Below are 72089 nucleotides of genomic sequence, written 5' to 3' on the forward strand. Positions count from 1 at the left end.
CACCAGATTTATTCATCTGTTCCCTCAGCATTCTGCCATCTTGGTTGCTTCTCTCCTCCACATGGCCTTTCTCTGCTCTCCTCTCTGCTCTCTGCCCTCCTCCTAGAAGGCAATCACTCTTCTCCCAGAACAATGTGATCTCTCTTCCTTTTAAAACTTTTTGGCGCGAAAGCCCTCCCCCAACACACATTAATACAATCATGACAGGCTTCCACGTGGGCAGCGCCATCTTTAACAAAGTGAGCATAATATATTTTATCTGCCCAACAATGAAGAACAGAGACTAAAAAGAATGAAAAAAATATGAACAGAGCCTTAGAGAGTTGGGGACACTATTAGGCACAGCAACATATGTGTAATGGAAGTAACAAGGAGAGGAAAGAGAAAGGAGCAGAAAAATATGGACTATGTACTGGATGAAAACTTCTGAAATATGATGAAACCATTACATATCCTAGAAGTTTAACAAAGTAGGATAAATGAAAGGAGGTCTACACCCAGACACATCATAGTCAAGTATTAAAAGCTGAAGGTATATATCAAAAGGAATTAAAAGCAGGGACTCAATAGTTGTATGCTAATATTCATTGCCACATAATTCACAAAAACCAAAAGGTTGAAACAACCCAAGTGTCCAAAAAACAGATAAATGGATAAGCAAAATGTAGCATATAATTCAAAGATATACTTTCAATCATAAAAGGGAATGACAGTCTGGTACATACTACAACATGGGTGGATCTTGAAAACATGCTAAATAGAATAAGTCAGATACAAAATGACAATGTATGAATCCACTTATATGAAGTATCTAGAATAAGCAAGTACATACAGACAGAAAGTAGATTAGACATTAGCAGAGGTTAGGGAGAGGGCAGAATAAATAATGACCGATGTCCTTATACGAAAATAAAATTTGAAGAAAAACCTTCTTGAAGGAAGAAATTGTGAAAACACAGGAAGAAGATGGTAATCTACAAGCAAGATGAGAGGCCTCAGAAGAAACCAACTCTGCCTACTCTGTTCTCAGACTTCTCACCGTCAGAATTGTGAAAATATTAATTTCTGTTGTTTAAGCCACCCAGTCTATGGTAGTTCATTATGATACCTAGAAAACTAATATAGATTTTGGTACCAGGAAGTAGGATGCTGCTGTAACAAATTCCTAAAGGTGCCGAAGTGACAATTTTGTTATTGCTTACTAGTTATAGAGTTTCTGTTTGAGGTGATGAAAAAGATTTAGAAATAGATGGCGGTAAAGGTTGCACACCCTTTTAAATGCAGGTAATGCTATGGGATTGCACACTTAAAAATAGTTCAAATGGCAAATTTTATGTTAAATACATTTTACCACAATTTTTAAAAAATCAATAATGTAATATACCATTCAATTGCACACTTTTAATGAGTGAATTGTATGATATGTAAGTTAAATCTCAATAAAGCTATTGAAAGAAAACGATAGATGCAAAGTGAATGGATGGAAAAAAAGATTCACAAACAGCAGCAATAAGAAAGCTGAGGTAGCTATGCTAATATCAGACAAAATAGATTTTAAGAGAAAAATTGTTACTAACGATAGACATTTTTATCATGAAAAAGGGGTCAATTCATCAGGAAAACAGAACAATTATCAACATATATGTACCTTACAACAAAGTACCAAAGTACATGAAGCAAAATGACAGCACTGAAAGAACAAATAGACAATTCAATATTAGTTGGAGACTTCAATTTCCCACATTCAAGAATTGCTAGAATAAACAGGCAGAAAGTTGACAATGCTTTAGAAGATTTGCAACGCTAGAAAATGTTTTGATAAACTAGCTGGACCTTAGAGACATCTATCAAACACTATAGTCAACAACAGCAAAATGCATATTCTTCTTAAGTATACATAGAGCATTCTCCAAAATAAATCATGCTAGTACATAAAACAAGGTTTAATAGATTTAAATTATTAAAATTATTCAAAGTACGTTTACAGGCCACAATGAAATTTGTGAGGAAAAAAAACTTGGGAAATTCACAAACCATGGAAATGAAATAATACAATTCTTTAAAAAAACATTGTATCAAAGAAAAAATTACAAAGAAATTTAGAAAATACTTTGAGATGAATGAAAATGAAAAGAATATACTAAATCTTTATCAGTAGGGCAAATTGGCCTGAAGCATTGCAGATAAAGCAATGATAAGAGGGAAGTTCATAGCTGTAATTGCCTACATTATTTATAGATATAACAGCCCGTGTTAAAAAGAAAAATGGTCTCAAATCATTAAAATTAATTTCTAACTTGGGAAACTAAAAAAGAGCAAATTAAAAGAGAGAAGAAAAGATAAAATACCATTGTGAAAAATAAAATAAAATAGAGACTAGAAAAAACAAGAGAAAATAAAAGAATCCAAAAGTTACTATTTGAAAAGATAAAAATATTGACAATTTTTTTTGCTACAATGATCAAGAAAAAATGCAGAAACAATTCAAATATTTATCAGTTCATGAATTGATAAACAAAAGGCTATGTCCATGAAGTGGAAAATTATTTGACAATAAGAAGTGAAGTATTGCTATATGCTACTATGTGAATGAACCTTGAGAACAATGTGCTAAATGAAAGAAGATATTGTATGATTCCATTTATAATAAATATATAGTTCAGACAAATCTATAGACAGAAAATAGTAGATTAATTCTTTCCTAGGGTTAGAGTTGGGGAAAATGGGAAGTGACTGCTAATGGATACAAGTGTTTATGGGGGAGAAAAGGAGGAATATTATAAGATTAGTTAGTGGTGCATAACCTTTCAATTCACACTCTAAATGGATAAAATATATAGCATATGAATTATATCTCAATAAAGCTTTTTTAAAAATTCTTTTAAAAAGAAGATATAAATAATGTAACTAGCTTTGTGCCTATTTAAAAAATTGTTTCTGCCTGACCTGTGGTGGTACAGTGGATAGAGCACCAAACTGAAATGCTCAGACCACTGGTTTGAAGCCTCGGGGTTTGCCCAGTCAAGGCACATTCAAGAAGCGACCAATGTACAGCTAGAGTGAAGCAACTACTTCTTGTTCCCTGCTCCCTCCCCTCTGTAAAAACAAGAAATAAAATCTTTTAAAAAATTGATTTCCACATCAGGACTGGGTGGCTACACTGGTGAATTTTACTCAACATTTTTCCTCCAACTTTATGGAGGTATATTTGTCAAAAATGCTTAAGGTGTACAACATGATGATTTGATATATGTATACATTGTGAAATAATTACCACAATTAAGTTAATTAATACATCCATCACTTCACATAGTACCATGTGTGTGCTGAGAACACTTAAAATCTACTCTCTTAGCAAATGTCAGGTATACAGTACAATATTAGGATAGCCACCATGCTATATACATCAGACCCCCAGAGCTTATTCATCTTAAAACTGAGTTTGTACCCTTTGATCAACATCACCCCATTTTCCCTACCCTTTCCAAATATCTAAGGAGAAAATAGTTCGTTATATAAAAACTTTTTTACACATTTGAACAAGATGAAACACTTTCCAACTCATTCTATGAAACCAGCATTATCCTGATATCAAAACCAGATAAAGATACTACAAGGAAAATTAAAAAAAACAACAACAAAAAAACTATAAGCCAATATCCCCCATGAAAATAGATGAAAAATATTACTAACTTAAAAAAAACTGAATCCAACTAAATTATATAAAGGATAACACATCATGATTCAATGGGGTTTATTTCAGAAATCCAAGTTTGACTTAATATTAAAATCAGTCAATATAACACTATATTAACAGACTACAGAAAACATTTTAATAAGTATAAAAATTTTTTTTACATAATCAAAGATTCATTCAGTTCAATTCTTAGCAATTGAAATAAAAGGGAACTGTTTCAAAAAAAAAAGGAACTGTTTCAACCTGATAAAAACTATTTACAACCCGGGTTGTCTAGCTCAGTGAATAGAGCACCCGCTTGACGTATGGGCATCAGGGTTCAGGTTCGATTCCCAGCTTCAATTTCTGGTCAGGGAACATGAGAGAAGTGACCATCTGCTTCTCTTCCCCTCCCCCCCCTTCCCTTCTTGTAGCCAGTGGCTCAGTTTGTTCAAGTGTAGGCCTCAGCCACTGAGGATAGCTCTTTTGGTCCAAGTGTGGGTCCCAGGAAGGGGTTGCCAGGTGGATTCTGGTCAGGGTACATGTGGGAGTCTATCTCTCTATCTCTGCTCCTCTCACTTAAAAAAAAAAATTATTTACAAATACCCTACAACTAACATTAAACTTCAGGACAAAATACTGAATGTTTTTACCCTAAGATCTGGAATGAAACTACAATGTTTACTTACTGTTAGGTTTAGGTTCAGGGCTCTTTAAATCCAGAGCCCCTTTAAAATTCAAATTTCCCTCATCCAATTTCTCAGCTGGGCTCAAAACAGAACATTCTCATTCCCCACTGTGAGGGGAATTTTGTAGTTATTTGCTTGCAATTCTCTCTCTCAATGGCTTCCAGGTCTTCACTTTGAAATGTAGCAAAACGTTTATCTTTGCAGAAATGACAGGGAAAGCTTACATTGGGAAGCAACCTGACAATTAGGGGAGTTTATATCACAATAGTTGTTTGTAAAAGCCTAGCCACAGGCCCAGAGATGCTGTCTTCTGATAGATCAGTCCCATCCCCAGGGCAGTGCAAACTGTGAGAGGAGGCCAGGACTGACTTGCTTGAAACCCTTGTTGAAACCTTTGAACCAGCCCAGGATTTCTTTTAGACAGTTGAGCCACAATTTGGAGGATCTGTGGTGCCACCCCAATTCACATACGTAAAAATATTACCTTGTACCTATAGAGGCAGTGACATCAGCCGCTTTTTTTTTTTTTAACAGAGAGAGGGATAGACAGGGACAGACAGGAACAGAGAGATGAGAAGCATCAATCATTAGTTTTTCGTTGCACATTGCGACACCTTAGTTTTTCATTGATTGCTTTCTCATATGTGCCTTGACCATGGGCCTTCAGCAGACCGAGTAACCCCTTGCTGGAGCCAGCGACCTTGGGTCCAAGCTGGTGAACTTTTGCTCAAAGCAGATGAGCCCGTGCTCAAGCTGGCGACCTTGGGGTCTCAAACCTGGGTTCTCAGCATCCCAGTCCTACGCTCTATCCACTGTGCCACCGCCTGGTCAGGCGACATCAGTCGCTTTTTCCAAGACACCCTGACTAACCTATATAAACCCTGCTCTGTTCCTCCCTGGGGCCGACAACGGCTTCATCTATCTTGGTTGCTTGTACCCAGCCATTTTAAAATAAATTGTCTTTTTGGAACATACCAGCCTTGCATTTTCAGTTCCACTCTCCCCAGTGCCCACCCATAGACCCAGGAAGGGATTTTTAGCCTGTCAGCTATCTTATACAGGATAAGGCAGTCCAGCTGGAGTTCTTTCCAGGTCTGATCTTGTCGGGGGTTTACACGGACCTGCCAGTTGCTAAGATAAGCTGAAAGGAGGCTTTCCTCCTTCCCCAGGGCCACCTTCCATTCGCGTACAAGGGTAAGCTTAGCCTGTCAGCTCTCCTGTATGGGATAAGGCAATCCAGCTAGAGTCCCTGCAGATCTGACCTAGTTGGGGGTTTATACTGACCTGCCAGTTGCCAAGGGAGACTGACAATAGGCTTTATCCCTCCCCAGTGGACTGGCCATCCCAGTTTCAACCTCTCACAACTTCTGCTAAAGGTCCTAGACAGTACAATAAAGGCAAATGAAAAAATCAAGCATTCAGATGGGAAAAGAAGTGAAACTCTATTTTCAAGTATATAATTGTCTAAGAAATTTTTTTTTTTATTTTAGAGAGAGAGAGACAGAGAGAGGGACAAATAGGGACAGACAGGAAGGGAGAGAGATAAGAAACATCAATTATTCATTGCGGCACCTTAGTTCATTAATTGCTTTTTCATATGTGCCTTGCTTGACCAGGGAGCTGCAGCCAAACCAGTGAATCCTTGCTCAAAGCCAGTGACTATGGGCTCAAGCCAGTGACCATAGAGTCATATGTATGATCTCATGTTCAAGTCACCGACCCCACCCTCAAGCTGGTGAGCCTGTGCTCAAGCCAGATGAGTCTGGAGCCCTCCGGGTTTTGAACCTGGGACCTCTGCATCCGAGATCGACGCTCTATCCACTGCACCATCACCTGGTCAGGCTGTCTAGGAAAATCTTAAGAAATCTACAGAAAAAATTGCTAGGACATTGAAGTCAGTATAGCAAGATTATAGATGCCAGGTCAATATGCAAAAATTAGTTTTATGTATTTACATATCTAGCAATAATAGTCAAATTGAAATTTAATAAACCATTAACAATAGCATAAAATACAAATTTTTAAGAATAAATTTGACTGAAGATATGCAGGTCTATACACTGAAAATATTAAACAATGTTGACAGAAAGTCCAAGATTACCTGAGTAAGTGGAGAGATATATTTGGGTCACAGATCAGAAGATTCCATTGTCAGTTTTCCTCAAGTTGGTTTGTGGATTAAAGTGAATCTCAATGAAAATCCCAATAGGCTTTTTTGACAAATAGACAAGTTAATTCTAAAATGAATAGTGAAATATAAAGCATAGAATAGCCAAAACAACTTTGAAATAGAAGAGCAAGGTAGGAGGATTAACACCACTTGATTTCAAGCTTTTGTAAAGCTACAGTAACAATATTGTGTTCTTGGAATGGGCATAGATCACCAGAACATCACAGAAAATTCAGAAGTAGACTCACAAATTTATGGACAATTGATTTTTAAAATAGCAGCTTTATGAAGATATAGTTCACATACCATACAGTTAACACATTTTAAATGTAAATTAATTGTTTTGTAGTATATTCAGAGACTTGTAAAACCATCATCACTGAATTTTTTAAAATTCAGGCTACCTACAAAAACCCCCTGAATCCTCTAGTAGTCACTCCCCATTTCTCTCTAAATCCCTTGAGCCCTAGGTCCTAAGCAACTGTCAATCTACTTTTGTCTCTATGGACTTGCCTTTTCTGTACATTTCACATAAATGGTATCATGCATGGTAGAATTCAAATAATTTAACAACCGGTTCTCTGCCCTAATGACTGTTTTAAGTATAAAAACCAATATACCGAAAGGTAGTTTATTATTTCATACATTTAATACTTAAATAAGAACAATAAAAGAGATACACAAAACTGATTATGTTGTAAGAGTTTTAAAATATTAATGAAAAATATTAAGTAATATCTGACAAAAAATAATATAAGTTTTCACCCCCTGGTTGCTTGTCACTTTTCCTCTTTACGTTATGTTTGTTTACTGAAGTAACGAGTGCAAGGAATTAAAATGTAGTATTTCGCCTGACGTGGCAGTGGTGCAGTGGATAGAGCGTCAAACTGGGATGCGGAGGACCCAGGTTCGAGACCCCGAGGATGCCAGCTTGAGCACGGGCTCATCTGGTTTGAGCAAAAGCTCACCAGCTTGGACCCAAGGTTGCTGGCTCGAGCAAGGGATTACTCAGTCTGCTGAAGGCCCGTGGTCAAGGCACATATGAGAAAGCAATCAATGAACAACTAAGGTGTCACAACGAAAAACTAATGATTGATGCTTCTCATCTCTCTCTGTTCCTGTCTGTCTGTCCCTATCTATCCCTCTCTCTCTTTCTCTCTGTCACTGTAAAAAAAAAATGCAGTATTTCATCAAAGGCATAATGAGTTTTATGAAATGAAAAAATAAATATTACAAGCATAGTTCCGTCAAAATTTTTTCATCTATGGACAAAATGAACATTACTACAGGTGTTTAGATTACGCTGTTGCGCAGATGAACGTTAAAAAGGAATAAGGAACAACAACAACAAAAAAGGAATAAGGAGAGCCCTAGGCGGTTGGCTCAGCCAGCGGTAGAGCGTCGTCCTGGTGTGCGGATGTCCCGGGTTCAATTCCCAGTCAGGGCACACAGGAGAGGTGCCCACCTGCTTCTCCACCCCTCCCCCTTCTCCTCCCCCTCCCCCTCCCCCTCTCATCTCTCTCTCTCTCTCTCTCTCTCTCTCTCTCTCTCTCTCTCTCCCTCTCCTGCAGCCATGGCTCAATTGGAGGGACTTGGCCCCAGGCACTGGAAATGACTCCATGGTTTCCACCTCAGGAGCTAAAGTAGCTCAGTTGATGACCGACGCCCCAGATGGGCAGAGCATCGTCCCCTTGTCCCCTCGTGGGCTTGCCAGGTGGATCCTGGTTGGGGCACATGTGAGCATCTGTCTCTGCCTCCCCTCCTCTTACTGAATTAAAAAAATAATAATTAATTAAGAATAAGGAATGTAAATGATTTCCACATTGGGCAGCTGCTCAGTCACCCACCCTAGAGAGAGAAGCCTGATTACAGGTGCCATTTTAACAATCGGTTTGCCAAACTCAACAAAGATTAGGTATCTATTTTGCCAAACGGGTGTGAACTGGCTGAATCCCACCACTGGTCATGCAATGTGTGGTTTTTGTGACTGGCTTAAAGCATGCAACAACTAGCATGTATCGTTTCATTTCTAAGTAATAGTCCACTGTATGGATATACCCCACCTTGTTTATTCTTTCACTAGCTGCTGAACATTTGTTTCCACTTTGGGACTTTTATAAATTATTCTGTTATGAGCATTTGTGTACAAATTTTTGTGAGTACATTTGTTTTCAGTTATCTTGGGTATATAACTGGGAGTGGAATTACTGGATCAAAAGGTAACTTTATGTTTAAACTTTTGAGGAACTGAGAGACAGTTTTCCAAAGCAGCTGAACCATTTACATTCCCCCCACTAGTGTATGAGTGTCCCACTTTTTCTACGTCCTGGCTCACGTTTGTTATTTATCTTGCTTATTATAGCCATCTTCGTAAAAATGAAGTGGTATCTCATTTGGTTTTAATTTGCATTTCCCTAGTTTAATATAGTGAGAATTTTTTACATGTGTTTATTGGCCATTTGTATATATTCTTTGGAAAAATGTCTATACAAATCTAAGAAATCATTGCCTATTCCAAAGTCATAAAGATTTAAACCTGCATACTATTCTTTAAAGAGTTTATAGTTTTAGCTCTTACATTTAGGTCTTTGATCCATTTGAGTAAATTTTCTATGTGGTGTGGGAAAGCTGTCCAGCTCCATTCTTTTGTGTGTGGATATCCAATGGACAACTGATTTTTGACAAAGATGCCAAGGGAATTCAAGAGGAAATGATAATCTTTCAATAAATGGTGACAGAAAATTGAATAGCCATATGCAAAAAAAAATTGGATGTCCATCTCAATTATTATTTCATACTATATGGAAATATTAGTTCAAAATGAATCCTAAATATGAAAGCTGCCAAACTTTAAAACAAAAAGGTAAAAATGGTTTAGCTAGGAAAATCGAGTATATTTGAGTATAACAGAGGACATGCAAACTATGGCAAACCATAGGCAGGTCCAGAGAACAAAGGAAATGAAGGTGATTTTATACAAGAAGGGAGGAAGTTGAAAGGGGGAGTTTTAGAAAATAAATTATCAGAGAGCAAGAATTCAGAATTGTGGCAGCTCCTTGTTGGCTGCGTTATTTGGCAAGGAGAAAAATTGTCCTTCCATCTGCTGGGGTATGTAAAATAACTTCTTCCTGCTGGGTGTGTTAAATAAGCCGCCACAGAATGGCGTGTTCACAAAGGCCTCACTTCATGACTACCTGACTCCCATTTTGAGCCAGATTTTCCTTTGTTCATTTTTACACAGTTAAAATTATAAATCTTTTAAAAGAAAACCTAGAAGAAAACCTTAGTTATGTTGGGATAAGCAAAAATTTCTTAAATAAAGCACAAAATAGAAGATATAAACTATAAAAGAAAAACCAAAAAGTTTGACTTAATGAAAATTAAAAATTTTTGCTCTTTATAAGACACAAGATAATGAGAAGATGGGGAGAAAGTATTTTTAAAAACTTATCTGACAAAGCACTCATATCTAGAATATAAAATTTTTATAACTCAATAATAATAACCTAGTTAAAACATAAGTGATTTGATCAGATATACTAGCTTCCTCTATAGTAACTTTCTTCATAATACTCCCAAATTGGAAATAACTAAAAAGCCCATGAAAAGGTTGAACAGGTGGACATCATCGATTACCTATATAATGGAATGCTACTTAACAATAATAAATGAACAACTAATACAAAAATATGGATGGATCTCCAAACAGTGATGCTGAGTGAAAGAAGTGCTAGAAACCACAAATGAGTCTATTATGACAAAGTAATCAGAGGTTTCCTGAGGACGTGTCTCTTCCCTACAGAGGAAAGAAACAGGGATCGATGACAAAAGATCCCAAGAAAACTTTTGGTGTAATGGATATGTTCATTATTTTGATTGTGGTGATAGGTTTAGGATTATAAAAGTCATCAAATTGTACACTTTAAATCTGTGTAGTTTATTGTATGTCACAAATCTTAATAAAACTGCTGAAAGAGAAAATATTGTATTTTAATGTTTTAAAGCGTCTTGCAAAAGTGTTTTTGTAATATGTTGTTTAAAAATTCAACATTGTTTTTGAAATTTGCTCACGTTGATGTGTTTACATATCATTTATACATACTCACCTTTGTATAATATCTCATCATACGACTGTAACGCAGTGTATTTACCAGTTTTTCTGTTGATGAGTGTTTAGGTTGTGTTTCACTTTACAAAGAGTGCTGCTGTCAATCTTCTTTTATGTTTTCCTGTGCACATATATGTGAGGATTTCCAAAGTATACCCCCAGAGTAAAGTTGTTGGGTTATAGCTATGCAAATCTACAACTTTACTAGATTTTTCCCAACTTGTTCTTACAGGGTCGTTCAACTTTACATGCCTTTTGGCAGTATATGCAATTTAACCCTGTTTTGTTCTTTCCAATATCATGAATCTAAAGTAGTAAATTATTTTGAGCATTTTTATCATTAGAGCATTTTTATTTATTAGAGTAGTTTTTTTAAGTGTTAGTCATTTGAATTTCCCCTAATGAATATTACCTAAAATTTGGCAGAAGAAATAATGGATTAACTATCTGAATTTTCTCCCAAATGTAGCCAGTTATTCTGATATTAGTTGCTGAAGAATTACCATTTTTCTACTGATTTAAAATATTGTCCTTATCATGTACCTATTTGTGCCATGTTTTTTGTTTTCTTGGAGTTTTAGTTCTGTTTATAAATCTAAAGTATTCAGTCAACGGTGATCTGTTTGTCCTTTCCTACAGTGGTAATTTATTCTTTTAACTCTTGTAGTTCTAGATGATGTTGATAGGAGGGAAAAAAACCTTTTTCCTCTGTTCTCTTAGGTTCAGTTACTAGGGCCCTACAAATTAAACTGACAAAAGACAGATTAACAAGAGAAAAAAATTTATTTCATAGCATATGGGCAGACCTCTAAGAAATAAGATGAAAAACCATGAAGAGCCAGTCAGAGTTGGAGGCTTATGTACCATTTTAACAAAGGGATACACATTTGTAGAGAATGATAAAAAGAAAAGGGTTTTGAGCTTCTAATTCTCTCATGTTTATGAAGTTCAAATTATTTTACAGAATTAAAAATCTTATTAGGATATTCAAAAGTATTTTTATTAAAGTATATGTTATTGGGATTTTAATTGGGAATATATTGTATTGGTCAATTAATTCTAAGGTAATTGATAACCTTATAATATTGCATCTTTCCATCCAATTATTTGACTTTCCTGTATGTTGATAGCTTCATACTTTTCCTGATATATGTCTGGTATATTTTTAGGTTTTTAAAATTTCTATTGTAAATATTTTCTTTCTCCCATTAGATATTTTAACCAGCCATTGCTTGTAGCTAGAAAAACAATACATTTTTATATATTGATTTAGTAATTGGCTATATTTCTGAATTTTCTTGTTAGAAAATTTTTAGCTTTCTTCTATTAAATTTTTCCTTTGTATAAGCACTTGAAAATAATTTTGTATGTCTTCAATTATTATATTTATTTTATTATCTTACCTAAGGAATAGAGAAATTATAGTTGATCCTTGAATAACACAGAGGTTGGGGGCCCATCACCCTCCTGCAAGAGAAAATCCACATATAACTATTGACTCCCCCAAAACTGAACAAAAGTCCCTCCTCCCTCAGTATTTAATAAGGATTGGTTCCAGGACCCGTGTGGATAACAAATTCCTGGGATCCTCAAATTCCTTATATAAAATGGTATAGAACAATGCATAGGGTCAGCCCTCCTCATCTGTAGATTTCTGAACAACATTTTTCATCCCTGGATGGTTGAATCCTCAGATGCTAACCCTGGAAATATAGAGAGCTAATACTATATTTATTGAAAAAATAGCTGCATATCAGTGAACCCATCCAGTTCAAATCTGTTTTGTTCAATGGTCAACTGTAATACTTAGAACACTGAGGTTGCTTAGAGAATGTAGAACTTAGATGAACCTTGAAGGAACAGTAGAGTTTGAACCAGGAAAGACAAGAGGATGACTGTCCCATTGGGCTGTCCTATTCTCCACTAATGGAAGTTGATAGAACCGATTGTTGGCTCCTGATATTACATCAAAGAAAAATTCACATACTAGTGATGTGGAACATGTTATGTTTATAGTAAAAGCTAAAGATAGTATTTTCTCTGGTAACATCACAACTGTAAACTAAAGACCATCATCGCCATTTTAAAGCCAACAGAAGTCCTCAATTTTGGGTATGGTGAGGGGACAGAGACTTTATTCAGTGCAAACAGCTCAACTGTGGAACAGCACAGCTGGAGAACATTGGATATGAAACATCTTGACTGAAAGATAGCTCAATGTGTTACAGCTCAATTATCATACAACGCAGCTATTCAGGCAGCCCTGGTGTTACAGCTCCAGAATTACAGCTCTGGTATTAAAGTTCTAAGGCAGGGGTCCCCAAACTTTTTACACAGGGGGCCAGTTCACTGTCCCTCAGACCATTGGAGGGCCGGACTATAAAAAAAACTATGAACAAATCCCTATGCACACTGCACATATCTTATTTTAAAGTAAAAAACAAAACAGGAACAAATACAATATTTAAAATAAAGAACAAGTAAATTTAAATCAACAAACTGACCAGTATTTCAATGGGAACTATGGGCCTGCTTTTGGCTAATGAGATGGTCAATGTGCTCCTCTTACTGACCACCAATGAAACAGGTGCCCCTTCCAGAGTGCGTGGGGGGGGGGGGGACGATAAATGGCCTCAGGGGGCCGCAGTTTGGGGACCCCTGTTCTAATAACATGGTGCAGTCAATATGTCAGCTCCAGCTGGAGAAAAGCAATCTTTCTGAAAGTGCACTCCTTAAGACAGAGGTACAGCCAGCTTATATAAAGAAAAGTTCCTGTCCCCAATTCTGGATTGGTTACGCAAAGGAAGACTGCAAATCCTCACAGTTAGATTGGTCCAATAAGCACTGTCCTCATTGGTCACAATGGAGCCACTGATTGGTTTGTAAAGATGCAAATAAGGATATAAATGGGGAATGTCTCAGTCCTGTTGATTGCAATACATTCCAGGAACTACTATATAAGGGCTGGCTTAGGCTGCAGGAGCAATGCAGGCTCACAGTTCCCTGTAGGACAGCAGCTTAGTGCAAGAGAAGCATGACTTGGGTGAGAGAGTAATGGCTGCTCTGTTCTGTTTGTAAATTTGAGCCCAATTAGCCACTAGGATCCCTTTTCAATAGGTACATTCATTCTCTAGGTCAACACAACCAAATTCTTAAAAGTCTGACATAAATGTACACTCAGATTTGAAATGTGAATCATATCATTTTCAATAAATCAGTATCAATTCTGAGTCCACAAAATTCTCAGCATTCAAATCCAAGACAAGAATGAGAAAACACGATTGAGACCCTCCCCCCAATCCATCAGCATATGGTTATCATCTGAGTTAAAGTGGAGTGGTTTTTTTAAGTATGTCCACCAGTTTCCTTTTCTATCTTACATTGTACTCCTTAAAGATTGTACATATTAAGTTTCTCCAGGTTAGAGAATTTGGCTCTAGGTGTTTCTCAGATCCTACCTTTTTTTTTTTTATATGCATTAAGGTACTCAAGCTTAGATATCTAGTCTCACACTTAAATCAGCACTAATTCAGTATCCACCAATCATTAAGTTATGGATTCTCGTTGACAACGGAAAGTTTTACTTTCCAGCCAGAGTTTTTTAAAAGAAGAAGCCGGTCAACTCCAAAACTACACATAGGAGCAGCCCCAAATGGGAATATAGCACAAGTTCGACGAGGCTCTCCCAGTCCAGTCCTTCTTGACTTTTACATATGAGTGCACCCTGTCTGTAGGAAGCAAAAGAGGATCTGGGGCTGGGGAGGAGTGGCTTTGGGGTTCATTCTTTCACTACAGTGCCCAAGAGGAAAGAAAGCAAGGCTCCAGGGACCACGCTCGCGTCCTGGGGCTGAGTGCGTCTTCCCCGGGGTGGCCTAGGCGAGTGGCTGGAAGAAGCGCAGCGGGACCGCCCGCACGGAGCAAGTGGACGCGGGAGTGGAAAGGGGAGAAAGGGAAGGTCAGCTCCGGCTGCAGTCCGTCACAGCCAACCCGGCAGAGAAGCAGGATACTGTGACGCGCAGAGTAGGGTAAGGGCGGCGGGGGAGGGGCAAAACGACAGGTCCCCTCAGACGCGAGCGCGCCGAGCGGGCGGAGGGCGGCGCGGCGCCGCGTGTGCGCGCACGCGCCTCAGCGCGCGCCCTGTGGGGCGGGCCGGGACTCGCCGCTCTCACGCCCTTGGGCCGTGGCCGGGCGCGGGCTCTCCTTTCCGCTTCCGACGCGCGTTGTCTGTGGAGCCGGTGTATGTGCGGCAATAACATGTCTGCCCCACTTCCCGCCATTGTGCCCGCTGCCCGGAAGGCCACCGCTGCGGTGAGTGGTGGCGGCGGCCGGAGCTCGGAGGGGCCCGCTCGGCCCACCGCAGGCGACTGCTCCTCGCGCGGGGTCAACTTCGCAGGCGGTTTGGTGACGGGTGGACAGGGACGCTCCGCCCGGACGGGGTGGGGGGTGCGGGAGTCGGCACGTCCCGGGCCCCCCTGTGTGGGGAGGGCTCTGGGTTCGAGGCCTGGGCCGCAGGATCAGCCCCAGCACCCCCTCCCCAGCCCCGAGCCGAGCCCTCTGCATTGCAGAGCGACTGCGGAGACCCCCGGCTGCCCGGCCCCAGGTTGGAGTGACCGGCGTTGCTGCAGAGACGTCCTAACTCGAGTTGGGTTTACGGCATATTTCTGTTGTGTTTGTGGATGTGAGAAGTATTAAGTCCGCAAAAAAATAGGGGGGAAAAAGACTTTCTTGTCTTACCTTGCATTCACTCTTGTCCTAAAGAAGTTTGGTTAGTGTCTTATAAGGTCACAGGTGTTGTTTTTTAGGAAACTGTATTTAAGGATCTCAAACTTATTTTTATTTCCGTAAGTTTCTTTTCGTGATGGAAAAATTCTACAGTATAAATGAGACTTTTCATGGTTTGACTTGAGACTTTTTTCTTAGAATGTGATCATTTGCACTTAAGAATGTCTAAGTGGGACCTCTTTCTGTGCTACAAGGAGAGAAGTATTTTTGCCATTTAAGAGATGTCTGTAGTGGTTAATTAACTTTAGGAAGGTAGTGTTCTGTAATTCTGGCATCCACCTTAACCAAAGCTACAGTGTGTAACAGTTCCGTATGGGTTTATTTAGGCATTGCTTATTGTTTTTTCCTCTTTTCTTTTAGGTGATTTTCCTTCATGGATTGGGAGATACAGGGTAGGTACCGTTATTATAGCAACAGTAATAAAATGGGGTCATACAACTCTTCCTAAGTGATCAAAGGTTTCCTACGCTAAGATTGTGTAAAAATGATTGCTAGTAGTATTTATTATGGTCCAGTAATAAGATACAAACTTTTCATTTTTGAAAACCCCCAGAATTTCCCCCTCATCATCTTGAATATGTCAATGTTTCACCTGTGGTTGGAACATATTAAAATTGCAAACTCCTCCTTGAGTTGCTGTGGGTATTGGATAGCCAAATGGGTGGAATGTTGGAGCTTTCCAGAGGAGTAAAATTTCAGGGCAGGTTTAGAAGAACTGGTTGATTTTGATAAGAGCAGCAATAGCAATGTGCAGTATACAGCATTCTGAATGAGAGATTAGATGTTCCCTTAAAAAGAAAAAAATCAGTTGAAGGGCAGTGGTAGCAACTCAGAGATTTATTTGGAGGCTTATCAAACAATTTTTGTTGTGCTAACTTTAGATAAATGATTTATTTTTCACTTAGGCTTTTTCTATATTGTGAGGTTTTGTTTTTAATTTAAATCAATGATTATCTGTTTGAAACAGGAAAAGTTGTTACAAAATTGTAGAATTGGCAGAAAACTGAGATAGATAAATTTTAATAAAGTAGCCACAAAACTGTTAAATCTTGTTTACAGGGAGGTATTGGGTTAGAATAATATTTTTAAATTAAATTTTTTGATTAATTTTTAAAAATGATTTCTAATCTTTTATGCTTACTTAGTAGCAGTAATTTGACACATATTTATACTTTGTGTGGAGTTACAGAAAAGGTTATAGGACTGTTTTCTGACAATCAAGTGGTTCTATGACAGTAACAGGCTTATTTTATTATTTATTTATTTATTTTAAGAAACAGAGGTGTAGTGTAGTTCTATTTTATAATCAAACCCTTCTTGATGCTGAGGGCTAGGTAGGAACTTGGCACCCTGTAATTTTCCCATAAAGAGAACTTCTAGGCCTGAACAATCAGTCCAAGAGAAAAAACAAACTTCAGTGTGATAAGGTTCTCTGTGGACCCCAATTTAGCCAGATTACATAGACTGAAGTTAAGCGTGAACATGATAAACCAAATGAATAAAGTGATATTTAAAATAACCAAAAGCATCCATGACATGTTCACTAAGAATTAAATTTATATTAAAAATTAAAGGTCTTCAGTTCTGAAAGTACTTTGTGAGTTAACACTGAGCTGATTCTAGTTTGGTCCCATAAATACATGGTGAAATTCAGAATGAACCAATTTGGAGAACTAAAGGAGATATGGCAGGTTAACTTGGAGGATGTTGGGATTAAGCAATTTAGTTTTGTCCCACAGTGGGGCCGACGAAATGAGAAGGTATTTTAAGACCCACAAAGGAAGCAGGCAACTCCATAGATTATAATAGAATTTATTATAGGGTAATTTACTTACTGGAAGACTGAGCAAAAAAGATGACCCAGCAGTCTGCCCAGATTATGCTCTGCTAACAGACACCTGTTATAGTACTTCTTTTTTTTTTTTATGATTTTAATTTATGTTTACATAGATTCAAGTGTTACAGTACTTTTTAAATAGTATAACTGGAGCACTAGTGACTCACAAGATGAGAGGACAAAGTGTAGTAGTGACGGAGCCATACTTCTTACTGGTCTTGTGATATACTCTGTATATCACCAGTTTGATATTTATTTCAGTTGTTATGATGCCATTCTGGCTGTTACTACTAACAAAAATAGCTTCCAAGATAATCATGAACTAAAAAGCTTTGATATGTTTGCTAGGGACGGAAGGTGATCAAAGGTCACAGCATGAAACTTAAATCCAGGACATAGCAAAGAAGTTGGTTTTATTTATGTCTGCTTCTATACAAGTTTGTTGCTATAAAAATGGGCCACTTTTGTTCTTTGTTGTTGAAGTTCTTTTTTTGCAGAACCAGCCAAGATGTAGTCTGGAAACTCGGGTCTTGCTGTCTCTTTTAGATTACTTGTGAAAAAAGTGGTGGCCAGATAAAACTGAGAAACACTATAATTGCATATTTTCTTAATTCTTTTTTTAAAAATTTATTTAGACAGTTAAATTTAACAGAGTGACATTGGTCAACCAGAGTACATAGATTTAGAGAAAACATCTCCACATCATTTGGACAGTTGATTATGTTGTATACCCATCACTCAGAGTCAAAAGTCAAATCATCCTTAGTCACCCTATATTTTGTTTCTCTTTTATTTTCTCAATTCTAATGTGTCATTTCCCCAGCATTTTTATGTTTCTGAGATTGGTACTCATCGTACTACATGTGTGTTGATTGTGGTGGTGATTTTTTTTTCCATGAAAATCTTTTTGGTGGTACCTCTTCTAAGCTCTGAGTTCTAGGAAATATAATATGGTATACATAGTCTCCTCTTGGAGATTTACAGCTAATGTACTAGCATGTTTAAAGCTCTGAAAAGATCTTCAGTAAAGAAACACCAAGTGTTCCTATTTCATAATAGAAGTAATAAACTGTGAAACTAGTATTCAAAGAAATATGTTTTAGACCATACTATATGGCATGAGATCACAGTTTTGTTTACAAAACAAAAGTAGTGTTTGTTATGGATATGAAAATGTTACATTTGTATTGTAAAATAAAATTCAAAATTCAGATATGCTTGAGGAGAGAAGATCACTTGAAATCCTACCACGCAGAGGTACATATTTATTTTTGATAGCATTCTTAAAAAACGCTATATTTGAAATGTTTTCAAGTTTATAGAAGAGTTGCAAGAATAATACAGATTCCTCAATAACTTTTCCTAGATTCACTTCTCTACTGAGTGTTATTGTTTGCTGAACCCTTGAGAGTAAATTGCAGATACAATGATTCTGTATTTCCAAACACTTTTAGTATGTATATTCTGAGAAAAGCAGAATCTCAATATAACCATAGAAGTGATCAGATTCAAGAAATTTAGCACTTACTTAATATTTAATATTATTATCTATTTTACTATGAGTTCAAACTTTGCCAGTTGTCCCAGTAATGTCCTTTTTATAGTCCTGCACACCCCCCTCCTGCAATCCAGTTCCTAGTCACATTACATTTAGCTCTTTAATCCCTTAATCTGGAGCCATGCCTCAGCTCTTCTTTGTCTTTCATGATTCTAACATTTTTGTAGAGATCAGGCCAGTCCCTCAGTTTAGGTTTGACATTTCCTCATGATTAGCTTCAGTTTGTGTATTTTTTGGTATGCATACCAATAGATGATATGTCCTGTTAATTGCATCACATCAGGGGACAAGTGATTCTCTTTGTCCCATCATAGATAGTAACTTGGATCAGTTGACTAAAGTGGTACCTTCCAGGTTTCTGACGGCAGTTGTTTTCCCTTGGTAGGTAAAAAGCAAATTGTGGGGAGATGTATTGAGATTATGTAATTTGTACATCAGACTTTCACCTAATATTAATATTTTTATTGCATCAATTGATGATTCTTGGTTTGAATTAATTATTATGATATGATTTTCTGTCACTTTTATAAAGTTATTAGTTTGCCCCCCCCCCGTTCATTTAGTATAGACAGATTTATATAGTGGTTTATATTCCATTATTATTATGTTTTAAAATTTTTAACTTCAAACTTTACACAAAAGTTACAGAAATAGTATTTAGAGTTCCTTCTATACCCTTTACTTCGATTACCCAATTATCGAAATTTCTGAAACTGCCTCATTACTCTATACTACTACAGTATTTATCTTGTATGTACAATACAAGGACACTCCCATATAACCATGGTATCACCATCAATCAAGAAATTAACACTGATCTAATACTATGAAATTCATCAACCTCAATCACATTTCCTTGGTTTAACTCAGTAATGGGTCCAGGACCCAATCGAGGATCTTACAGCATGTCGTCATGTCTCCTTAGTCTCTTTCAATCAGGAACAGTCTTTCATGACTTTGACACTTCCAGAATACAGGCCAGTCACTTTGTAGAATGTCTGTCAGTTTGGGTTTATGTGGTATCTCCTCTGGCTTAAACCTTTTTGGCAGGAGCACCATGGAAGGTTTGCTCTACTTGTCTCAGTGTATTGTATCAGACACACACTTTTGATATTTGCTCCTTTACTGATGGTATGATGATACTGCATTTTTTCACCTAGTTAAGAGTGTGCCTGCCAGGTTTCACCACAGTAAAATTAATAAGTATATGGTACTTAAAAAATAGTTTGTAAAGTCATGGCTGAATAGCTCAGTTGATTGAAGCGTCGTCCAGAAACACAGAGGTTGCCGTTTGATCCCCATTCAGGGCACATACAGGAATGGCTCGATGCTTCTGTCTCTCTCTCCTTGCCTTATTCTAAATTTTTAAAAAAAGAAAAAAATTTGTAGGACATACTTTGATATTATGAGAATATGTGTGTCTCACCAAATTTTCACCCATGAATTTAGCATTCATGAGTCATTCTTGTCAGAATCTATTATTGTGATAGTTGCCAAATGATGATGATCTTTTAAAAATTTCTTTAGTCTAACTTTATTTGCTGGCAGTCTACTTGGGGTAGAGCCTTCTCTTTTATTTATTCTTATTTATGACTTATGCATGTATTCATATGTTTTTAGAAATTTAAAATCAGTACAGACTCTTGGATTTTTGTTTAGCCTAAAGGTTACAATCTGTAGTTAAATCTATAATTATTTTGATGCTTAAATTGTCCTATATTTGGCCAGTGAGCACCCCTTTGAGTTAGCTCTTATGTCTTTGGGACATGTCACATCTTTCTGGTACAATGGGATCATTTCCAGGATCATCATCTATTTTTTCTGCATCAGTCCTCAACTCAGCCATTTTTCAAGAGCCCTGGTTCCTTTTCGTGGAAAATATTATTTAGAAACCAAGACCTGAGTGCTAATCTATGCTTATTGCTATAGTAGTTACTTCTGGACCCTGTCAGTGGATGGAGCTAGAAATATATCTACATACATCTTTATCAGTTTAGATATTTATATATTTTAAAATTTTAGTTGGCTAGTTTGCTCAGTGGATAGAGCATCAACAGTGTGCCAACAATCCAGGTTTGGTCCCCAGTCAGGGCACATATGAAAAGCGACCATCTGCTTCTCTTCCCCTCCCTCTCCCCCTTCTCTCTCTCTTCCCATCTCACAGCCAGTGGCTCGATTGGTTTGAGCATTGGCCCTGAGTGCAGAAGATAGCTAGATTGGTCCAAGCATTGGGCTCAGGTGCTAAGGATAGCTCAGCTGATTCAGCATTAGCCCTAGACAGGGGTTGCGGTTTGATCCCGGATGGGGCACATGCACACATGTGGGAGTCTGTTCTCTATCTCTTCTGCTCTCGCTTAAAAAAAAAAGGTTTACAATGATTTCTTCAGTTCTAGCCAACACCACAGGGTTAATTCTAACCTTCTCACTTTTCATATTTGTAATTTTATGAGAAACTTAAGCTTCTATTCTGGGCAGTTCTGGCCAGTTGTGCAGCTTGGGATGTGCCCCATCCAGGTGCCCCAGCCCAGTGCCCCAGCCCACAGCTACCCTTTATGGGTGGGAACACATCCTCCCAGCCCCCTACTGCTGAGTGTGACACCTGAAAAGTCAGTTCTAACTGAGGAAGATGGGGCAGGAAAAGAGGCCCAGTGGAAGTCTTAGCCCTCTATGTGTAAATCCCTTCACTCCATTATACACAAGAAGTTATTGGTCTGTATTACTGGTCTTTGTGAGAATTTTCTAGACTGAGGAGATTGTAAAAGCTTCTGAAAAGAAAGTTTCAAAGACAGATGTATTTTAGTGAATCAGATCTTACCAAGAGGTCAGAGAGAATTGAAAATAATGAATTGGCAACACTGATATATTTCATGACCTTCCATTTGCAAGTCTTTCTATAATTAAGAACTAATAGAATTATAAAGTAGTATTTAAGGATCATTTAGTTAGAAGAAATAGAAAACCAATGAGTTTAAGCAAAATGTGGAATTTGTACAAGAATAGCGTACTAGCACACAAAGGCAAAGATTTTTTAATTTTATTGAAAATATATAGGCCCTGGCCAGTTGGCTCATTTGGTAGAGCATCAGCCAGGTGTGTGGATGTCCCAGGTTTGATTCCCAGGGCACACAGGAGAAATAACTATCTGCTTCTCCACCCCTCTCAGTCTCCCTTCTCTCTCTTATCTCTCTTTTACCCTCTCGCAGCCATGGCTCAGTTGAAGCAAGTTGACCTCAGGCACTGAGGATGGCTCCATGGCCTCTGCCTCAGGTGCTAAAATAGCTCAGTTGCTGAGAAATGGAGCAACGGCCCCAGACGGGCAGAGCATCGCCCGGTAGGGGTCTTGCCAAGTGGATCCCAGTCTGGGATCATGTGGGAGCCTGTCTCTCTGCCTCTCCACTTCTTATTTAAGAAAAATTTAAAAGAGAAAAAGAAAATATATAATTTACATATGTAAAAATCACCTGAGATCATGGGGTGTGTTTTTTTTCTGTTTAACTTTGTACTATATAGCCAAGGCTTGAACAGTACTGGATATGTATTAGCACTAAGTATTTGTTGAATGAATAAATGAGGAATCAAAGGGCAAGACATGTAGTGAGCATCAATCACCAAGCATATTTCTTAGGGCTGCTGCACACAGAACTACAAACTAGGTGGTTTAAAATAGCAGAAATTTATTCTCCAGTTTTCAAAATGTTGGAAGTCTAAAATCAAGATGTCAGAAGGGCTACAACACTTCGTCCAAGAGCTCTAGGAAAAATCCTTTGCCTCATAGTTTGTGATGGTTCCTGGCATTCCTTGGCTTGTAGCAATGTATTTCTAATTTCTGCCTCCTCTTTTTTTTTCCTTAGGTGAGAAGCAGGGAGGCAGAGAGACAGACTCCCACATGCACCCCAACCAGGATCCATTTGACAAGCCCCCGTGGGGCCATTGCTCCATTGCTCTCAATTGTCTGAGACGAGGCAATGGAGCCATCCTTAGTACACAGGGCCAACTTGCTCCAACCCACCCATGGCTGCAGGAGGGGGCAGGGAGAGAGAGCAAAAGAAAAGAAAGAGAGAGAAAGAGAAAGAGAAAGGAAGGAAGGGAGAGGAGGAGGGAAGGAGAGGGGGAGGAGTGGAGAAGCAGATCATCACTGCTCCTGTGTGCCCTGACTGAGAATCAAACCCAGGACATTCACACCTGGGTGGATGTTCTACCACTGAGCCAACCAGCCAGAGCCTCTGCCGCCTCCTTTAAATGACTTTTTTTCTGCTCTTTGTATGTGTTCTCTCTTCTTTATAGGGACACTGGTTACTAGATTTAGATTCTACCCTAAATCTCTATGATCTCATCTTAATTAAATTATGTGTGTAAAGAGCCTGTTTCTAAATATGGTCACATTCTGAGGTCCCAGGTGAAGATGAATTTTGAGGGTTATTGTTCAACCAACCTAACTAAGGTAGTCTCACCACCTTTTGTGATCTTGTGGTTTCTCACTTTGGCTTCTTTATGTATTTGCACAATTTTCTTTGCTGACACTTTTTTAAGTGTGTCTGAAGTTTTCTTTAATTGTAATATCTTTGGCTTTGGTATCAGAGTAATGCTGGCCTCATAGAGTGAGATAGAGAATGTCCCTTTCTCTCAGGTTTTATGTGTTTTTTGTTTGTTTCTTTGTTTGGAAAAGTTTCAGAAGGATTGGTAGTAGTTCTTTAGATGTTTGGTAGAATTCACCAATTGAAGCCATCAGGTCCCTTTTCTTATTGGGGAGATTTTTGATTACTGACATAACCTTCTTACTAGTTACAGGTCGTCAGGTTTTCTATTTCTTCATGAGTTAGACTCAGTAGGTTTTGCTTATACGTAGTAGTTCGTACATTTTGTCTAGGTTATCCAGTTTGTTGGTGCGCAGTTGTTTATAGTACTCTCCTATAATTTTTATTTTTATAGAACCAGTAAAAATTTGACCTTTCTCTCTCTTTTTAATCCATTTAGTTAAAAGTTTGTCAATTTGTTGATTCTTTTGAGTAACCAACCTTTCTTTTTTAGATTTTATTGATTTTTACAGAGAGAGAGGGACAGGAAGTGAGAAGTATCAACTCATAGTTGCTTCACTTTAGTTGTTTATTGACTGAGTGCTTGTTGTATGTGCCTGGCCAGGCAAGCCCAGGGCTTTGTACCAGGGATCTCAGTGTTCCAGGTCAGCACTATCTACTGTATTACCACAGGTGAGGCTGAAGAACCAACTTTTGGTTTCATTCATTTTCTCTGTTGTTTTTCTGTTCTCTATTTTGTCTGTCTCTGACCTGATCTTTAGTATTTCCTTCCTTCTGCTAGCTTTGAGTTTACTTCTTTCTTTTCTTACTATTTTATTAAGTTGTAATTTTAAGTGGTTATTTGAGATTTTTATTGATTTTAGGGAGAGAGAGAGAGACAGGAACATTCATTGATCTGTTCCTGTATGTGCCCTACTGGGGATTGAACCAGCAACCTCTGCACTTCAGGACAATGCTTAAACCAACTGAGCTATCCAGCCAGGGCAAGATCTTTCTTGTTTTTTAAACAAGCATTTATAACTATTAATTTCCCCTTAGCATCACTTTTACTGCATTATGTATGTTTTGGTTTGTTGTGTTTTCATTTTTGTTTATCTCTAAATATTTTCAGTTTATTTTGTTTGCTTGTTTTTTTACAGAGACTGAGCAAGAGCCAGAGGGAGGGACAGATAGGGACAGACAGACAGAAACGGAGAGAGATGAGAAGCATCAATCATCAGTTTTTTGTTGTAACACCTTAGTTGTTCATTGATTGCTCTCTCATATGTGCCTTGACTGTGGGGCTACAGCAGACCAAGTGACCCCTTGCTCAAGCCAGTGACCTTGGACCTAAACTGGTGAGCTTTGCTCAAACCAGTTGAGCCCGCGCTCAAGCTGGCAATCTTGGGATCTCGAACCTGGGTCCTGCACATCCCAGTCTGATGCTGTAGCCACTGCGCCATCGCCTGGTCAGGCCTCTAAATATTTTCTGGTTGTTAATTGTGGTATCTTTGCTCCATTGGTTGTTTAAAACTGTGCTGTTAAATTCATAACATTACAGGCCTATCTCAAGAAACAACAACAATCTCAAACAATCTAACTTTATACCTAAAGGAACTAGAAAAAACAAAAACAAAGCCCAAAAGGAGTAAAAGTAAGGAAATAGTAAAGATCAGAGTGGAAAAAAATGAAACAATCCAGAAAAAAACCCAAAAGATCAATGAAACCAAGAGCTGATTCTTTGAAAAGATAAACAAGATTGATAAAACTATAACCAAACTCATCAAGATAGAGAACCCAAATATAAATATAAAACAGAAATGAAAGCAAAGTAACATCTTACACCACAGAAATATGGAGGATTATAATAAAATATTACAAACAACTATATGCCAACAAATTAGACAGTCTGGTTGAAATTGGTAAATTCCTAGAAACATACAATCTTCTAAAACTGAATTAGAGAGAAACAAAATCTGCACACATTGATTAATGAAATCAAAGCAGTAATCAAAAACCTCCCAACAAATAAGTCTTGCACCGGATGGCTTCACAGGTAAATTTTACCAAACATTGAAAGATGAAGTAACACCTATTCTCAAACTAGTCCAAAAAATTCAAGAGGAGGGAAGACTTCCAAGCTCATTTTATAAGACCAGCATTATCTTAATTACAAAACGAGGTAAAAACTACAAAGAAATAATTATAGGCCAATGTTGCTGATAAACATAGATGCTAAAATCCTCAACAAGATATTAGCTATTCATCAATACATTAAAAGGTCATATACTATGATCAAGTGAGATTTATTCCTGGGATGTAAAATTGGTACTATATCTGCAAATCAATTAATGAGCTATGCCCCATAAACAAAATGAAGGATAAAAATCATATGATCATATCAGTAGATGCAGAAAAAGCATTTGACAAAGTCCAGCACCCAGTTTTTAGGATAAAAACTGTCAGCATAGTGGGAATAGAGGGAACAAACTTCAACATACTACAGGCCATATATGATCTCATAGCTAACATCATACTCAAAAGGGAAAAACAAAGTATTTCCTATAAAATTAGGAACAAGATCGGCATGTCTACTTCCACCACTTTTACAACATACTCGAAGTCCTAGTCACAACAATCAGACAAGAAGAAATAGAAGCAAATTAGAATAGAAGAAGTAAAGCCGTCATTAATTGCAGATGACATGATTCCACTAGGAAACTACTAGATTCTGCTGGAAAACTACTAGAACTGATGAATGAATGAATGAATTTTATTAAGTGAGAGGCAAGGAGGCAGAGAGAGACTTTTGCATGCAACCTGACTGGGATCCAACCAACAAGCCCCCTGCTCTGCCCATCTGGGGCCATTGCTTTGTTGCTTGACAGCTGAGGTGAGGCCATGGAGCCATCCTCAGTGTCCAGGGCCAATTTTGCTTGAACCAATTGAGCCATGGCTGTGGGAGGGAAAGAGAAAGAAAGAGAAGGATGGGGTAGGGGTAGAGAAACAGAAGGTCACTTCTACTGAGTGCCCTAACTGGGAATCAAATCCGGGACTTCCACATGATGGGTTGATGCTCTACCCCTGAGCCAACTTGCCAGGGATGGTAAGTGAATTTATTGAAGTAGCAGGACCCAAAATAAATATTCAGAAGTTAGTTGAATTTTTATACAATAGTGAACTATCAGAAAGGGAAACAAAAACAATCCCATTTACATTTGCATAAAAAAAACTAGCCTCACCAGGCAGTAGGAGCGTCAGACTGGGATGTGGAGGACCCAGTTTCAAGACCCCAAGATTGCCAGCTTGAGCGTGGGCTCAACTGGTTTGAGCAAGGCTCACCAGCTTTAGCCCAAGGTCGCTGGCTTGAGCAAGGGGTCACTCGGTCTGCTGTAGCCCCCCGGTTAAGACACATATGAAAAAGCAATCAATGAACAACTAAGGTGTTGCAATGAAGAATTGATGTTTCTTATCTTTCTCCCTTCCTGTCTGTCCCTCTCTCCGACTCTCTCTGTCTCTGCCTCACACACACAAAGAAAATCTAGGATTAAATTTGAAGAAGATATAAATGATGTGTACTCAAAACTAAGCCACTGAAGAAAGAAATTTAAGAAACAAGTGGAAGCACGCACTATGTTCATGCATAGGAAGAAATAACATCATTAAAATGTCCATACTATACAAAGCAATCTGTAGATTTAATGCAATTTTTATCAAATTAACAATGGTGTATTTCACAGAACTAGAACAAATAACCCAAAAATTTATACGGAACCACAGAAGACCTTGATAGCCACTGCAATCTTGAACAGAAACAAAGTTGGCAATATTACACTACCTGATATCAAACTATACTGCAAGGCCATAGTTTTTAAAACAGCATGGTACTGGCATAAAAACACAGGTCAATGGATCAGAATAGAGAGCCCAGAAATTTACCCGTTCCTATGTATACAATTAATACTTGACAGTGGAGTCAAGACCATACAGTGGGGTAAAGACAGTCTATCCAATAAATGATGTTGGGAAAAATTAGATAAATATCTGCAAAAAGAAAGAGCGAGAGAAAATGGGGAGAAAGGAGGGAGGGAGGAAGAAAGAAAACTAATCAGACCACCTTTTTACCATAATATACAAGAATAAACTCAAAATGGATTAAGGACTCAATACCATAAAACTAGAAGGAAACATAGGCAGTAAAATTTCAGACATTTCTCATAGCATTATTGTTTCTGATATCTCTCCTCAGGCAAGGGATACAAAAGAAAAACAAATGAGACTGCATCAAATGAAAAAGGTTTTGCGCAGCAAACCATCAATAAAACAAAAAGACAACCTACTGAAAGGAGGAAGGTATTTGTCAATGATATATCTGATAGTGCTTTAGTATCCAAAATTTATGAAGACTCATACAACTGAACACACACCCAAAATAAATCTAAATAACAATCGGACAGAGAACTCGACTAGATACTTCTCCAAAAAGAACATACATATGTATGGCCAATAGATATATGAAAAGATGGTCAATGTCACTAATCACCAGAGAAATACAAATTAAAACCATAATGAGATATCACCTCCCACCCTTCAGAATGGCTATCATCAAATTCACAAACAATTATTGGTGATGATATAGAGAAAAAAGAACACTCATGCATTGTTGGTGGGAATGCAGATTGGTGCAGCCACTGTGGAAGACAGCCTGGAGTTACCTCAAAAATTAAAACTGGAACTGCCATTTGATCCAGCAATTTCAGTTCTGGGTATATATCCAAAGAAATCCAAAACACTAATTCTAAAGAATATGAGTACCTCTCTGTTCATTGTAGCATTATTTATGATACAGAAGCAACCCAGATGCCCATCAGTAGACAAGTGGATAAAAAACAGCTTTGGTACATGTATACAATGGAATATTACTTGGCTATAAAAAGAATGAAATCTTAACATTTGCAACAGCATGGATGAACCTAGAAAGTATTATGCTAAGTGAAATAGTCAAAGAGAAATACCATATAATTTCACTTATATGTGGCATCTAGAGAACAAAATAAAGTTATCCTCATAAAGATGGTGGGTTTAATTCCCACTCAAGACACCTATAGGAACAAACCAATGTTTCTGTCTCTCTCCCTTCCTCTCTGAAAAAGTAAATTTTTAAAAAAATAAATGAACAAACAACTAAAACAGACCCATAGATACACAGAACAGACTAATAGGTGCCAGAAGTGACTGTGTGAAAAAGTTGAAGGGATTAAGAAGTACCTTGATGGTTACAGAATAGTCATGGGTTTGTAAAGTACAGCATAAGAAACATAGTCAATATTGTAATAACTGTACGGTTCCAGGTGGGTACTGGAAATATTGGGGGAGCACTTTGTGAAGTATATGATTTTCTGACCACTATGCTGTACACATGAAACTAATACAAAATATTATTGACTGTAAAGTGTAAATGAAAAATAAAAAAATTTTAAAGTATGTTGTTTAGGGGTCAATATCTAAAATGTATAAAGAATCCCAAAACTCAGTAGCAAAAAACAATTCAACAAAAATGGGCAAAGGAACTGAATAGACATTTTTCCAAAGACATAAAGTAGACAACTGGTATATGAAAATGTGCTCAATATGATTAATCATGTGGGATATGCAAATCAAAATTACCATGAAATATCACCTCACACCTGTTTGAATAGCTGTTATCAAAAAGACAAGAAATAAGTATTGATGAGGATGTGGAGAAAGGGAACCCATGCACACTGTTGCTAGGAATGTAAATTGGTAAAGCCACTGTGGTAAACAGTTCCTCAAAATATTAAAAATAGAACTATATGATCTAGCCGTTTCACTTCTGTGTATGTATCTGAAGGAAATTAAATCACTGTCACAAAGAGAAATCTGCACCCCCAGGTTCATGGCAGCATTATTTATTATTTATTTATGATTTCCAAGACATGGAAAATACCTACTTGTCCATCAATGGATGAGTGGATAAAGAAAATGTGACACACACACACCTATACATGGAATATTATTCAGCCATAAAAAAGGGACATGCTGCAATTTGGAACAACGTGGGTGGGCCTTGAGGTCATTGTGCTAAGTGAAATAAGTCAGAAAAGACAAATACTGTATGATCTCACTTATATGTGGAATCTAAGAAAAATGAAAAGAAAAAACAAAACAAATATATATGTACAGAGAACAGAATGGTAGTTGCCAGAGGAAGCTGGTGGTGGAGTGGGTGGTGAAATGGCAGATGGTAGTCAAAAGGTAGAAAGCATTCTAGTTATAAGTAACTTCTGGAGATGTAATTACTGCATGTTGACTCCAGTTAACAATATTGTATTGTATATTTGAAAGTTGTGGCCCTGGCCAGTTGGCTCAGTGGTAGAGAGTCGGCCTGGTGTGCAGAAGTTCCGGGTTCGATTCCCGGCCAGGGCACACAGGAGAAGCGCCCATCTGCTTCTCCACCCCTCCCCCTCTTCTTCCTCTCTGTCTCTCTCTTCCCCTCCCGCAGCCAAGGCTCCATTGGAGCAAAGTTGGCCCAGGTGCTGAGGATGGCTCCATGACCTCTGCCTCAGGTGCTAGAATGGCTCTGGTTGCAACAGAGCAATGCCCCAGATGGGCAGAGCATCGCCCCCTGGTGGGCATGCCGGGTGGATCCTGGTCAGGCGCACGCAGGAGTCTGTCTGACTGCCTCCCCATTTCCAACTTCAGAAAAATACAAAAAAAAAATAGCAGTGCTAATGGTTGTTAATACTGCTGTTGAGTTTACATTGTTGAAATATTATTGTGGTATATTTTATTAAATATTTTAACACACACACACACAAATAGAAAGTTGCTAAAAGAGTAAAGTGTAAACCTTATAAGGAAAATTGGTAACTTTGAGTGATAAATAATAATGAACTTCATTGAGGTAATCACTTTGCAGTATATGCATGTATCAAATAATTTATGTTGTACACCTAAGACTAACACAATGTTATATGTCAGTTATATCAATAATAAAAAAGTAAGAACCCCTCTTTGCAACTACTAGGATGTCTGTAACAAATATTGACAAGGATATGGAGAAATTGGTATCTTTATACATGGCTTACAGGAATATAAAATGCTTTAGAAAACATTCTGACAGTTTCCTAAATTGTGGAATATAAAGTTACCACACAACACAGAAATTCCACTCGTGTGTGTATGTGTGTGTGTGTGTGTACACACACACACACACCCAAGAGAATTGAAAGCATATGTCCACACAAAAATAGCATAAATATCTACCTCAGCAGTAGTCATAATAGCAAAATCATGTGAATAGCCTGACTGGTGGTGGTGCAGTGAATAAAGTGTCAGCCTGGGATACTGAGGTCCCAGGTTTAAGCCTCCAGGTTGCTAGCTTGACGCAGGCTTACCAGCTTGAGCGTGGAATCGTAGATATGATCCCATGGTCACTGGCTTGTGCCCAAAGGTTGCTGGCTTGAAGCCCAAGGTCGCTGGCTCGAGCAAGGTGTCATTGACTCAGCTTGAACCCCCAATCAAGGCATGCATGAGACACAATAAGTAAAGCAATGCAACTACAGTTTGATTTTTCTCCTCTGTCTCCCTTCCTGTCTGTCTCTCACTTTAAAAAAAAGAATTAAAAAACAAACAAACATGTAAACAATTCAAATGTCTATCAACTGATTAACTGTTAAACAGTTGTATATTCATACAATAGAATATTACTAGGCCATAAAAAGTAATGAAGTACTCTTATAGTGTGGATGAATTTTGAAAATAATATGCTAAGAGAAAAGGCAAATCACAAGGTATGATTCTGTCTATGAAATGTATAGAAACAGAAAGTAGATTAGTAGGCTATTGCTCCAACCTACAACTAGGTCAGGGGGATTAGGGAGCAAAAGAGGAGTGACTGCTAAGGGGCACCAGTTTTCTTTTGGATGTGATGAAATGCTCCAAAATTGATTGTGGTGATAATATTTTAAAAATAAAGGTTGTAGCGTCGGCCTAGCGTGCGGAGGACCCGGGTTCGATTCCCGGCCAGGGCACACAGGAGAAGCGCCCATTTGCTTCTCCACCCCTCCGCCGCGCTTTCCTCTCTGTCTCTCTCTTCCCCTCCCGCAGCCAAGGCTCCATTGGAGCAAAGATGGCCCGGGCGCTGGGGATGGCTCTGTGGCCTCTGCCTCAGGCGCTAGAGTGGCTCTGGTCGCAACATGGCGACGCCCAGGATGGGCAGAGCATCGCCCCCTGGTGGGCAGAGCGTCGCCCCATGGTGGGCGTGCCGGGTGGATCCCGGTCGGGCGCATGCGGGAGTCTGTCTGACTGTCTCTCCCTGTTTCCAGCTTCAGAAAAATGCAAAAAAAAAAAAAAATAAAGGTTGTACACTTTTAATAGGTGAACTGAATGGTATGTTAATTACATTCTAATTGAACATATATAGAAAAATAAAGTTCTTAGTTTCCACAATTTTGTGAATTTTTCAGTTTTCTGTATTGGTATCTAACTTTATCCTATATGGTCCAAGAAGATACTTTGTATATCTCTTTTAAAATCTATTGAGACTTAACTTGTGGCCTAACATATAGTCCTGGAAAACGTACCAGTTGTACTTGAGAAAAATATATATGTTGTTATTAGGTGGAGTGCTCTGTATATGTTTGTTAGACATAAATGTTTTATTTTGTTAATTCTCCTGTTTCCTTACTGTTTTCTATCTGGTGGTTTTATCCATTCATTGAGAACAGGGTATTGAAGTCTTTAGTTATTATTGAAGAGCTGACAGTTTCTCCTTTTAATTGTTTCAGGTTCTTGCTTCATATATTTTGATGGTCTGTTGTTAGGAACTTAAAGTTTATAATTGACATATCTCATTGTATTAAATTTCTTATTAATATATAATATCCTCCTTTTTAATATATAATGTCCTCCTTTATCTCTTAACCTTTCTTATTGAATTTATTGAGGTGACATTGGTTAATAAAATTATGCAGGTTCAGGTGCACAATTCCACAGTACGTCATCTGTATATAGCACTATTTGTTCTTCACCCCAGGTCAAGTCTCCTTCCATCACCATCTGTCCCCACCTCTGTACTCCTTAACCTCCCTTCACCCACTTTCTCTCCAGCAGTTGCTACTCTGTTGTCTGTGTCTATAAGTTTATTTTCTTTGCTTAGTCATAACACCTTTTCACCTAGCCCCCAATCTCTATTCTCGCTGACAGCTGATTTTTTAAAATTTAGAATCTATTTTGTCTGGCCCTGGCTGGGTGGCTGAATTGGTTAGAGCATCCTTTCAACATGCCAAGGTTGTGGGTTTGATTCCCAGGCAGAGCATACACAAGAATCAACCAAGGATGGCATGAATGGGTGGAACAAGTCATTTCTCCCTCCCTCTCTAAAAGTCAATAAATAAAAATTTTAAAATAATGAAGTTTATTTTGTTGATGTTAGTATAACCTGTGAAAGAACCTTTGCTTTCTTTTGATTACTATTTGCATGGAATATCTTTTCTTTTTCTTTTCTTTTTTTATAGTATTTTTTAGCAAGAGACAGAAAGAGAGACAGGAAGGGAAAGAGATGAGAAGCATCAACTCATTGTTATGGCACTCTAATTTTTCATTGATTACTTTCTCACATGTGCCTTGACCAGGGGCCTCCAGTGAAGCCAGTAACCCCTTGCTCTAGCCAGTGACCTTGAGCTTCAAGCCAGTGACCATGGGGTCATATCTATGGTCCCACGCCCAAGCTGGCGAGCTCTTGCTCAAGCCAGATGAGCCCACGCTCAAGCTAGTAACCTTGAGGTTTCGAACATGGGTCCTCAGCATCCCAGGCCAACATTCTATCCACTGCACCACTGCCTGCAGGCTGGAATATCTTTTTCTATCTATCCACTTTTAAATTGGTTGTGTCTTTGGGTCTCAAGTAACTCTTTTGATCACAGCATATATACAGCTCACAAAAATTAGGGGATATTTTATAGATTCACATTCATTTTGAAATATCCTCTAATTTTTGCGAGCAGTGTATTTTTTTTATCTATTTTGCCAACTAAAATGTCTAGCAAAAGAAGAATTTCAATCACTTACATGTAAAATAGTGAATTCTGAAACTGTAGAGAGAGCAGTCCCATAAAAATAGAAGCATAGTCACTGAAGTAGTTTTATTTTTCTTGATTGTGCCATTAAACATGTTTTTCATTTTCTTTTGTTTTACTTTCCCCCTAATTATAACAAATAAAACCAACTGCAGTGTGTAAGTATATGTGATGGGGAAAATATGGCCTACATCTTATATATAATAGGTCCTTTCTTGATCTTCATAGCTGAAAGTATCCATATCCTCTTCCATATTGTGAAATTTCTCATAACTTTTTTGTAGTGCTTAAATTTGCATTTGTGTGATGTGTTTATATTTTGTTTCTCCTACTAGATTGTAGGTTCATAGAGGACATAGTGCATATCTTAATCTTTTTATCTTTCATGTATGTAGAATAGTTATGATTATTTGTTTAAATTTCATTCCTAGTTGTTTTTTTTTCTTAAACATGTATTTTGTTATAAGAAAATATTTTCCTGGGCTGTTCCATTGGGCTAAGGTGTTAGCCAGAGACTATGTATATTGGGGGAAACAGTGGTTTGGTTTATGTTGTTAACATATAAACTAAAGTAGCTAGAATGACAACATACTTAGGAAAAAGCACAAAGTAGAGATAAGTAATTCATATTAATAATTGTGAGATTTCAATTTTGGACATCAGTAGTGGGTAGAATTACAAATAGTTAAAGTTTATTGTGACATAATGCTTCACTGTCTGTATTTAAGTTGCAAAATTGAACAGCCTCACCTCATACAAGGCCAAGAAATAGTAAACCAGAAGACCTTTGAATTATAGAGTCTGTATCTTATCACACTTTTTTTTATCCTTAGCTAAGTGTGTGCATATGTATATGTGAGAGCTACAGAAGGGCAGAAGTGTCAAAAATTCAACTATAAGACAGACTTCTTTCATGTGGAGGAAATAGCTGAAATATTACTGTTTTAAGAACAATTAACCCTTTGAATAGTGATTTTTTTTTCATGCTTGTTGACCCCCCGGGAGTGAGTTTTTTCCCAAAAAACTAAATTAGTTACAGTTACAGTTTTATTAACTTAAAATCATGTTTGTTTTTAGAAACAAGAAGAATCATTTATAGAAAGAAACAAGAAGAACATACATTTGCCTTTTATTAATGTTGCCTTACACATTTTTTAAATGGCCAGGAGGCACGAGGACATACATGAACATTCGTACTACTCAAAGGGTTAACATTCAAAATATTAAATTTTATTCTGTTTCTGTAGTCATCATTAGCTTAGCTTGTCTTTTTTTTTTTTTTTTTTTGACAGAGTTGGAGAGATAATAGAGACAGAGAGACAGGAAAGGAGAGAGAGATGAAAAGCATCAATTCTTTGTTGCAACACCTTAGTTCATTGATTGCTTTCTCATATGTGCCTTGATGGGGGAGGGAGGCTACACTAGAGCGAGTAACCCCTTGCTCAAGCCGGCAACCTTGGGCTCAAGCTTGTGAGCCCTGCTCAAACCAGATAAGCCTGCACTCAGGCTGGTGACCTCGGGGTTTCAAACCTGGATCCTCTGCATCCCACTTTGATGCTCTGTCTCCTGCACCACTGCCTGGTCAGGCTCTAATACATTTTTAAAGTGTCTTGACTTGCTCTGGCTAGGTAACTCGGTTAGAGTGTTGTCCCAATATATCATGGTTGTGGGTTCAATCTCCAGTCAGGGCACATACAAGAGTCAACCAATGGCCTGACCAGGTGGTGGCACAAAGGATTGAGTGTTGACCTGGGACGCTGAGGGCTCAGGTTTGAAACCCCATGGCCACCAACTTGGGCATGGGATCATAGATATGACCCCATGATTACTGGCTTGAGCCCAGAGATCTCTGGCTTGAAGCCGAGGTTGCTTACTTGAACAAAGGGTCACTGGTTCAGCTGGAGCCCCCCCCCCCCCCGATTTAAGGCACATATGAGAAGCAATCAATGAGCAACTAAAGTGCTACAACTACGAGTTGATGCTTCTCATCTCTCTCCTTTCCTCTCTCACTAAAATAAAATAAAATGTCAACCGTTAAATGCATGAATAAGTGGAACAGCAAATTAGTATTTCTCCCCCTTCCTTTCTCTCTAAAAGCAATAAATAAAAAATATTAAAGTGGCTTTATTTTATAAAATGTAGGGATGTTAGGCTGACATCCACATTATCCAACCGTGGTAAGTCAAATTGTTATTATATGTAGTAATGCTTTGAGGAACATAATGAAACTATTCCAATTTGTCCTCTAATAGGTGGAAAATTGTGTTTTATAAGTGTTATTTTTAGTGGTTACACATTCCCAAAGCTGTAATTAGCTGAAATAATAAAAGGATGTTTAGGGGCTTATTTAGTTACACCCAGGTTATTATTTGTAGTACAAATCCTGAAATAGAAAATACAGTGATGAAACACTTAAGATACTGGAAAAAGAGAGGGAGAGAAACTAAAACAGCATATGTATAAAATCAGTGTTAGCAGTGACCATGATTAGCACATTTTATTACATGGCTGTACTGTTATCTTTTGCAGATGTAGCAGTTAGGTTTTATATTTTAAATGCTGCCTGCAGTGCCATGTTGATGAGGTTTCTAAGTGTAGCATAGAGTGTGGTAAATGTCTGGTCAGAGCCTAGGATCTAGGAGTGGCAGCCCATATGCCAGGTGTTTATCATTGCAGCATAATATTGCTTTTTATACACATTAAAATGAAAGGATACAAGTTGCATAGCTAACTACATATTTTGGAATATTCTAATTCTACTGAAAATATTAGGAAACTTAAGAGATCATTAACATCAAAAAATAAATATATTGAATAATATCATAGTGAAGTTAATAGTCCATAATAAATTGAAGCATAAAACAGAAAAAGCAATGAAAAACTGATTAAGGTGGTGTTTGACATAGGTCTGTAGTACATACTTGTGTCAATACAGCACATGCTTTATCTGTCCTGGACATTAAATATAAGTGGAATCATACATTGTATGGTTTTCTGTAACTGGCTCCTTTTACTTAATGTATCTATTTTTGGAGAACTGTCTCTTCAAGTCCTTTACCCACTTATAAGTTAGGTGGTCATTTTGTTTGAATTGTAAGGGTTCTTTATATATTATGGATAAGACCCTTATTAGATAGGATTTGCAAATATTAATATTATATGTCTCCGATTCCATAGGTTGTCTTTCACTTTCTTCATAGTGTCCTTTGAAGCATAACAGTTTTTAATGATTAAATACCATACTTTTTCTTTGTTGCATGTGGTCTCATATCTAAGAAACCATAGTGAAGTATAACTTCACAAAAATTTTTGTATATTTACTTCTAGGAATTTTATAATTTTGTCTCATATTTAGGTCTTTTGGACATTTGAGTTAATTTTTATGTTTGTTTTGAGGTAGTCCAACTTCATTCTGTTGCATGTGGATATCTACCTATCCCAGTTACTTTTGTTGAAAAGACTCTTCTGCCTGACCAGGCAGTGGTGCAGTGGATGGAGCATTAGCCTGGGATACTGAGGACCCAGATTCGAAGCCCCAAGGTTGCCGGCTTGAGTGCAGGATCACCAGCTTGAGCATGGGGTCACCAGCTTGAGCATGGGTTCATGGACATGATCTCATGGCTACTGGCTTGAGTCCAAGGTCGCTGGTTTGAACAAGGGGTCACTCACTCTTCTGGATCCCCCCAGTTAGGGCACATATGGGAAAGCAATCAATGAACAACTAAGGTGCCACAACGAAGAATTGATGCTTCTCGTCTCTCTCCCTTCCAGCCTATCTGTCCCTGTCTGTCCCCCCAACCCCCCCCTCTCTCACTAAAAGAAAGAAGACTCCTCTTTCCCCATTGATTTGGTTGGATAGTCTTTTCAGAAATAAGTAGACCATAAATGACAGCGTTTATTTGTGTATTTTCAAACTTATTCCATTGATATATGTCTTATTTCAGTATCACATTCTTCATTACTGTTGCTCTGAAGTAACTTTTGAAATTGAGAGTCCTTCAACCCTATTGTTTTTCAATATTGTTTGGGCTATTTTGGGTCTCTTGAATGTCCAAATGAATGTTAAGAGTTGCCTCGTCTGCAAGGCAGCTGAGATTTATGCAAAGGCCACTGAGATTCTGATAGAGGTTGCAGAATCAATCTATCAATTCGGGGAGGACTGCCATCTTAAGAATATTAAATCTTCCTGTCGTTCATTGATATAGATCTTTAATTTGTTTCATCGCATTTTGTAGTTTTTACAGTAAAGTCTTACACATATATACAAACACACATAAACACGGACTCACTTAAAAACACATATACATGTATAGTATATGCATACATATACACTCCTACAATAATGCCCTGGCTCATAGTGATATATAATTGCTAATATTAAAACTGGTTTTTTTTTCTATATCTCAACACTTTTGGGGAAGGTGCATTAAAAAAATAGAGAAATAATTCACAGAAAAGTATTTAATGCTTATTTTTGTACTATTTTACAAAAAAAGTTTGTTTCTTTTGCTTTATCCTTTAATAGAAGTAATATGTAAAGAGTGTCAGGTATAATGCCAATTATAAACAAGCAAGAAACTATATATGTATAGTATGATCCATTTTGTAAAAATTTGCATCTTATTTCTTAATTGATATGCATAGAAAAAGTTAGAAGGAAGTAACATTGAAAGATTAACTTAATTTCTGGCTGAAAGGATTATGACAATTTATAGTTTTTCTGATTCTATTTTGAACATAATATATACACAAGTAAAGAGTGCTAATTAAATTTATTTTTAATAGTGTAGTAACCATGTAGAGCAGGGGTCAGGAACCTATGGCTTGCAGGCCAGATATGGCTCTTTTGATGGCTGCATCTGGCTCGCAGACAAATTTTTAATAAAAAAAAATGTTAAAAATATAAAACATTCTCGTGTATTACAATCCATTTTCCTACTGCTCATGTTCATGGTTGTGGGTGGCTGGAGCCAATCACAGCTGTCCTCTGGGACAACACTAAATTTTTATTGGATAATGTGTAACGTACACGGGTCGTTGTGTGGCTCTCACAGAATTACATTTTAAAATATGTGACGTTAATGGCTCTCTCAGCCAAAAAGGTTCCCAACCCCTGATGTAGAGATATCAGACAACTGATTTACTTTACTATTCTCAGGCTTTTTTCTTTATATAAAATGTGAATTATATTATCTGTCTTGCCTAATTTGTTAGGCACGTTGTTGTAAAGTTATAAAGAGATTTAAAAATTTTGTAAATTATAAAGCCCTGTGGAAATATATGAAAGAAAGTACACTTCTTTTCAGAAATCATGAGAAATCATCTTTATTTATAGGTAAAGCTTAACCAGTAGTCTTTGGGTTGTTTCTAGGTTGGTACTGGTATTTTAATAGCATTGATGTTCTACTATTAAGATATTTTAAGGAATTAACATTCTCACAAACTTAAAAAATACTATTCTGTTATTACTTAATTGGGGATTAAAACAGTATCTAATGGTATTGTTCAAATAATTTCTTTACCAGGCATGGATGGGCAGAAGCCTTCGCAGGTATCAGAAGTTCACACATCAAATATATTTGCCCGCATGCGTAAGTATTTTTAATCTTTAGGCTTGTGATTCAGAATCTGGAGAGGAATAATTGTAATAGCTTCACTTTTGAAGAAAAACATTTGAATATAATAATTTTTATCTTTTCAATATTCAGTTTAAAAATAAAGAATAGAGTACACTTTTAAGTAATACAAAATAATATTTAATATAAACTGTAACTGAAAAATAAACATTTTTAAAAGTCAAAAAATAAAGATTAGTGCCCTGGCCTGTGGTACAATGGATAGAACATCTACCTGGAGTACTGGTTTGAGCAGGCAGGTTCGATCCTAAGGGCGCTGGCTTGACTTTGAGGTCACTGGTCTGAGCCCCAGTCAGCTCAAGCTTGACCCAGAGGATGCGGGTTTAAGCACATAAGAGAAGCAATCAATGGGTACATAACTATGTGGAACAAGTTGATGCTGCTCTCTCTCTCAAAAATAAATAACTAAATATTATCAAATAAAAATAAAGATTAGTAAAATTTTAAAGCTGAAATAGTATCTTGAGTTGTTTTTTTTACAGAGACAGAGAGTCAGAGAGAGGGATAGATAGGGACAGACAGACAGAATGGAGAGATGAGAAGCATCAATCATCAGTTTTTCGTTGCAACACCTTAGTTCGTTGATTGCTTTCTCATATGTGCCTTGACCGTGGGGCTACAGCAGATTGAGTAACCCCTTGCTCGAGCCAGCAACCTTGGGTCCAAGCTGGTGAGCTTTTGCTCAAATCAGATGAGCCCGCGCTCAAGCTGGTGACCTCGGGGTCTCAAACCTGGGTCCTCCGCATCTCAGTCCAACGCTCTATTCACTGCACCACCGCCTGGTCAGGCAGCATCTTAGTTTTATTGAATGGGTTTTTTTTTTCTGTTGAGAAATTTAAAATAATGCTCTTTCAGAGGTCTGTTGAATTTACAGCCAGAAAAATTCTTCTAGATATGCAAATGTCTATTAAGTTCTAAGGCTATCCATGAGATCTTTCTGAAGGGGATTTACCTGCCAGGTTTGTTAGAAATCTTTACTATGTGAAAAACACTTCTAAATTTTATTGATTAGAGGCAATGTGTGATGTACAATGTGGGAAGAACACAGACTTTGGAATCTGATAGATTTGGTTTAAAATTCTGAAAACATTTGTGGATGTCAAAGAAACTTTTGGCAAATTCAGAAAATCAATAAGTTGGGTAAGTTTTTAGGTCAAAGGCTGCTGAGGAGCAGAAGCCATGGAGAAGACAAGCGGGATTAGGTACATGCTAGTAGGTTAGTAATTCATCCTCAGAAGTGGTACCAGCAGTAGAGGTGGTACATACAAAAGTGGAAATGCAAAGATGAAAAATACTTGAGATAGGTAAGAAAACATGTCCTTCCTTTTTCATCCTGAAATACAAGGTTTATCATCTTTAATTCAGTAAGCTACAACTAAATGGTATGGTTGGGGTTGTTGTGTCATCTGTTATTGTCTCATGCAAGAAACAAGAGATCTTGTTTATATTGAAATTTATGGTACGTATATTGTTACTGGCCCCAAAATTGAATTTGGTTTAAGGCTATTTCCCAACCTAGGAAAGTTTTATTTCTCAAAGAAGTATTGATTAGATTTTGTAACCTTTAAGGTATACTTCTTTCATGAGTTAGGAAAATAGTAATGAGAAGTAGTTATAGTGTATTATTTTACTTTCCTTTTGTACCTAGTTACATTCATTCTGTCCAGCAAATTTTTCATCACAAACTTGAATTGGATGTAATGAATGCTTAGGCAAAACCTGTATTTCTCTTATTTTATGGTCTCTTAAAACAAGTAGATACATAGCTAAGAACTAGAAAATAAGCAAAACTGAAATCTGGGTATACAGGAATTGATGTTACATTATCTTTGGGTATACAGGAATTGTTGGTACATTATCTTTGGGTATTACAGGAATTGATGATACATTATCTTTGGGTGTACAGGAATTGATGATACATTATCTTTGGGTGTACAGGAATTGATGGTACATTATCTTTGGGTATACAGGAATTGATGGTTCATTATTTTTGGGTATACAGGAATTGATGATACATTATCTTTGGGTATACAGGAATTGATGATACATTATCTTTGGGTATACAGGAATTGATGGTTCATTATCTTTGGGTATACAGGAATTGATGATACATTATCTTTGGGTATACAGGAATTGAAGATATATTATCTCTGTAATAAATTGCTCATATCCTTAGCCCCTTATCCAGAGTCTCAGACTTTAGATCTCCAACTGTCTTGGCTACTGGTTTTCTTTCTCATGTCTGGTTTGGAAACGTCAAGTAAGGGTGTTGAGAAAGGAAAAACAACTTTTTCTTTTTTTTCTTTTGTTCCCCTCAACACCCCCTTGTCCCCCTCCCTCCAACGCCCTCCCCCCTTCCCTCCAGGATTTGCTTTTCTGTTCTCTATAATGCCAGGCGTGGCCAACAGTTTTTGCCCCTGGGCCAGATTAGAAAGAAAACTTTTCACGGGCTGGACGAAATATTAAAATTAAAAAATGTTAAATACAAAAATGATTCATTTAAGTAAACAAAATTTTATTATGTAATTTGTTTATGAATAAATGTAAGTAATTTAGTATAACAGATTAACAAAAAAACTAATGTGACGTGTTGAGGCACTTTGCATCGCCTATTATTTTTTTAATATCAGGCTCTATACTTGTAGTAGCTATTCTTAATACAGTCTCCAAATGTAAATCATTCAGTCTTGATCTTGTACTTTTATTTAGATTCATTAAAGAGAAAGTTGGTTCACAAATATAAGTTGAACTGAAGATTACTAAATATTCCTTGGCAAATTTTTTTTAATTTTCATATTTTCCATTATTCAATTGCTTACAAAAATTGCACAGACGACTACAAAAGTTGTAAATCTTTATAATGGAACTTTTTAAAAAATAAAGAAGTATCGCAAATTCATTCGACCAATTATTGGAAGTTAACCCTAGATTAGCCATACGTGGAATTCTTTTCCATGTATCACTATCTTTTTAAATATCTCAATTTCCAGTAATCAAAGATGCTTCTGCTTCTGAGTAGCTGAGATTTTAACTTTCATTGTTGTACAGTGGTTAGATATCATAGTTTATGTATAACGATTTAAAAGTACCACTTATTTCATTTCCACAGTGCGTCGTGCGGAGAATATTAAAAGTTTAATCGCGGGCCGCATAAACTTATTACATGGGCCGGATGCGGCTCGCTGGTCGTATGTTGGCCCGCGAGTTATATGTTGGCCTGCGGGTCATATGTTGGCCATGCCTGCTATAACGCTGTGTTATGTATATATAATTTCACCACTCTCTTTTCCTTCTCTGATCCCAGGAAAATGTTTTTTTGTCAGACTCAGTTCTTTCCAGCTGCTGCTCTGTGTTCAGAACACACTTGGAGGTTATGAAACACTGAATTATACAGATGTGGAAGCAGTGAAATACTTCATATGTTAAAATCATATCATAGTGTGCATAAGCCTCAAGCAATAATCTTTAACTGATGGAATTTTATCAGGTTTTATGCTTTGGTAAATTATTCTTATTTTTCTGGTTTTTTCTTTCTGTGTAGGCCAGTTATGCCTGTAACATTAAATATGAACATGGCTATGCCTTCTTGGTAAGTAAGAATTTACTTATTTAATAAAAACTTTCTATTTATACTTAGTTTTCTTGATCACAAGTGCTTTTGTGTATAACAATTTTAATTAGTTATTTTCAAGTTGCAAAGTTATATAATTCACTTTAAATTTAACCTTTAATTATTTAAGTTTTTATATTTAAAATTCAAGGATAAACTTAAGGAGCTGCACCTACAGATTTCTTTAAAACAAGAGAGAAAAAAAAAACAAAAAAAAAAACCCAAGAGAGAATGGGTGAATGGAAATACTGCAGAATATATCTCCTACTGCTTGCTAAACCTTTGTTGATTTCAGTAACCAAACATTTGAATGATCCTATGTGACAATCACTCTGATTAAGCCATAGCCTCTTTACCCCTCAACTTCTTCCCTTTCTGGAAAGCGGGTGAGTTTTTAAGGAAACCATTTCCCCTTGGGTCATTTTAAGATAATTTTGCATTTCCCATATGCTAGAGTCAGTTCTTCATTCCTCTGAGCTGCTTCCAGACTGATTTTTTTTCCTTTTGCTCTCTTAGACTAACTACTGCCACGGTCTTTTCAAAAATGATGACTTTGACACCTGATTAATATTTTCCTTTCCACTCAATTTCATGCCACCATTTTATCTTTTAGATGACTACAGGATCCAATGTAAATGACTTGTTTACAACTTTAACTGGCGTGTTACTTTTTTGGCTCTTTTGTGATGATATTTTCTTCTCTCACCTTTGTTCATCCACAGTCATTCCTTGGGCCGTGTCATCTAGAACTGTGTCATCTCTGAAGTCGCTTAAATCAAAACTCATATTAAGAATAAACATTGACCTGGGATGCTGAGGTCCTAGGTTCGAAACCCCAAGGTTGCCAGCTTGATCGCAGATCTATCCAGTTTGTGCGCTGGCCTGCCAGCTGGAGCACAGGGTTGCTGGCTTTATCGAGGGATTATTGACATGACCCCATGGTCGCTGGCTTGAGCAAGGGGCCACTGGCTAGGCCTGAGGCACCCCACCCCTCAAGGCACGTATGAGATGGAATCAATGAATAGCTAAAGTGACACAACTATAAATTGATGCTTCTCATCTCCCTTCCTGTCTGTCTCCCCCCCCCCCCACACACACACAAAGAATAATTACTCAACATTTCAGCTTCCCTCTTTCCACACTATTTGTTCTTAAACCTCATCAGGAATTCCAATCCACTGTCTTCCTCTCTACTTGTTCTCACCCATCTCTAACCCATCCTTGCACTTTTTTAAAGAGCTACTTTAGATTCCTTGTCAAGTTCCTGCCTACCTTGGCTCTTTCATCTTCCTTCTCTGGCAAAATTCCTGTTCAGACCAAAATTTCTACCTAATATCTTTGGAGACCATAATGAAAGCATATAACCTGATAGAAACTAGATAGAACCAAAAGAAAGCTCCTCTTGATCTCTGGTTTCAGGAATCTACAATATGTGATGAAAAAGTTTTGCACAGTATGAAGAGATCAGTATAAATACCTAATTTCAATAGGTATGAGATCGCGTATTCAAGAGTGACATCATAAAGTAGCTCTATCCCACTGGGTTGATTGATGATGTAGAAGAAGAGGAAATAAGTAGCTGGAACGTACAGCAAACTTCAAGGCCAACTACCATGAATTTAGTCAGACGTACTTACCAGGAGTAGATATTCTTAGAATCAAATGGTTCTTTTAAGGTTTTGCCTTATTTTCCAGGTTTGATATTATTGGGCTTTCACCAGATGCACAGGAGGATGAACCTGGAATTAAACAGGCAGCAGAAAATGGTAAGTTCAGAAAAGTTTTATAAACAGAAGCATTCTTAAATATTTTTAGAAGATTGAATAGTTCTATTGATGTTGGTGAAATATTAAATAATTATCTAAACTCAGGAGGTGGTGCTGTTTTTTCCTTTCTGATCACTCTCTAACTTGTTTGCCGTGATGGCCACATGGACTCACTGAACTGGGCTCAGTGAAGGTGGGTGGTTGGGGAGGAACAGCAATTAATTAAACTTTAACTGTCAGATACATAATTTTTCTTTGGTTTTTATATCAAATAGAGAAAATACAATGTTTAATAGATGTGACCATTCATTAAGTTATATTCATTAGAGACTTGAGATAAAGGTGAAAATAATGATATAACAATGTAATGATATAAAAATTATATTAGTGGTTAATTTAATGTGGTAATATTAAACAAGCTGGGTAATTCTTATAAATCACCTTTTTTAACACTCCTGTGAAATCTCCAAAGTCTATTCTCTGGTTAGAATTCCATGCTTTCTTGTGAACATGGTAATTTTATTTTTTGGGTGAAAGCATAAAGAACATGAACTTATTGAGAGAAATCTGGGTGTAGAAAATGCACAGAAACGTCCTTTTCCTTTACATGTATGTACTGAAATGTTACAGATACTGTAACATTTAGTGACAGTGTAGTGACTGGGATTGACTTCAGAATGATCTGGATGGTGACAGGCATTGATGAAACAAGCCTAGTTGTGGATTGATAACTGCAGAAGTGGGATAATGTGTACTCAGGGAGACTCTGCATACTTTTTCTATTTTTATATTTGTTTGAAATTTTCCAAAATAGCTTAAAAATCCAAAACCAATAGGATTCTTTTTAAAAATCTTAGAAAAAAAATTATAGAAGAACTTTCGAGAACTACAAAACAGGAAAGAAGGTACATTCAAAACATTAAATATTTAGGAATCTTAAACTAAGAACACTGACTTTTAGGATCATCAAAAAGTAGATCCAGAGCTTCAATTCTATAGCTAGATTTTTGTTAAAAAAATAGATGATAAAAGTTTGTGCTGGATATGGGAATGAGACGTGAGACCCTGTGGAAGATAGAAGCTGGGCTTTGTGGAGAAGACGGGTGGGCCTGGTGAGTTCTGGAGTGAGAAAAGTTCTGCCCTAATGATAGAATGTCTTATGACTTATAATTTCTTTCCTTTCCGAGGTCATGTATTATTAGAGAGCATTAGGCTCAGACTCAGCACTGGGAAAAAAAGGAGTCTCTATTTGAGGGCTGAGGGACTGTGCTACTAAATAGAGAGTGCTCAGTTAGGTCCAGGGAGCACAGTGGTGCCCTTGCCCTTACACAAATGGAATAGAGATTAGAACCAACTCCTCCACAACTGACTGCTGCCATTGTAGTTTAACGTTATCTCAGCAGTTGGTGTAACCATGGGGTGTAAACCTTTGTGAAACTGAGGGAAAATGCTCCCAACAGTACCTGACTGGTTAGCAGCTAACATTGACCAAGCCCCAGCTGCAGCCTTCCCTCCTCACAGACAGGCTCTTTCTGCCACTTCTGCATCTTTCTGAGACTGTGCAGTCTCCCTTAAATAAATCCCTCATTCTTCATGACAGTTATTTCCTAAGTCGTCTTTACTGTTCTCACCCACTCTCCTATGCCCTGGTCAAGGGACCTCTAGCTTTTCATACTAATTCAAAGAACAAAAATGTATACAAAAGCAAGATAATTTTTAATTTGGCCATTTGGCTTTTCTTGCAGTGTTCTAATAAAAGCATATTTTTTTTTTATATAAAGGAATAATAAAGGTGGAAATTTTAGACTTAAAAAAATGAAAGTCTTGCATATATGTCAAAAATTTGTTAAAGGTGCAGTTATTCCCCAAACTCAGGACTGATTATTTTAAAATTTTCCCTGGTGGTTGGCTAGTAGTAGAGCATTGATGGGGCATGTGGAAGTCCAGGGTTTGATTCCTGGTCAGGGCACTCAGAGAAGCAACCATTTGCTTCTCTACCCTCCCCCTCCTCCTCTTCCTTCCCTTTCCCTTCCCTTTCCCTTCTCTCTCTTCCTCTCCCATAGCCATGGCTGGATTGATTTGAGTGCATCTGCTGGGGCTCTGAGGATGGCTCCATGTAGGCTCTGCCTCAGGTGCTAAAAATAGTTCAGTTGCGAGCATGGCCCCAGACAGGGTTGCTGGGTGGATCCTGGTAGGGGCACATGAGGGAGTCTGTTTCTCTCTTTCCCCTGCTCTCCCTTGGAAAAGAAGGGTGGGGGGACAATTGAGCAGTGTAAGCAGCACCTGCAAAATCTGATTTTTATAATGACAATACATTCTGATTTTGTATTATAATAGAATGTTTCTAAGTTTTTTACTTGTTTTGACCTTTAATATACTTTGTGTTTTTCTGTCATTAAACTTTTTTCTACTTAAATTGTAACTGTGGCCTTAACTTTGAAAGTTTTGGTAATTTAACTTTCATGTTGTTTTTAGTAAAAGCTTTAATAGAGCAAGAGGTGAAGAATGGCATTCCTTCAAACAGAATTATCTTGGGAGGATTTTCTCAGGTAAGATAACGTTTAGGTGGAATGTTAGTAAGTACCATCAATACATTCATCTAGAAGTCTGTTGTTTTAATCCTTTTCTATGGAGGAGTCCTTTTTTTTTTAGAAAATGTTATAGAAACTGATGTATTACTTTAATGCTGAATTGAATTCGAATGGACTAGAAATAATTATTAACTGTGAGAGTACTTCATACTCTTTTGCTTTTCTAGTGTTCTTTCTTCAGGAATAGATTTACCTAATTGATTATGTCTTGAAAAATCAGTTTATTAAGTAAATTGGTAGGAACCTGGAATGTTAACACAGTGTAGCCCTTAAAACAAAACTCTAATTTAAATACAGGTATAAGTCCTCTTTCTAGGAGAATACTACTGATAGGAGCAGTAAGGTAGAAGACCAGCGAATTTCTTCCTTCTTTTTGTCACAGATTTACGTTGTTTGAGCCCGCAGATTCACCTACAATTCCTATGGGGCTAGATTAGAGTAGGGACTCCTACAAAGTGACCCATAGTGCTCGGGGCACTGGGTTGTCTCACCTGAGCTCTCTTTTTGCAGTAGAGGAATTGGAGGCTCAGAGAGACCTCTCCATGCAATGCTGCGCTAGCCTTGTGGAGAGGCAAAGTGGTTAACATGTAGCTGCTTCTCTTACCCTTCTAATGCAGTTTCTCTTGTTCCCTGTGGTGCAGGGGGTGCTTCAGCCTCACTCTCATGTTCAGAAATTCTCTCAGTGGTGTCTTGTTCTTGAATAGTTATTAGTAGTTGCTCTTGCAAGGGATAGCAAAGTTAAGAACCACTATTCTTGCCTGACCAGGCGGTGGCACAGTGGATAGAGCATCGAACTGGGATGCGGAGGACCCAGGTTCGAGACCCCGAGGTCACCAGCTTGAGCGCGGGCTCATCTGGTTTGAGCATAGCTCACCAGCTTGGACCTAAGGTCACTGGCTCCAGCAAGGGGTTACTCGGTCTGCTGAAGGCCGACGGTCAAGGCACATATGAGAAAGCAATCAGTGAACAACTAAGGTGTCACAACAAAAAACTGATGATTGATGGTTCTTATCTCTCTCCGTTCCTGTCTGTCTGTCCCTCTCTCTGACTTTCTCTCTCTGTCTCTGTAAAAAAAAGAACCACTATTCTTGCCATTGTGGTGATATCTCTCTATTCTCCTCTCTTTTGTCATGTAAAATAACTTTTAGATATAAATATGTGATGTTTATTTTTGGCATTATCTTCTTTTTCTGTACTTTTACTACTTCTACCTTGTATACTTTTTCCACAGGCTCAATTACCTCATGTTCACCTTATATCTTTATTTCAGTTTATCACCTGTTCGCCATGTCACCCATCCCCAAATTGCTTTAGCTTCTAATCTGTAAATTTTCTAAATCAACAACTTGGTGTCAGATGACCTAAATTAGGACAATGTCAGAATTAGAGAATTTTTTAGAGTTAGAATTCAATAGGAAGATAGGTTGTTGATACAATACAGTAAAAAGGTAAGCTACTAAATTGGTATTTGTTGAAATTCACAGATAATATACATTGTAATACACATTGTGATATAAATATAGGTAGAAAATGAGTGCTTCTTTTAAATAGGAAGTGAGCGTAGGAGTCTGTTATAAATTTGAGACTGGCTGATCATAGTTTACAGAAACCAACTCCTAATACCTTATGTAAGAAAAAGTTATGAGTGTGTGGAATCACATCAAGGAAACCAAAGATGAGAATGATGCAAGGCCTCAGGAAATAGCAAGGACTTGCAGAGTTGTCATGACTTGCTCTCTTCATCTTTATCTCTGTTTTTCTGCCCATTAGCTTCATTTGCCTTTCCATCTATAGTTGGCTGCCTTAGCTTTTGCAGCCTATAGCATTTCTCGTTCTTGAGTTTACATGTTACAGTTCCAGCCACACAAAGAGACAGACTAATAGTCACTGAATACCAATTTCAAAACCCTGGGAGAAAGAACATGACAATCTCAGATGAAAAAGGATCTCACATCTTCATGTGGTCCACTGAGCCATGGGCCTGGTCAGCGTGGCAGGGTATCTAGATGACTGGTGGGGCTGCTGTTCCCAGAATGCAGGCTGTTGTGATCTGGGTCAGCAGATACTCTAAAGGTGTCTGCTACGTAGTCCTCATTATCTTGAATTGCTGTTTTTGAAAATAAATACCACTTTAAGATGAAATTTGATTTTATACTAAGACATTTCATAGGAGATCATAGTAACAATAAATTCAGAATGTTCCTAAGGCAGCTGTAGGTGCAGCAGTTAACTCTACTATTAACTGTTTTGACTGACTGGATAGTTGCTTTGTCCTCACAGTGGTCTTCAGAGTAGAGAATCGTGTGTGTATTTCTGCTTGTTTGCCTGATTTGATTAGACATCAGCCACCCAGTTTGATTTTTTTATGGGCATTACTATTAAAAAGAAATCTCTTAAGTTGCTGTTAGTAAAGGATGTGTTCCATTGACTTTCGCTGCTTGTCTTTCCAGGGAGGAGCTTTATCTTTATATACTGCTCTTACCACTCAGCAGAAACTGGCTGGTGTCACCGCACTCAGCTGCTGGCTCCCACTGCGGTCTTCATTCCCACAGGTAGTCTGACTGACATGTGCACCTTAGATTACTGAGCTAAGAAATAGCAGATAGTCTTGGGGAGAGGGTCATTTTTGTAAATAAACTCTGTATTTTAGAGCAGTTTTGGGTTCACAGCAAAATTGAGTGGAAAGTACAGAGAGTTCCCGTATAGGCACCATGTCCATGTGGGCACGGCCTGCCCCTGCTGACGTGCTGCAGCACAGAGCATATTGGTCACAGTCAATGAACCTACGTTGACATGTCACCCAAAACCCATAGTTTATACCAGTCATCCTTTTTTAAAAAGAATTCTTAGACTTTTGTGATTTATTACGAGGCTTTAAGGGTACACTATATTGTCTTTGTTGTGGATTACATGGAATAGAATAAGAAATAAGTCCTATTGTTATAAATCATATATATGAAGGGTTTGATGCACTTTAAGATATATGTAAAAATTAGGGGGTTTTTTTTACACATAGAAATAATATTTTTGAATGCTCATTATGCTCACTGCTGAATCGGAGATTTTGCTATATAAAATATAATTTTTAAATACTCAACAGTGTAGAACAGTAAATAGTATACATGAGAGATGTAGACTTTATTTTATTTTCAAATTTATCTTTAAATCTAGGCTTATTTCTTTTTATTTTTTTTATATTTTTGTTTTTTGTGACAGACAGAGAGAGTCAGAGAGAGGGACAGATAAGGACAGGCAGACAGGAAGGGAGAGAGATGAGAAGCATCAATTCTTTGTTGCAGCACCTTAGTTCATTGATTGCTTTCTCATATGTGCCTTGACCAGGGGGCTATGGCAGACCAAGTGACTCCTTGCTCAAGCCAGTGACCTTGGTGAGCCTTGCTCAAACCAGATGAGCCCGCGCTCAAGCTGGCGACCCTGGGATCTCGAACCTGGGTCCTCCACATCCCAGTTTGATGCTCTATCCACTGCGCCACCACCTGGTCAGGCTAGGCTTATATCTTGTCACTTTGTAGTAATCTTAGGTTTCTTTTGCATAGTGAGTGCTGTTTTTTAATCGTCTTATTTAAATCAGTTAAATAAGAGCTGAGAAGAACATGGTTCAGCTAATACATACCATTCGTGTCAGGACAATGTGAGCAGATAAAGATTAGACTCTTTCAAGGAACCAATTCATTGGGAAAACATATAATATATGACAAGGTAATCATATGTCCTATAACAAACTGTTAAAGTGATGTGGAGAGTATAGGAATTGAAGGTATTTTATTTTTGTGTCCAAAATATAGCCTATATTGTAAGTAATAAATTTTGAATGTACATATCTAGCTACAGTTTTAAATTCCTAGTATAATGCTGTATATTTCTGAATAAATAATACTAATTTTGTTTTCTGCAGGGTCCTATCAGTGGCGTTAATAGAGATATTTCTATTCTTCAGTGCCATGGCGACTGTGACCCGTTAGTTCCTCTAATGTTTGGTTCTCTTACTGTCGAAAAGCTAAAAACGTTGGTAAATCCAGCCAATGTCACCTTCAAAACCTATGAAGGCATGATGCATAGTTCATGTCAACAGGTAAATGTTTGGAAACAGTGATTATAGAGGCAAAATTTCCTTTTTCCATGTGATGTTTTAAGATAAATAACATTTGAATGTTTGGGTCTTGAAAGGAGTTAGTAAATTCACACTGAGTCATAGGTTAGCAGGATTTAGATCAAAGTTTATTCATTATAATTCAACAGACATTCTCTGATTTCCTATTACAAGCATGTATTGTACATAATTCTAAGACAAAAAAAACCCCATTTCCTTTTATTAAAATTTAGAAAGGATTGATTAAAATAAAAATTTTACTAGCAGGGAAGGATCTATATCCAAGTCACTGTATAGAAACAGAATGTGATATATACTAGAAGGGTTTTTTAAAGTTCTTTGAAAAACTGAAGAAAGTAAGATTAAATTTTATTAGGAGGTACTGAGATCATAATGAAAGAGCTCCATTATGAACACTGGGTAGGACTTGGGTAGCAAGTATGCAGAGAAAATAATGTGGAACAGGAAAAGCAAGCTGTCCAGGTGGACTGTGGTCTTAGGAAGATCTAGGTGTCATAGAACAGAGACAGAAAGGAGGGACTTGAGTATAGTGAATTTTTATGTTGTGCTGAGAATGGACTTGTTCTCTAGGCAACAGAAGGCCATTGACTTTTTTTCTATATCAAAGCAAAATGTAATGTACATTCTGGAAACAAATGAAGCAGAATCCATTAGGATTTAGTGTTAATTCTATGGACTAGGAAAGAAGGAAATATCAGTGAGGCCTTAGATTTCTAGTTCAGATGACTAAGAGGATGCTGTTCATAAGTAGGTACAAGGAGCAGTGTTAGGGTAACAGGAAGTAGATATACTGAGTTTAGTAAACATAAAAATTGATGTGCCCCCATGATATCCGAATGGGATGTTGGAAATATTTGTCTGAAGTTCAAGCCTGTAATAGAGATTTAGAATAATTACCAATATTATTGATCAGTGAAGAATTACCATTGAAGAGTATCATGAGAAAAAAGGTCAAGGGATAGAACTTTGGGGAGAGTTACAAGGACTTAGGGGTTAAACAGGAGTACGGGAGGAGAGAATTTCTGAGTGGATGGGAACAGTAACCCATGATTCAAAGAATGATTAAGGGGAAATAGTCCTGGAAGAAATTATTCATTTCTTCCATCTGTGAGCCAAACTGCAATGGATTGTATAAAATAGGGAAATGAGGAAGTAGAGGTAATATGTATAATCCTTTCTAAAAAAGGTTTTGGTAAAGGGATAAGAGAGTAGGAAGATTCTTATTACTAGGATGAGAGAAAGAGACCCATATAGGTGGGGAGGAAAGAGGGAGAAGATGCAATAGAGAGAAAATAATTGGTAGGAGGAAGTGCTAGAGGGACCAGATAATGTAATTAAGTCCTGAAACGGTTGCCTTAAAAGAGGAGAAAAACACTTTGAATCAAGATAGAAGAGATGGATTAATATGAATGAATTGTTGAGGTATAGATGAGAGTATGAGAGTGCACAGTAGATCCTCTTAATCTTTTCAGTAAAGTAGGGGAGATGTGGTCCCTTAATAAGATAAAGGAGGTCTGGATAGATTTGGAGGCTTAAAAAGGCCAAGAAAAAAAATTGTTGGCTAAACATGGAGGCAATTTATGTTAACATTGTTTTGCAACTAACTGCTTAGCTTGTCTAAATCATTTGCTTTAGGACAGAGACAGCAGATTGTAATATTGATTTATCCAGAAAGACAAAGGGCCTGAGATGCTCGGGTGTTACTAAGAACATAGTTGACTGTCATAATAGTTCCTTCCTTTTGTACTTGTTGATCTACAGAGTTATCGAACAGAGACGCGTACCCACAACTTTTTAGAAGTTCTTTTAAAATAACCTTTTGTTTTTATAGAAGCAACAAAATTTAAATTTTATTTTTAAAGACAAAGAAATTGTCATGAAGTATTGTGTTTTGTTCCATTTATTTATTGATTTTAGAGAGAGAGGAAGGGCAACGGAGAGAGGCAGAAACATTGATCTGTTCCTGTATGTGCTCTGACTGGGGATCACACTCAAACCTTTGCATATTAGGATGACACTCCAACCAGCTGAGCTGTCTGGCCAGGACTGTCGTGAAGTATTATTGAATCCAGAAAGGGAGGTGTCACTCTGACCATCCAGGAGGGACTGAGGGTCTAGGGCAGTGATTTTCCAAGTAGACATTGTATCCCAAGAAGCTTCAACATACAGACCCCTAAACTCCAAACTCAGTTATCTCAGTTATTCTGATTCAGTACATTGGGGGCTTGGAGTGGAACTCAGGTATCTTGGTTTGTATGGAGATGTTTTAAAATAAAAGCTTCTTATATGTATGATTCTTTGTGTGATTGCATTGGAAGACACTGGACTGAATAATTAGGAGCAGAAAGTCAGAAGAGGTGGAAAAGTAGGAGGTGGTGTCATGGGAAACTTAATAGGACTTTATAGAGTGCTGTAAAATAGACCAGTTTCATGCTGTGCCTTTTTTTTTTTTTCTGGGTGAATAAATTATAAAGTTGAAGGTTCTCTCCATTGCCGATTGTAGGTTGTGAGGCCAAGCCTTGAAATACTAGAGATGGTAGGAGGAAATGAAATGTGTTTGGGCAAGAAAACTGAGCCAGGTGCAAGGGTCTTCTAGGAAGTTTTTTCTGTAATAGTTGGTTATATTAATTTTCATGTCTTTGCAGGCCTATCTTAGGTACATGCTTTCTTTCGGTTGGTTGGTTATATCTAAATCTTTAGCAAAATATTTTATGCTGTGAATTTAGCCTTTCATTCTCATGAGACTATTAAAAGCTGCGCTTTTTTATGTATATGTAGTTGACAGTCATTATGTACTTCCTGAGACTTCTCTGTATACAAGGGTCCCCAAACTACAGCCTGCGGGCCACATGCGGCCCCCTGAGGCCATTTATCCAGCCCCTGCTGCACTTCCAGAAGGGGCACCTCTTTCATTGGTGGTCAGTGACAGGAGTATAGTTCCCATTGAAATACTGGTCAGCTTGTTGATTTAAATTTACTTGTTCTTTATTTTAAATATTGTATTTGTTCCCATTTTGTTTTCTTACTTTAAAATAAGATATGTGCAGTGTGCATAAGGATTTGTTCATAGTTTTTTTATAGTCTGGCCCTCCAATGGTCTGAGGGACAGTGAACTGGCCCCCTGTGTAAAAAGTTTGGGGACCCCTGCTGTATAGTATAGGTATTGTCACTTCTAAACCCCCTCATTCTTCCTCACCACGTTTTACTTGTTCAAGTATGGCAAAATACAGACCATTTTCTTGGAAGTAGATATTAGATAGGAGACATCAGTGAATGTACAATAATAATAATTATAGAAAATGCTAAAATTTCTATTATTGCATTTCTCTGTTACAACTTTTTATTTTATTGTAATAGTAAAAATGTTGTTTCACCTATGTATACACACTATGGATTTAGTTAGTGGTATTTTAGTGCGGATTTAATTTCTTATTTGTGTAACTGCTTATTAAATCACTTTATTCCAAACAGGAAATGATGGATATCAAGCAGTTCATCGATAAACTCCTACCTCCAGTTGATTGACATCACTAAAGGGGCCTTGTGTAGAAGTCCACACCAGCATCATTGTAGTCAAGTTTAGACCTTTTCCTGTGCCCAATTTCAAAACTTACAATGTTTGCAGTATTAAAATCTTTTGCAAATACATACCAGTGACACCAACTAAATATCTCCTCATGGTCAATTTATGATCTCTTAAGTGTCAATACATGTATTTGTATAATATGATCCAGAATATACTAGCATTAAACTAGGTGAAGCAGCTAGCTTCTTTTTCTCAAATGTAATTCAGCAAAATAATAAAATACTATAATCAGACTTTCTGGTACATCATTTGAAAATTATTAGTATGCTCAATGAAAACTTGTTCAAGTATAAATAAGCAGTTAAGATATAAACTATTTATGAATGTTGTGACTTAGTCTATGGACTTATTCCAAAATTACTTAGTCACCATCCAGTATCTGTATTTTTTATATACACTGTATGTATTCAGATATTATTAATGATTATAATACATAAAGATGACGTGTTATTACAGTATTCCTAATAATAGGGATACTACTTCTAAGTATCAATACAGAGTAATATTGTTCTCTTCAATTAAGGGCCCTTTTATTTTGGGGACCAGGCTTTTCTTTCCCTGTTAAAATTTTTTAATATTCTGTTTTCCTCTCTAGAAAGGAAATGTATTCTTTCTTTTTATCTTTCATAATAGACCAAATATTGCCTCCTTGCCATAGAAATCTGCTGTCAATACATGCTGTAATTTGGCATTCTGAATCACAGGCGTAACGGTATTTAAAATGTATTTATACTTATATAAAGAAACCAAACATCACTTCAAACTTCCTGTATTACTTATTCTTTATACTGTACCTTAGTCCAACATTAGACCTATATAGTTGTTAGAATCTTCAGTTCAGGTAGGGAATCATTCTGTGGTTGTATTTTTCTGTAATTAACTCGAAGAATTATTAGGTCATATTCTATTATGTTCTGGAATATTTAAGACTGATCTTAAAAACTGTAATTTTTAAGATGAAAATGATTTGCTCTAAGATGATTCTCCTTATAGAATAGAGTTTTAGTTTATGTATTTTATACTTATGTTTGAAATAAACTACTGTAGGAAATGAACAATCCATTAGAAAAATTTGCTTTACTTTTATCTGTCATAAAATTATTTGACATTTACACTTTAGTCAGATGATTTTTTAAAAATTAGTTTTTGTGCAGACATAAAAATAGCAATTATTTGATTTTAAATAATGAATTTTTTAGATTATGGCTAAAAACTATTTGAAAACAAATTTATTTTCTATAAAGGTTAGCCAGAACTCAACACATATGGTATAGTTACCATACCATTTAGTATGTAACAAATATGGTATTCTTCATAATTTTGAACTGTTAATTTTTCTTCTGTATGCCAAATGACTAAATGTTAGAAATGCATCTTAATAAATAGGGTGCTAATTGATAATGGAAATAATTTAGTAATGGACTATATAGAATGTAAATAATGAAGCCATATGTTGTTTGTCTGGATTTAAAATTTTTAAACAATCATTTAATGTCATTTTGATTTACTTTAATGAATATAAACTTGTTTCAGTTATATATATTAGCAAGATATGATTTATGGCAAGAGATATTTCATTGAAATATGCTGTAATGTGGGAAAAATGCTTTCCACAGTTTCTATCAATGTGAAATAAAATTTAATTCTGACTTTTCTGTGACTGCTTTTTTGAATAGTATAACAACATTTTGGGTTTGCCTTGGAATGACTTGTCTATAATGAAAAGGAGGAAAATAACAATGTAACCACAAAAATATACAGTCAGAGAGAAAGGGAATGGAACGAGGCATGAAAAAAGCTTATCTTGCTATGCAATTTTAATAAACTAAAAAAATTCTTAGAGCTCTTTTTTTCTCTTTCCTCTCTCCCTCTCACCCTCTTACCCAGGTGCCTTTCCTCACCCCCTTCTCAGGCATACTCTAGAAAATAATTTTTTTAATTCATTTTTTAGTGCTTCTAACCTATTTAAGAAACTTTATTTGGTGTTTCCTTTTGTCTCTTCCTTTTATAAAGTATTCATAGGATTTTTAAATTAGTGTCATAAATCAGATATACAAATAGTTTTTTCTCATTTAAAAAATTTCTCCTTTAAAAAAATTTTTAAGCACAGTTGATATACAATATTATATTAGTTTCAGGTGTACAACATAACATAGTGGTTAGGTATTTATATAACTTTGATGCCCCAATAGGTCTTGCACCCACCGGACATCATACATAGTTATTACAATATTAGTGACTATTCCCTAAACTGTACTCTACATTGCTGTGACTGTTTTACAACTGCAAATGTGTATTTCTTTATCCCTTCATCTTTTTTCACACAACCCTTACCCCCCTTCCCATCTGGCAACTCATGTTTGTTCTCTGTATCTATGAGTTTGTTTCTGTTTTATTTTGTTTTTTAGATTCCATATATAGATAAAATCACCTGTCTGACTTATTTCACTTACCATCAGACCCTAGGTTCATCCATGTTATTGCAAATGGTATGATTTCATTCTTTTTTTTTCTTTTCATTTTATTTATTGATTTTTGAAAAAGGAGAGAGAGAGAGAGAGAGAGAGAGAGAGGCAGAATGGAGGAGTGGGAAGCATCAGCTCATAGTTGCTGTATGTGCCTTGACGAAGCAAGTCCGGTGTTCCAAACCCACAACCTCAACATTCCAGGTTGATGCTCTGTCCATCCACTGTGCCACCACCATCACTCCAATTGCATTCTTTTTCATGGCCAAATACCAGTCCATTGTATGTATGTACCACATCTTCTCTAGCTATTCAGTTATTTTATTTTTAATTTTTTGACATTTAGACCCAATTTGTTTTTTAATTTAACTTTTATTGATTTGTTGGGGTGATATTGGTTAATAAAGTTATAGAGGTTTCCAGTGCACAGTTCTACAATACGTTATCTGTATATTGCATTGTGTGTTCACCACCCCAAGTCAAGTCTTCTGTCACCATTTATCCGCCCTCTATCCTGTTCACATACCACCGTCCACCTTTCCCCCTGCATTCCCCAAAGTGTTTAATTTTTCTTTTCCTTAATCCCTTCACCTTTTTCACCCACCCTCCCTATTCTCATCCCCAGTGACAGCTGTCAGTCTGTGTTGCATATCTATGAGTCTATTTTATTTTGTTCATTAGATTCCACATAAAAGTGTAATTATATATCAGTCTTTGGCTTATTTCATTTAGCATAATAATCTCCAGATCCATCCATGCTGTTGCAGAAGGTAAGATTTCTTTCTTTTTATGGCTGAGTAGTATTCCATTCTGTAAATGTACCACAGGTTTTTTTTATCCATTTATCTACTGGAAGGCACTTGGGTTGTTTCTAAATCTTGGCTATTGTAAATAACATTGCAATGAACATAGGGGTGCATGTATTCTTCTGAATTAGTGTTCAGATTTCTTAGGATATACTCCCAAAAGTGGAATTGCTGAGTCACAAGGTAGTTTCATTTTTAATTTTTTGAAGGTAACCTCATACTGCTTTCCACAGTGGCTCTAACCAGTCTGCATTCCTATCAATAGTGCATGAGGGTTCCCTTTCTCCACAGCCTCACCAACACTGTTGTTTATTAACTTATTAATGATAGGCATTCTGGCAGGTGTGAAGTAGCATTGTAGTTTTAATTTTCATTTCCTTAATAGTGAAGTTGAGCATCTTTTCATACACCTGTTGGCCATTTGTATCTCTTCTTGGAAGAAGTATTTTTTCAGGTCCTCTGCCTTTTTTTTATTTTATTTTATTGTGCTTACATAGATTCAAGTGTCCCACCAAATATATCTCCTTCCTCCTCACCCCCGTGTTCCCCTTGATACCCCCTTTGATCCTCTCCCCCCAATGTCCTCCTCCTTCCCTTCTGGATTTGCTGTGCTGCTCTCTATAACACTGTGTTATGTATATATACTTTCACTAATCTCTTTCCCTCTCTGATCTCATCCTCTCCTCCCTTTTCCCTCTGACCGCTTTCCCTCTGGTCCCTTTGATCCCACCACTACCTCTATTCTGTTCCTCAGTTCACATTGTTCTTTAAATTCCTTATATGAGTGAGATCATACGATATTTTTCTTTCTCTGCCTGGCTTATTTCACTTAGCATAATAGTCTCCAAGTCCATCCATGTTGTCACAAAGGTAAGGTTTCCCTCTTTTTCATGCTGCATAGTATTCCATTGTGTATATGTACCACCGCTTTTTAATCCACTCATCCACTGATAGACACTTGGGCAATTTCCAGATCTTGGCTATTGTAAACAATGCTGCAGTAAACATGGGGATGCATTTCTTCTTTGAATCATTGATTTTGTATTCTTAGGATATATACCTAAAAGTGGGATGGCTAGGTCAAAAGGCAGTTCCATTTTTAGTTTTTTGAGGAATCTATATTGTTTTCCACAGTGGCTGCAACAGTCTGCATTCCCACCAGCAGTGCAGGAAGGTTTCCTTTTATCCACACCCTCGCCAGCACTTATTATGTGTTGTTTTGATAATGAGCGCCATTGTGATGGGTGTGACGTGGTATCTCATTGTGGTTTTAATTTGCATTTCTCTAATGATTAGTGATGTTGAACAGTTTTTCATCTACCTATTGGCCATCTGTATGTCTTCCTTGGCAAGTGTCTATTCAGTTCTTTGCCCATTTTTAAATAGGATTGTTTACCATCCTGGTGTTGAATTTTAGAAGTTTTTTTTATAAATTTTGGTTAGTAACCCCTTATCAGATGTATTGTCAAATATGTTCTCCCATTGTGTGGTTTGTCATTTTATTTTGTTCATATTGTCTTTTGCTGTGCAAAAGCTTTTTAGTTTGATATAGTCCCATTTGTTTACCCTGTACTTTATTTCACTTGCCCGTGTAGATAAATCAGCAAATATAATCGTTGCAAGAGATATTGGAGAGCTTACTGCCTATGTTTTCTTCCTAGATAATTATGGTTTCACAACTTACATTTAAATCTTTCATCCATTTTGAGTTTATTTTTGTGTATGGTGTAAGTTGGTGGTCTAGTTTCATTTTCTTCCAAGAACCTATCCTATTTTCCCAACACCATTTGTTAAAGAGACTGTTTTTATTCTATTGTATGCTTTTACCTCCTTTGTCAAATACCAATTGTCCATATAGGTTGGGTTTATTTCTGGGTTCTTTGTTCTGTTCCATTGATCTGTATGCCTGTTCTTATGCCAGTACCAAGCTGTTTTGAGTACAATAGCCTTGTAGTATAACTTGATATCAGGAAGTGTGATACCACCCACTTTATTCTGCTTTTTTAAGATTGCTATGGCTAGTCGTGTTCTTTTTTGGTTCCGTATAAATTTTTGGAATATGTGTTCTATATCTTTGAAGTATGCCATTGGTATTTTAATAGGAATTGCATTGAATTTATAGATTGCTTTGGGTAATATAGACATTTTATGATGTTTATTCCTCCTATCCATGAACACGGTATATTCTTCCACTTGTTCGTATCTTTCTTGATTTCTTTTTAAAATGTCTTATCATTTTCCGAGTACAAGTCTTTAACGTCCTTGGTTAAATTTACTCCTAGGTACTTTATATTTGTTGTTGCAATTTTGAAGGGGATTGTTTTCTTTCTTTCTTTCTTTATTTATTTATTTATTTATTTATTTATTTATTTATTTATTTTTCTGAAGTTGGAAATGGGGAGGCAGTCAGACAGACTTACGCATGCGCCCGACCGGGATCCACCCGGCATGCCCACCAGGGGGCGATGCTCTGCCCATCTTGGGTGTTGCTCTGTTGCAACCAGGGCCATTCTAGCACCTGAGGCAGAGGTCATGGAGCCATCCTCAGCGCCCGGGCCAACTTTGCTCCAATGGAGCCTTGGCTGCGGGAGGGGAAGAGAGAGAGAGGAAGGAGAGGGCGAGGGGTGGAGAAGCAGATGGGCGCTTCTCCTGTGTGCCCTGGCTGGGAATCGAACCCAGGACTCCTGCACGCCAGGCCAACGCTCTACCACTGAGCCAACCAGCCTGGGCCGGGGATTGTTTTCTTAATTTCTCTTTCATACAGTTCATTGTTAGTGTATAAAAATGCCACTGATTTCTGAATATTAATTTTATATTCTGCTGCCTTGCTGAATTCATTTATCAGGTCCAGTAGTTTTTTTTACTGAGACTTTAGGGTTTTCTATGTACAATATCATGTCATCAGCGAGTAATGATATTTTTACTTCCTTTCCAATTTGGATGCCTTTTATTTATTTTTTGTCTAATTGCTATGGCTAGGACTTCTGGAACTATGTTGAATAAGAGTGGTGAAAGGGGGCAACCCTGCCTTGTTCCTGATCTTAAGGGGATTGCTTTTAATTTTTGCCCATTGAGTATGGCCATGGATTTGTCATAGATGACCTTTATCATGTTGAGGTATGTTCCCTGTATTCTCACTTTGCTGAGAGTTTTGATCATAAGTGGGTGCTGGATTTAATCTTTTTTTTTTTTTGGCATCTATTGATATTATCATGTGATTTTTCTTCTTTCGTTTTTTTATGTGATGAATCACATTGCCACCCCAGAATAAATTCCACTTGATCATGATGTATGATTTTTTTAATGTATTGCTGGATCCGGTTTGCTAATATTTTGTTGAAAATTTTAGCATCTCGGTTCATCAGGGATATTGGTCTATAGTTTCTTTGTACTGTCTTTGCCTGGTTTTGGAATGAAGTATTTGGCTTGCCGCATAAAAGGAGCTTGGAAGTCTTCCCTCCTCTTGAGTTTTTTGAAATAGCTTGAGAAGGATAGGAGTTAGTTCTTCTTTGAGCATTTGGTAAAATTCACCAGTGAAGCCATCTGGCCCAGGACTGTTTTTTCTTGGGAGTTTCTTGATAACTGTTTCAATATCATTTGATGTAATTGATCTATTTAGGTTTTTGATTCTTTAGATTGACTTTTGAAAGATTGTATGTTTCTATGAATTTATCCATTTCGCCTAGGCTGTCTCATTTTTTGGCATATAGTTCTTCATAGTATTTTCTTATAATCCTTTGTATTTCTGCTGTGTCAGTTGTTACTTCTCCGCTCTCATTTCTAATTTTATTTATTTGAGTGAATCCTCTCTCTTTTTTTCTTGGTGAGTCTTGTTAAAGGTTCATCTATCTGGTTTACCTTTGACAAGAACCTACTCTTTGTTTTATTGATCTTCTGTATTGTTTTTTTGGGTTTTTTTGTTTGTTTGGTTGGTTTTTTTACAGAGACAGAGAGAGGGATAGATAGGGACAGACAGACAGGAACGGAGAGAGATGAGAAGCATCAATCATTAGTTTTTCGTTGTGACACCTTAGTTGTTCATTGATTGCTTTCTCATATGTGCCTTGACCATGAGGCTACAGCAGACTGAGTAACCCCTTGCTCAAGCCAGGGACCTTGGATCCAAACTGGTGAGCTTTGCTCAAACTAAATGAGCCCATGCTCAAAGTGGTGAGTGCAGGATCTTGAACCTGTGTCCTCCGCATCCCAGTCAGATGCTCTATCCACTGTGCCACCGCCTGGTTAGGCTGTATTTTTTTTTAGCCTCTTTGTTATTCATTTCCACTCCGATCTTTATTATGTCCTTTCTTCTACTTCCTCTGGGCTTTGTTTGTTCTTTTTTCTAGTTCTTTTAGATGTAGGGTAAGTTGTTTATTTGGGCTTTTTCTTGCTTCTTAAGGTATTACTGTAATGCTATGAACTTGCCTCTTAGGACTGCTTTTGCTATGTCCCATAAATTTTGAGTTGTTGTATGTTCATTTTCATTTGTTTCAAGGAAAGTTTTATTCTTTGATCTCATTGTTAACCCATTTGTTATTTAATAACTTCCTGTTTAGTCTCCAAGTGTTTGAATTTTTTTTTGTTTTTCTATTGTAGTTGATTTGTAGTTTCATGCCATTGTGATCAGAGAAGATGTTCGAAATGATTTTAGTCTTCTTAATTTTATTGAGACTCGTTTTGTGTTCCTAGCATGTGGTCTATCCTAGAGAATGTACCATGAATACTTGAAAAGAATGTATATTCTGCTGCTTTGGGGTGAAAGGTTCTGAAGATATCTATTAAATCCATTTGATCTAGTGTGTCCTTTAAGTCTGCTGTTTCTTTGTTAATTTTCTTTCTTGATCTATCCATTGATGTTAGTGGAGTATTAAAATCCCCTACTATTATAGTATTGCTATCGATCTTGCCCTTTATGTTCATCAAAATCTTTATAAATTTAGATGCTCCTATATTAGGAGCATACATATTTATAATGGTTTTATCTTCCTGTTGAATTGCACTCTTTATCATTATTTAGCAACTTTGTCCCTTACTATAGCCTTTGTTTTAAAGTCTGTTTTGATCATAAAACTCAACAACAAACAAACAAACAATCCAATAAAAAAATGGGAAGAGGACATGAACAGACACTTCTCCCAGGAAGAAATACAAATGGCCAACAGATATATGAAAAGATGCTCATCTTCTTTAGTTATTAGAGAAATGCAAATAAAAACTGCAATGAGATACCACCTCACACCTGTTAGATTAGCTATTATTAACAAGACAGGTAATAGCAAATGTTGCAGAGGCTGTGGAGAAAAAGGAACCCTCATACACTGTTGGTGGGAATGTAAAGTAGTACAACCATTATGGAAGAAAGTATGGTGGTTCCTCAAAAAACTGAAAATAGAACTATCTTATGACCCAGCAATTCCTCTACTGGGTATATACCCCCAAAACTCAGAAACATTGATACGTAAAGACACATGGAGCCCCATGTTCATTGCAGCATTGTTCACAGTGGCCAGGACATGGAAACAACCAAAAAGCCCATCAATAGATGACTGGATAAAGAAGATGTGGCACATATACATTATGGAATACTACTCAGCCATAAGAAATGATGACATCGGATCATTTACAGCAAAATGGTGGGATCTTGATAACATTATACGAAGTGAAATTAGTAAATCAGAAAAAAACGAACTGCATTATTCCATACGTAGGTGGGACATAAAAGTGAAAGAGACATTGATAAGAGTGTGGTGGTTACGGGGGGAGGGGGGAGAGGGAAAGGGGGAGGGGGAGGGGCACAAAGAAAACTAGATAGAAGGTGACAGAGGACAATCTGACTGGGTGATGGGTATGCAACGTAATTGAACGACAAGATAACCTGGACTTGTTATCTTTGAATATATGTATCATGATTTATTGATGTCGCCCCATTAAAAAAATAAAATTATAAAAAAAAAATAAAGTCTGTTTTGTCAAATATAAGTATTGCTATCCCAGCTTTTTTTTTTTTTTTTTCATTTGCATGAAATAGTTTTTTCTATCCCTTCACTTTCAATCTGTGTGTCTCTTTTGTTTTGAGGTGGTTTTCCTGTAGACAGCATATGTACAGGTACTGTTTTCTTATCCACACAGCTACCCTATGTCTTTTGATTGGAGCATTTAACCCATTTACATTTAAGGTTATTATTGATAAGTAGTTGTTTATTGCCATTTTATTCTTTAAATCTGTATTCTTTTTCTAGATTTTTTTCCTATTTGTTCTGTTTACAACAGGCCCCTTAACATTTTTTTTGCAGCATTGGTTTGGTTGCAATGAATTCCTTGAGATTTTTTTTTTTTTATCTGGGAAGCTTTTTATTTCTCCTTTAATTTTAAATGATAGCCTTGCTGGATAAAGAAATCTTGGTTGTAGGCTCTTGTTTTGCATTAGTTTGAATATTTCTTGCCATTCCCTTCTGGCCTCTAGTGTTTCTGTTGTGAAGTCGGATGTCATTTTTATAGGGGCTCCTTTGTAGGTAATTAACTACTTTTTTCTTGCAGCTTTTAGTATTCTTTCTTTAGCCCTTAATTTTGGTATTTTATTTATGATGTATCTTGGTGTAGGCCTCTTTGGGTTCCTCTTTAATGGGACTCTATGCTTCTTGAATTTGTGTGACTTTCTTCATCAGTTTTGTTCTGTTTGCCTATATGTCACTTATTCTGGCAATATGATACTTTTTTTAATTTATTTTTTACAGAGACAGAGACTGAGTCAGAGAGAGGGAAAGACAGGGACAGACAGACAGGAACGGAGAGAGATGAGAAGCACCAATCATTAGTTTTTCGTTGCGTGTTGCAACACCTTAGTTGTTCATTGATTGCTTTCTCATATGTGCCTTGAACGCAGGCCTTCCGCAGACCGAGTAACCCCTTGCTGGAGCCAACGACCTTGGGTTCAAGCTGGTGGATTTTTGCTCAAACCAGATGAGCCCGCGCTCAAGCTGGTGACCTCGGGGTCTTGAACCTGGGTCCTCTGCATTGCAGTCCGACGCTCTATCCACTGTGCCACCGCCCGGTCAGGCAATATGATACTTTTTTGATTATTGTCTCTTTATAGTGTAATTTGAAATTGAAGTATAATACTTTTGACTTTGTTCTTTTTGCTCAAGTTTACTTTGGCAGTTGAGGCTTTTTTATGGTTCAAAGAAATTTGGTGATTTTTGTTGTCTTTTTTTAAAAGGTACCATTGTAATTTCAATGAGGATTACATTAAATATGTATATTGCTTTGAGTATATGGCCATTTTAACTATGCTAATTCTCCTAACCCATAAACATTGAATATGTTTCCATTTCTTTGTGACTTTTTCAATCTCTTTTAATAATGCCTTGTAGTTTTCAGTGTATAAGGTCCTTGACATCGATATTGTTGTTTATTCCTAGATTTTTTTTTATTCCTAGATATTTTATCCTTTTAATTGCAGCTGCAAAAGGAATCTTTTTTCATTCTCTGAAATTTTATCATTAGTATATAGAAATGCAATGGATGTTTGTACATTGATTTTGTGTCCTGCAACTTTTTTTTTTTTTTTTTGTATTTTTCTGAAGCTGGAAACGGGGAGAGACAGTCAGACAGACTCCCGCATGCGCCCGACCGGGATCCACCCAGCACGCCCACCAGGGGCGATGCTCTGCCCACCAGGGGGCGATGCTCTGCCCCTCCGGGGCCTCGCTCTTTTGCGACCAGAGCCACTCTAGCGCCTCGGGCAGAGGCCAAGGAGCCATCCCCAGCGCCCGGGCCATCTTTGCTCCAATGGAGCCTTGGCTGTGGGAGGGGAAGAGAGAGACAGAGAGGAAGGAGGGGGATGGAGAAGCAAATGGGCGCTTCTCCTATATGCCCTGGCCGGGAATCGAACCTGGGTCCCCCACGCACCAGGCCAATGCTCTACCTCTGAGCCAACCGGCCAGGGCGTGTCCTGCAACTTTATTTACTTGCTTATTTATTTAATTTTTGAGAGAGAGATAAAGGGAGAAAAAGAGGGGAGGAGAGAGATGAGAAGGGTAGACTGGTAGTTGCTTCATGTTAGTTGTTTACTGATTGCTTCTCACACATACCTTGATCGGGGGAGGGGCTCAAGTTAACCCAGTGGCCCCTTGCTCAAGCTAGCGATTTTGGGCTTCAAGCCAGGGGCCTTGGGCTCAAGCTAGGGATCTTGGGCTCAAGCCAGTGACCTTAAGCTTCTCTTTGGCAATACTTGGGCACCAGCCAGCAACCTTTGTGTCAGTTTGATGAGCCTGTGCTCAGGCCAATGATGCAGCACTCAAGCTGACAAGCCCACTCAAGTCAGGGAGCCTGCAGGTGACCTTGGGGATTTGAACCGGGCCCTTGGCATCCCAGTCTGATGCTCAAACCACTGTGTCACCACCAGTTGGGCTGTTTATTGTTTCAAATAATTATTTTGGTGGAGTCGTTAGGATTTTCTATATAAAGAATCTTGTCATCTGGAAAAAATTAGTTTTACCTCTTCAATCTCTTGCCTGATTGCTCTGGCTAGGACTTAAAATACTAGGGTGAATAATAGTGTTGACAGTGGCATCCTTGTCTTGTTCCTGAACTTAGAGGTAAAGCTTTCAGTTTTTCACTGTTGAGTATGATCATTAGCTGAGGGTTTATCATATGTTGCCTTTATTATGTTTGGGTGCTTTCATTTTATACCCATTTTATTGAATGTTTTTGTCATAAATGGATGTTGACTTGTGTCAAATGCTTTTACTACATCAATTGATACATGACTTTTATCCTTAATTTTGTAAATGTGGTATATGATGTTGATTGATTTCTGTATATTGAACCATCCTTGTGCCCCTGGAATGAACCCCACTTGTTCATGATGTATTAATCTTTTAATGTTGTATTTGATCTGCTAGTATTTTGTTAGGATTTTTGTATATATATTTATCAGTGATATTGATCTGTTGTTTTCTTTTTTTATGTTATCCTTGCCAAATTTGGTGTTTGGGTAATGTTGGCCTCACGTGTTAGGAAGTATTGCTTCTTTTTAAATTTTTTGGAAGAGTTTAAAAAGGATAGATATTAAATCTTTGAATGTTTGGTAAAAGTTACTAGTGAAGCCATCTGATCCTGAAATTTTGCTTTGGGAAGATTTTTGATGATTGTTTCAATTTCCTTGTCAGTTAGATTTTCTAGTTTTTCATGATTTATTCTAGGAATGTTATACATTTCTAAGAATTTGTCCTTTTCTCCTAGGTTATTGAATTTGGTGGTATGTAGTCTTTTATACTATTCTTGCATGATCCTTTGTATTCTGTAATTTCTGTCTTCTCTTTCATTTTTTATTTTGTCTAGGTATTTTCTCTTTTTTCTTTAGTGAGTCCAGCTCAAGGTTTGTCAATTTTATTAATCTTTTCAAAGAACCAGCTCTTTGTTGCATTAATTTTTGTTTTATCTTTTTCTCTATTTCACTTAATTCTGCTGTAAATTTTATTATTTCTTTTCTTCTGATTTTGGGACTTTATTTGTTCCTTTCTATTTCTAAGATGTAATTTAGGTTGTTTATTTTGTTTATTTGTTTATGTATATATTGTTTCTTGAGATAGGCCTGTAATGATATGAACTTTCCTCTGATTACCATTTTTGTAGCATCCCAAAAGTTCGATATGCCTATTGTTTTTTTCATTTATCACTGTATCTTTTGATCTCTTCTTTTTTTTTTTTTTTTTTTATAGAGACAGAGAGTGAGTCAGAGAGAGGGATAGACAGGGACAGACAGACAGGAATGGAGAGAGATGAGAAGCATCAATCATTAGTTTTTCATTGCGCGTTGCAACACCTTAGTTGTTCATTGATTGCTTTCTCATATGTGCCTTGACTGTGGGCCTTCAGCAGACGGAGTAACCCCTTGCTGGAGCCAGCGACCTTGGGTTCAAGCTGGTGGGCTTTTGCTCAAACCAGTTGAGCCCACGCTCAAGCTGGTGACCTTGGAGTCTCGAACCTGGATCCTCTGCATCCCAGTCCGATGCTCTATCTACTGCGCCACCGCCTGGTCAGGCTGATCTCTCCTTTTTTATTCTGAACCAGTCGCTCTTTAGCAGCATGTTGAATCTTCACACATTTGTGGGTTTTTCCACTTTCTTTTTGCAGTTGATTTCCAATTTCAAAGCATGGTTTTTGGAGAATATCTTGATGTGATTTTAAACTTCTTAAATTTGTTGGCACTATTTTTGTTTCTCAACATATGTTCTATCTTTTGAGAATGTTCCTTGTGCAACAGAGAAGTATGTATAAGATTATGTTCTGGGTTGAAAGGCTCTATAAATGTTGATTATGTTCACCTTGTCTAATATGTCATTTAAGGAAGATATATCTTCACTTGTTTTTTGTTTGGATGATCTACTATAATTGTGTTTTTGTCAGTTTCTCTTTTTAGTTCTGTTAGTAGTTGCTTTATATGTTTTGGTGCTCCCTGATTGGTTCATATTATATATTATTGATAAGTATTATGTTTTCTTGATATATTGTCCCTTTTATTATTATAGAATGTCCATATCTCTTGTTACCTTTTTTTTATCTTGAAATCTATTTTGTCAGATAAAAAAACCACTTTTATCTAGATGACATTTGCTTGAAGAATCTTATTAGACCCTTTCATTTTGAGTCTGCATTTGGGTTTTTTTGTTTGTTTGTTTTTTGTATTTTTCTGAAGCTGGAAATGGGGAGGCAGTCAGACAGACTCCCGCATGCACCCAACTGGGATCCACCCAGCATGACCACCAGGGGGCGATGTTCTGCCCATGTGGGGCGCCGCTCTGTTGCAACCAGAGCCATACTAGCACCTGAGGCAAAAGCCATAGAGCCATCCTCAGCGCCTGGACCAACTTTGCTCCAATGGAGCCTCAGCTGCAGGAGGGGAAGAGAGAGACAGAGAGGAAGGAGAGGGGGAGGGGTGGAGAAGCAGATGGGCGCTTCTCCTGTGTGCCCTGGCCGGGAATCGAACCCGGGACTCCTGCACACCAGGCCGATGCTCTACCACTGAGCCAACCAGCCAGGGCCTAAAATCACTGATTTGATCCTCCACTTCATCTAACCTGCCGTTGATTCCTTCTAGTGCAGTCTTCATTTCAGATATTGTATCCACCATTTCTGACTGGTTTTTTGTTATGGTTTCAATGTCCTTTTTAATGCTTACTATCTCTTTGTTCAAGTTTTTATTATGATCATCCATTCTTTCTCTAAGATCCCTGAGCATTGTAATAACTATTATTTATTTTTTATTTTTTTGTATTTTTCCAAAGCTGGAAACGGGGAGAGACAGTCAGACAGACTCCTGCATGCGCCCGACTGGGATCCACCCGGCATGCCCACCAGGGGGCGACGCTCTGCCCCCCCAGGGGGCGATGCTCTGCCCCTCCGGGGCGTCGCTCTGTTGCGACCATAGCCACTCTAGCGCCTGGGGCAGAGGCCATGGATCCATCCCCAGCGCCCGGCCCATCTTTGCTCTAATGGAGCCTCGGCTGTGGGAGGGGAAGAGAGAGACAGAGAGGAAGGAGAGGGGGAGGGGTGGAGAAGCAGATGGGCGCTTCTCCTGTGTGCCCTGGCCGGGAATCGAACCCAGGACCTCTGCATGCCAGGCCGACGCTCTACCACTGAGCCAACCGGCCAGGGCCTGTAATAACTATTATTTTAAACTCTGCACTGGTAGTGGTTACTTCCATTTTATTTAATTCTTTTTCTGGGGATTTATCTTGTTGATTCATTTGGAGCATATTTCTTTGTCTGCTCTTTTGCTCTATGTACTAGGTGGTTCTGCTCTGACTCCTGAATTTGTTTTGATGTCTTTGTGAGGAAGGTGGGCTCAGTGGTACTAACCTCCAGGCCACCTGAACTATTTTCTCTAAGAATGTTTCTTGAGAGTTATATTTACCCTCCTGTAGTATGTGAGTCTTGGATGCTATTGGCCCTTTTGTGGGTAGAGTTAACCCTTCAGGCTGGCTGCCTCTGAGGGCCACGTGTTTTAGATGCTGTGCAGTGTCTGTCCTCTGTGACTTAGTTATTCTCAACAGGGTCTGGTGCCTGCTAGACTCCTCCTTTGGGCATGCCACTTCTATGGTTAGTTGAGTCTAGTGCAGGGGTCCCCAAACTTTTCACACAGGGGGCCAGTTCACTGTCCCTCAAACTGTTGGAGGGCCGCCACATATAGTGCTCCTCTCACTGACCACCAATGAAAGAGGTGCCCCTTCCAGAAGTGTGGCGGGGGGCCAGATAAATGGCCTCAGGGGGCCGCATGCGGCCTGCGGGCCATAGTTTGGGGACGCCTGCTAGTGTTTGTGTGGTCTGCAACCCACTACTGATTGTATTGGTTCTGGGTCCTCTTGGGTGGGGTTTTAGTACAGGTTGATGTCAGATGTTGTTTGTAATCCACCATAGGCTACCATTCTGGGGCTACTACTCTGTTTACTGTTTGTGTCTGCATTTCCGTGTCTGGGTTTGTGTGAGAGGGTCCAACCTGTGTATAAGGTTCGACCACCTCCTATGTCAGTGATGGGCAATCTTTTGAGCTTGGTGTGTCAAAATTCACCAAAAACCGAGCATAACTCGGGTGGTGTGTCACTTTGAGAAAAAAACCATAATTTCACAATATTTATAATTTAAATAACAAAAATATATAATGGTAATATAATATATAACTTATTTAATAAACCAAAATCTAATTATTTAACTTACCTGCTTAGTGACTTCTTTGTTCATCTGTCAGTCAGTTTCTTTTGTTGGTCTTGATATTATTTAACTTGTGTGGGGTGCTGTGAACTAAGATAAGTCAGGGGAAGGGGGTTAGTTTAACTAACCTGCCTATTAGTAACTTTTTTGTTGCTGAATTTCATTGGCTAAATCTTCAATTAAAGGTTGGTATTTTGTACTCTTCAAGCCCAAGCAAGCATCTGTCAATCTGTTTCTTTTGTTGGTTTTGATATTATTTAATGCTGAGAATAAGGTCTCACAAAAATACGTAGAGGGAAAAATTGTGAGTAAAGCCATTGCTATATTTTTCAGGGTGCTAAAGGTGTCTGGTAATCGGTTCCAGGCACTCCAAATTTCCTGTTTGTAGTGGCACTCCTCTTGATTCTCCAAGCGGCACCTTTCCAGATTCTCAAGCTTTGACCTCAAGTTGACAAACACCTAAGCCCAGATGCTGTCTTGCAATTCTGCAAGTTGCATCTTATGTAAATTAAGATGGCTGCCGTTATTTCTAATGGCGGGAATCGGCACCCATAGCATAGGCCCTCGCCTCTCCCAGCCTCCCCCTCACTTATCTCAGTAATGATGGTCAATTAGAAATCCACACCCTGGCCGGTTGGCTCAGTGGTAGAGCGTCGGCCTGGTGTGCAGGAGTTCTGGGTACAATTCCCGGCCAGGGCACACAGGAGAAGCGCCGCCCATCTGCTTCTCCACCCCTCCCCCTCTCCTTCCTCTCCATCTCTCTCTTCCCCTCCCGCAGTGAGGCTCCATTGGAGCAAAGATGGTCCGGCGCTGGGGATGGCTCCTTGGCCTCTGCCCCAGGCGCTAAAGTGGCTCTGGTTGCAACAGAGCGACGCCCCAGAGGGGCAGAGCATCGCCCCTGGGGGGCGTGCCGGGTGGATCCTGGTCAGGTGCATGCGGGAGTCTGTCTGACTGTCTCTCCCCGTTTCCAGCTTCAGAAAAATACAAAAAAAAAAGAAAAAAAGAAAAAAAAAGAAATCCACAACACCCCAGAACAGTAGATTGGATGATGGTTGCTGTGGCTATGTGGTTGCTGGTAATGGCGATCAAAGGGCCCCCAGAGATGTGTGGCTGCGGTATTCCACTGCTCCCTGCTCTGCCGGCAGGAAGTGAGGTCAGAGATCCCCTAACGGCCTAACCGGAAGTACCAGAACTAGATTCTCTGTGCCGGAGTTCTGTTGTTTTGGCCTACAGACCTCTGGCACAGAGTGTCTACACTACAGCAAATGTTTTATCCTCGGCTACTGTACCTGGTCGTGCAGGAGCCGAGGATGAAACGTCCTTCTCGGCATGTGGCCCCATACTTCTCTGGT

The 72089-nt window shown here is 37.8% G+C and overlaps 1 protein-coding gene across 1 annotated transcript; it reads left to right on the plus strand.

Moving 5' to 3' along the window:
* Window positions 1–14776: 14776 nt before the first annotated feature.
* On the plus strand, window positions 14777–56404 carry LYPLA1 (lysophospholipase 1). Its single transcript, XM_066379056.1, has 9 exons — window positions 14777–14951; window positions 15786–15817; window positions 38960–39025; window positions 42612–42659; window positions 44376–44446; window positions 46922–46995; window positions 49488–49589; window positions 50954–51130; window positions 54641–56404. Exons 1-9 carry the CDS (start codon window positions 14883–14885, stop codon window positions 54692–54694), a joined length of 693 nt encoding a protein of 230 aa, XP_066235153.1. The 5' UTR covers window positions 14777–14882; the 3' UTR covers window positions 54695–56404.
* The last annotated feature ends 15685 nt before the right edge of the window (window positions 56405–72089 follow it).

This window comes from Saccopteryx leptura, chromosome 3, assembly GCF_036850995.1.
Source record: "Saccopteryx leptura isolate mSacLep1 chromosome 3, mSacLep1_pri_phased_curated, whole genome shotgun sequence".
Classification (NCBI taxonomy): domain Eukaryota; kingdom Metazoa; phylum Chordata; class Mammalia; order Chiroptera; family Emballonuridae; genus Saccopteryx; species Saccopteryx leptura.

Bases quoted from the DNA above. Each gene is read 5' to 3' on its own strand.
- LYPLA1 (XM_066379056.1), top strand. From the start codon at position 14,883: ATGTGCGGCAATAACATGTCTGCCCCACTTCCCGCCATTGTGCCCGCT. The intron at 14,952-15,785 runs GTGAGTGGTGGC...CTTTTCTTTTAG, and splicing joins CCCGGAAGGCCACCGCTGCG to GTGATTTTCCTTCATGGATT. The intron at 15,818-38,959 runs GTAGGTACCGTT...TTTCTTTACCAG, and splicing joins CATGGATTGGGAGATACAGG to GCATGGATGGGCAGAAGCCT.